We start from the raw sequence: 72,089 nt of genomic DNA on the forward strand, positions 1-72,089 counted from the left end.
CTCCGTGCCCCGCGGCGCCCCCCGGCGGGGCAGCCCCGCGCCCGGCCCCGCGGCTCCCCCCCGGCCGGGGCCGCTCCGCCGCTCTCCCCGCAGCCCCGCGCGGCTCGGCTCGGCTCGGCACGGCCCGGCCTCCCGCCTCCCATTGGTCCGGGATAGCGCCGAGGGCGGGGACGGCCGGGCCGCTATTAAACATCCCATGGCAGCCCGCAAAAAGGGGCAGCGGCTCATTGAGTGGCTCAGTTGCAAAGCGGTGCGGCGGCGGCCGGCGGGCACCTTGGGATTGGCTTGCTGCGTCCCCCCCCAGCTGCTGGATCTTACGCCCTTTTAACTCTCTAAGCACCTCCGTTAAGGCCACCGGCAGGTAAGGAGAGCCTTCTTCTTGCATCTCTTGCAAACGGGTCCCCAACCCCGAGGTGCCAGCCTGCTTTCCGGGAGCAGGGGCGAGGCGCCGGGAGCTGGCCCGGGGCATGCAGGGTGCCCCGAAATTCCCGAGCCGAAGCTTTCCTTGCTGGGGAGTTTGTTGCACGGATCGGCATAACCCCTTGGAGGGGGAACTCCTGCGTTTGTCATGTACCAGACCCGAGCTATTCTCAGTGCCTAAAATAATTAGATAGGTATGCTGGGAACACTCGAGCATCTGCTTGCAGCATCTGTTTATGTTCATAACTTTCCATGCACCAGCTGCTCCCCCCGAGATATTTTATTCGGGGGAAGGGCTGGAAGTTTGCATGACAACTCCGTCTTGAAGGAGCACCACCGCTCCATCCCTTCCCATTCTTCTCGCCTGTTGTTTCCTGTACGAGAGAAAGGTCAAAAGTATCAAGCCTTAGCGATCAGATGCGTGGTTTTGAAAGGAGTGTCCGAAATGTTTCAGAGGGGTGTGAAACCGACCCATAACTTCATTCATTGCCCGTATGGAAACGGGGGATTTTCTGTATTTTCAATCATCCTGCCAGAAATAGGAAGAAAGAAAAAAAAAAAAAAAGCATTGCAGCTGGGGAGCCAGTGAAGAGGCTGCATTGTTTCAACATAGTTCATGACAGCTAGAGGAAAAAATACTGATAAGAAATGGCAGATTTATTTACGGGCTTGAGCGACTGCTTTGTCATCTTCCCGGGCTGGGGCTGCCGCAGGTGCGCGCTGGCTCCGGTGTCCGGTGCTGGGGCCACGCAGCCCCGTCCGGCCCGCAGGCAGTGGCACTTGTTCGGTGCTTCAGCCTTACCTTTACACTTGTTTGCTTTTCCATCCTCACAGCCGGTGCATCAAGTACACCCCCTGGTGATGACTATTTCACTTGTAGCTATTTTGTCATCAGCTAGAAATATCCTGAACCCGGCTCCTTTGCGGGATAGCAGATGCAAACGCCACTTGTGCTTTCCTTTCTCCTGTTTCTTCATACCCGTTTCCTTGCATCATCTGTTCATTTTATTTTATTTTATTTCATTTTTTTCCCCCGCTGCCTGATGGCTAAGGACAGATCCTCCTTCCGAAGGCACCTCACTGCTTCAAACCCCGTGTAACGTGAGCCCTGCCAAGCGGCGTGGTGCTGGGCAGCGATGTCCAAGTGCCACAGGGCTCTGGGGGGAAGGTGCTCGGGGTGGCCGCGCACAGAAGCGAGCGAGCAGGGACTGTGGGAACGGGCTTCGCTCATGCGAGCAGCTCCTTTGTTCTGTTTACTGAGGACAGCAGGGGAAGGCGCTTCGCTAAGGTAGCGCCGGTGCTCTCTTAGCAACATGTGCCCGGCTCACACTGCGGGGCTGCGTGGCGTCAGCCTGGGAATAACTGCTCCGAGCGCTCATTAGTGCTCCTCTCTCTCCCCCGCTCTTTTTGCACTTCACAGTTTTTGCTGGGTATTAAGCCTTCTGCACAAATTCCCTTTGACGTGTTGGTCGTGGTGCTTAGACATTTGATGTAAATGTCTCTCCTCTGGGGAAATCTTGAGGGGGATGCTTGCTAAGGGGAAAGTGGGGGTTTGGGTTTCTGGTTGTGGGATTCGCACCGATGTTGGCTCAGAAATGCTGCAGAAGCAACGCAGCCCTGCTTCCCTCTGCTCTTCCAAGCATCCCCTTGAAGCAGAGCAAGTCTGTGGCTCTCCCATCCCATCCCATCCCATCCTGGTAACGCTGCGTCGGTGCCAGTGCTGGTAATTACAAGCTGCGTCGCTCTGGTCTCCTGTTCTCTTCCAGCAGGAGTGGTAGCGTCAATTAATAATAATAATAACACACCTAGCGATGATTGACTTTACAGCTCCGTGTGTGTGAGCCTGGTTGCAGTGTGTTGAGCCCAGTTACGTACAGGGTTGGGTTGGTTTGCGGGTTCTGGGTTGGCTTCTTTTGTCTGGTGAGGTTTGTGGGGCTGGTCCCGCGCTAGCTGAGCACCTCCAGCCTCCAACGCATCGCCGCTGGGGTGTGTGGGGGGAGCAGGCTCGTTTTGCCTTTCAGCAGCAGGTGGATTAGCAAAATAAGAAGTACCATTAAATTTTCATGCTCGCTTGATGGTTTGTGGGATTTCTTTTGGGTGAAACTCGCTGTGCAGGTCAGGGTGAACACGGACCTGGTGGGGCCCGAGCATGGTGCTGGCCGCGTTCCCTTCCCCGTATCCTCCCCACGCCGAGCACTCACGAGGAAGAGAGGCAATTTGCGTAGGAGAAAGAAGACAGCCACCCCGCAAGCAGCGGCAGAGCATGCCAGAGCTTTGTTGTATAAACTTCAAGGAGCAGCCTGTAAACTTAGCAAAGCGTGCCCCCGGGCGCACCTCGGAGTTTTAGGATCCTCGGAGCCCAGGAGGTGCAGGTTTGCTCCCTGGGGCAGAGCACCGACAGCATACAGCCATAAAGCTACGGCTTTTCTGATTGACGCAGAAATGCTGTGCAGATGTACAGGAGGTAGAACGTGCTCAGCCGGTCCGAGCGGGGATATGGCGGTGTGCGATACCTCATTCGGGTCCCAAACTTCTAAATTCAGTCAGCTCACCGCAGGAAGTTGCCGTTAGGATTTCAGTGATTTGTGGAATTCAAACAAATGTCCTGGGGTCAAGCCTTCTGTGGGGGGAGCTGCATATTCTGGCACTTGAGACTTTGCAGCTTATCTTTCCCTCCACCGCAAGTTTTCCTCTAAAATCCAAGAGATTATGCAGAGAGGGGGGAAAAAATAAGACTTCAAAATAATCTGTTCCCTAGGTTGTGTATTTCCATCAGCTTGCAACAAAGCAGACTCTGAGTGTGGAAGTTGAACACAACTATGATTATAGGATGTGGTTTAGAAAAGTGATCAATCTGTGAACCAATGCAATGCTTTTTCAGGGAGTTTTGTGTGTGGAATGCATAAACAATTTCACTTTCCCCCCCTACTCAGGTTTCTAAAAGTATTTTTAAGCTTTTACTTATTTTTTTTTTAAGTGAACATTTAAAGAATTCCTTTGTGGTTTTTGAGAAACCCCATGATTAAAAAGGTGCAAGGGAAAAAGTGACTCCCAACATAGTATAGGCCAGATAGTCAGATAAGTATAAGGGCAGTTAAACCGTCCCATAAATCTACATTTCGCTCAAACGGGACACTAATGAACCCATCAAAAGTTGCCAAAATGTCTTGTTCGCTGCTGAAGTCACAGATGACTAATGTCGGCAAGTAGGCGGTAGGACCCATTCTTGCACAACAAACAGAAGTGAGAAAAAAGAGAAGGTAAAAGAAAACCCTGAAGACGTCCTCCAGGGAAAAACATCCTGCACGCAACTGCAAGCGTGCTGTTGTTCTCTGTTTGTCACCTGCTCCTTTTTCCCAACAAGTGTTTGCTGACCTAAAGCCCTCGTGATGTAGTGGAAGGATGTGGGAGGGCCCAGAAACTGTTTGAAATCCCTCAAGTTGTTGGAACACCTCGGCCGGGCTTTGGGCGCTGCTGTTGGGAAAGGAGGTAGACCCTTGTGGAGAGTATCGTGATTTAATCCCCCACTAACATAAACAGTACTTAAGTCTCCTCTCCCATGACAATGGATAGCAGACGCTCCTCGTCGCTTGGTTTTGGTTTTATTTCCTCCGTGGGGTGCATGCATGGATGGAGCAGTTGCAATAATGCATCTCTTCTCCTCTGCAGCATTTCAATTACATTTCCTGATGTACAGTACATGACTTAATGGATGACGCACTTGTTAAAAGCTAAGCCTGGGTCTAAGCCAGACCTCCCTGAAACAAGTCTGGTAGCTTCTACCCTCCGGAAGAAGGTTTTGTAGCCTCTCTGCTGAGTCTTAATTGCTGGCATCTAAGACCCAGAGGACACTCAGAACCGCTACCCTTTGGAGCTGGAAGTGGTTGCCTCCTGCTCTCGAGGGGAAGGTGCTGGTACTTGTCACCAAAGGTGTTACGAAGGCTCTCGGCCAGCCCTACTCCACCGTAGCCTTCTGCTGGTTGCATTCACAGGGGCAGATGTTGGCTGTTACCAGGTTTAGTTTGCTTCGTATGGCTTAAGCCTAGTATAAATGTAAAAGCCATCCAGAACCCGAGTTGATGGCGTTACAGGTACTAATGCAGCCTTTATTTCTCCCATTTGCAGAGAGCTCGCAATGCCTTTTTATTAAGTGGGAGTTAAAAAAAGAAAACCCCGTAAGTTCTATGCAATGTAACTTCAACGCATAAAGGGGGCTTATAAGAAAGAGAGGGTCTGTAGTGGCAGGACAAGGGGCAATAGTTTTAAACTACAAGAGTGTAGATTTAGACTGGATATAGGGAAGTTGTTTTTCACACTGAGGGTGGTGAGGCCCAGGCCCAGGCAGAAGCTGTGGGTGCCCCATCCCTGGAGGTGCCCAGGGCCAGGCTGGAGGGGGCTTCGGGCAGCCTGGGCTGGTGGGGGGGTCCCTGCCCATGGCAGGGGGTGGCACTGGATGAGCTTTAATGGTCCCTTCCACAAACCGTTCCATGCTAATTTAATGGAAATCACCGATACTTCTGCTTGCCTTTTCCAACTCTATTATTTTCTCAGCACATGTTGTCCTCCCTTTAGCACACTCCCTTGTTTGCCATAGGTAAAACAGTCCAGGAGACAGACCTTGTACATCGTTAAAAGCTGCTTCAGTATTTTTATTTGAACAGATGGAGGCTAAAGCTAAGTCTTTGTTTCAAATAAACAGAAAGCACGGTTGTAAGCAGCAGATAGATTCTTTGCATGCCCGACTTTAAAGTGAATATTGCTTAGAGACTTGTGCGACATGATCACAGGGTTTTCGCCGAGAAGAGCGGTGGCTTCTCTGTAGTAACGATGTCATCTGTCAATATATAACTGCACTCGGAGAACTGTGCATTCCAGAAAATGCTGTCGTTAAGAATAAGGAAACTTCCTGCAGATCCAGAGGAGTCGTTTTACTTGATTCTTGCAGGCTTGATTCGTTGTCCTTTTCCTCCAAGATCTAATACGACATTTCTCTTTCTCTTGCAGACCATGCCCTCTCTATGACGGTTACTTGTTAAGCTAACCCTGCATGCCAGAAGACTGTCCTTGGTTGATCCAAGGGCTTTTGGGGACTCCGGCCTCTCCCCAGTTTTTCTGTGTGTGTGTGTTCCTCTAGAACTTTCAAAACTGTTTCTCCAAAGGGTTTTGCAGAAACTTAGACTGTTTTCTAAAGCGGAAGCACCTCAGTCCACAGCAGTAGTGATGGGCAGCGTGCGAACCAACCGCTACAGCATCGTGTCTTCGGAGGAGGACGGCATGAAGCTGGCAACCATGGCTGTTGCCAACGGCTTTGGGAATGGAAAAAGTAAGGTACACACCAGACAGCAATGCAGGAGCCGCTTTGTCAAAAAAGACGGCCACTGCAACGTCCAGTTTATTAACGTGGGCGAGAAGGGACAGCGATACCTGGCAGACATCTTCACCACCTGCGTGGACATCCGCTGGAGGTGGATGCTAGTTATCTTCTGCCTGACTTTCATCCTCTCCTGGCTTTTTTTTGGCTGTGTGTTTTGGTTGATCGCGCTGTTGCATGGGGATCTGGAGAATCAAGAAAATAACAAACCTTGTGTCTCTCAAGTGAGCAGCTTCACTGCAGCCTTTCTGTTTTCCATTGAGACCCAGACCACGATCGGCTATGGCTTCAGGTGCGTCACAGATGAGTGCCCCATTGCAGTTTTCATGGTGGTTTTCCAGTCTATAGTAGGCTGCATCATTGACGCCTTCATCATTGGTGCTGTCATGGCAAAGATGGCTAAGCCAAAAAAGAGAAACGAAACTCTAGTCTTCAGCCACAATGCCGTGGTGGCCATGAGAGACGGGAAACTGTGCCTGATGTGGCGCGTCGGGAACCTGAGGAAAAGCCACTTGGTGGAGGCACATGTGCGAGCGCAGCTCCTCAAATCCAGGATCACGTCGGAAGGGGAGTACATCCCTTTGGATCAAATAGACATCAACGTAGGGTTTGACAGTGGGATAGACCGCATATTCCTGGTCTCCCCAATTACAATAGTACATGAAATAGATGAAGACAGTCCTTTGTATGACTTGAGCAAACAAGACATGGACAATGCTGACTTTGAAATTGTAGTAATTTTAGAGGGCATGGTGGAAGCTACTGCCATGACGACCCAGTGCCGTAGCTCATATCTGGCAAACGAAATCCTCTGGGGCCACCGCTATGAGCCCGTACTCTTTGAAGAGAAAAACTACTACAAAGTGGATTACTCAAGGTTCCACAAAACATACGAAGTGCCCAACACACCCATCTGCAGTGCCAGAGACTTAGCAGAAAAGAAATACATTCTCTCGAACGCAAACTCCTTTTGCTACGAGAACGAAGTGGCCCTCACCAGCAAAGAGGAGGAGGAGATTGACACTGGGGTGCCTGAGAGCATGAGCACAGACACCCACCCCGACATGGACCACCACAACCAAGCAGGGGTGCCTCTAGAGCCACGGCCGCTACGGCGGGAGTCGGAAATATGACTGACAAACTCTTCCTCTCTCTTTTGGTTGAAAGGAAAAATAAAAAAAATCTATCGGTCAAAGGCACGTTGACCTGAGAAGTTGGCCCAGAACAGTCTTCAGACAACGGTACTGTTGAAGAGTGGTGTGAAGGCAAGCAGACCTGAGAAACCCCGGCTGGTTTTAGGGCTGTCCTCGTAGGAGGGACAACAGAAAATGAACTCTAAACACAAAGCACTAAACATGTCTAAGTATGAACAGAAGGCACATATGTTGTAGAATAAATTATGTATATATTTTTTTACAAAACTTGAACTTGCAGGCAAGCTTTGGTTGGGTTATTATTATTTTTTTTCAACTTTTTCCAGAATGCTTCTCTCTAGGGAACAAGAATGTTTTTAATGGCATAACAAAGGCAAGAATCTGCCTTATTATTATTATTATAATTATTTTTTAAAAAAGCTGCTGCTAACTACATGAACACAAATGGTTATTTTTGTTGCAGTGTAGTTTTTATTTTCTCTTGTGTAATTTAAAAAAAAAAAAAGTCAGTGTTGAACTTTTGGGGTTGAAAAGCTTGTGATCACTACAGAGAGGCCAACGTTGCCAGAAAGTCTAAACTCCTTTTGAGGCCAGTAGTTTGATAGCTAGAATCAATTTCTCTCTTTCCAATTACATAAGGGGCATTATGTAATATCAGGCCAATCAGTAGCCTCCAGCAAAATTAAGATTTTTGGGGGGAGAATTTAATTCTCTGTCTAAAGGAAAAATGAAATATATATATACATAGAAAAAGTACTAAGTTAAAACTACCTAAGTGGATACCAAAGAAAATGCACAGTTTTGCACAGTGGAGTTTATTTAAGAAAAAAAAAAAAAAGGAAAAAAAAAAAAGAAACAGGCTGCTTTAAACAAACAAAAAATTCAAACCTCAGACACTTTTTTTTTTCTTTTGATTTTTGTTTTTCTTTTTTTTTTGCACCTTATTCTAAAAGCTTAAGACTCGGATCTAAAGTGAGGTAGGGATCTTCCCTGCCCCCCCTCTTCCCTTCTATGGGGAAATAAATTCCCTTCCTTGCTGGTAAGGAGAAGCACAGCTGGGGGAAGGCAAACGAGCAAACATCTGTCCTTCCAGGTCGCTCGCCGAGCCGGGCTGCAGCAGAAGGTCGAGTGTTAGTGCACACATTCCCAAACCGGCGCTAGACCTCAGCGCCCTGAAAACTGAGCCATCCGCCGTGCTGCAGGCGTGGGACCCCCCAAGTTACCAGGCAGGCTCTGCCAGGGACAGGGAAGCTGCTGAGCTGTGCCAGGGCAAAGCGCTGCTGGCGCGGGCGTTTGGGCACAGATGAGCCGAGCCATGTATAAATCCCCAGGAAGAGGTTTGGGAGAGGGTAACGGAGAGGAAAAAAGGCTTTTGTAACACAGCTCTTGGGAAGGGCACAGGGATGGTAGCGTTTTTGCAAAAATGCTGCTCTTCAGCAGGGCAAGGGTGTCAGAAAAAGTGTATTTTCCAGCTCATTTGGAGAGGGTTTATTTGGGAGGATGAGGCTGTAAGGCAAGCTCCATCTCCTGCCTCCTTGTCCCCGCAAACATCAACATCAGCGATCGGTGGATGAGAGACGTGGCCGAGCTCTGAGCAGGTTTTGTGACCTCCTGCGATGCTCTGGCCCTGGCTCCTTCGCCCAGAAGGCTTTAAATTCTCTGTGCCTCTAAGATCAAGGATGCAACCAAACTGCACGTCATGCCTGCTCGCTGGTGGCTCCCCCGCGGAGCAGGTGGAGAGGGGAGGCGGTGGGGACAGCAACCCTAGTCCACTCTTACAGTATTGGATCACTGTATGCCATTAAAAAACAGCTTGTTCTAGGTCTAACGTCTTCTGCAAACAGATATCTGTGAAGGCCGCTGGCCCCTTCCAGCCCTGCCTGAAAGAAATGCCTGCAATGAAATGGTGTCTGATAAGATGGTATCTGCAGTGGGTGGGTTCGAAACTGTGGAAATTTGACATTGTAAATGTAGATTTGGCTACTAGAGAGGGCAGATGATTAAGTGCAAGTACAAGGCTATTACTGGGGTGGGGGGAAGTAAATGAGAGGAAAGCTGAACGCGCAAAGCGACTCGATTGCAGTTTCTGGGTCAACAGTAGTGAAGACAACTGAGTGCTGCTAGTGCTGCTATTGTGATATACTTGTACAAGGAAAATACCTAAACCAAAGAGTATTCAGTGAAATGGAGAGCGCATGAAAATGCAAAGAGGAAGGGAAATGGGATGCCGGCTGGGAGAAAGGGGACCTTCTCCGGGTCGGTGTGCCCCAGGTGCACAGAGCTCCCACTAGGTGATGATACTTGAGATGTTCGAGGGAGGGATAAGAGATGGGGGGAAAGGGGAATGCAGGACTTCAGCTTGTTTCTTTAAAGTAAAAGGAATTCAGAGAAAATTAAAAAAAAAAAAAAAAAGAAAGAAAGATCCCCTTCCCTTAATGTTTCTGGTGCAGAGGTTTGGGGTTTTGTTTTTTTTTGTTGTTGTTTTTGTTTTGTTTTGTTTTTCAAGTCAGTTTTTCAGAAATATTTTTAAAATGTACATTTTATAAAGTTTATCAAGTATTTTCATATTTAAAGCCAAATGTAAATAGAAGTCTGTAAAGGAGGACAAGGAGAAGAAAAACAGAAAAGGCCACAAAAAGTATAAAATCTGCTCGGCAGTCTCGGCTAGCTAGTACCTAGATGCTACCGGTTAGCATGATTTTTAGCAAATACTTGCAAGCCTTATAGGATTCCTAATGCTATGAACTTCTCTTTATTTATTTTTACGCATGGACTTTTAATTTGAAAACATGTTCTAGTTACTAGCATTTTCAAAACTTACCAGCTTTCCGAGTGCTAGTCTTGTCGAGGGTGCGCATCGAGGTAATCCATTACACTCTCTGCCGCATTCTTTTCTTTTCTTTTTTTTTTTTTTTAAAAAATAACCCTTTGTCTTTGCCGATGGACTCTGACATTGCAGAATTGCACTCAGCCTCTGGCTCTGGGAAGCTGCTAGAAAGAGACCTGCAATGTGCACGCCATGGTACCCTTCCCCTCGTCCATCATTTCTGTATTTCCAAACATGCCTTGGTAAGCCCAGTATAGGACAGGCAGTTTAGCACACTTGTCCAGCAGCAAATTGAGTTGGTCATTTTTCAAATGTTATTTTTAAGGAGTACAGAGTGACTGACAGCGTTTGGTCTGTTCCTGATGATCCTGGGCCACACTGATGTTTAATTAGGAGCCCTTTAAACTGACTGAGCTCTACCCACAGGCTCCTGCAGGCTTTGGGTTGGCCTCTTTATCAAGGATAAAGTCGGCTCACCTGGCTCACACAGAACGTTTATACTGTATTTTGCCTAGGGTCTGGGGGGAATATGTTATTTCTGCCCTTCCCTGAAAATACTTGAATGAGACACTTGTTGTCTGAAACATACTGCGTACAGTGACGAAGAACATTTCCGAGGCAGGTTGGGATCTCTTCTTTCCTCTGTCTCTTCTGTGCGAGCTGTCTGTTCTTAGGTAGCAAGGGTAGAACTCCTTAATTATTGGCTGTGTTTAACGATACCCTCTCCCAGACACGACAAACTTCTGTGTTGTTAGTTTAGCACTCGCTCTTCTTGGGAAAGACAAAGGGTCCAGATGTTTGATTTGTTCTCCTTAGGTCTTCTTTTTTCATAATGGATTACAAGGTAAAACTGAGAAGTACTGTAATGTCTTTAAATTATGGCTGCTCACGACCATTGTAAAGTAGAAGGGTGCTGCGTAGTTGCCATCCCACAGCCAACGAGAAACTGATTTTGTAATGACTTTTGGCCTGCAGCTATTGTAAGGTGAACAATCTAGGCATCTGACAGTTGTCCATTACTATTTTCCTGTTTGCAGCCTTTTTGTATCAAAGTCTTCCTAATGTACTGCACAAATTGTGGATTGTACAGATTTTTATATATTATGTCTTATTTTATTATTTCTAAATAAATAAAAAAAATTGAGAATGAACTGGCGTATGCAGCATGTATGTGAAAGAAGTGGGGAGAGGGGTCAGGGCGTTATTACAGAGCTGTGTTTATGCCTGTCTCTGAGCACAGCCATTGTCTGAAGCACTTTAGGAAGAGACAGATCGTTCCCTCCCTCGACAAAAGGCAGGAGGAAAGGTGATACTATCATTATTTGCCAGATGGGAACACAAACATGATTCTCATCGGAGTCTGCGGTGTAAGGCAACTTGCACCAAAGGAAAATCTATCCCAGAGAGACCGATTGACTTTCTTAAGGTCATACCTGAAGCTGCAGAGCTCCAGATCATTAGCTACAAGTTGTCTGAAATAGAAAGCAAGCTCAAAGTCTATGTAAACCACAAGGCAGGGAGTGAGGGGAAATGAAAATGCAGAGCATAAGCAAGCACACTGAAAGATTTGGGAAGGGATTAAAAAATCAGGCAGGAAACATCCTCAAATCCCCATGAATCCCCATGTTTCATATCTCCCTGGATCATCCCCATTTGGAAACGATGCTCTTCATCTGACCTGAAGTCCAAACACATTTGCTGTAATCTTAACACATGCCTTCTTTATCTGGAGCCCTAAGCCTTTGGGGCTGGATTCTTGTGTAATGGGATGGGGAAACGTAGCTGGAAAGGGGCCAGGAGTATCCGAACGGGGACTCGGTGCCCATATTTGTCAGGCTGGGCAGCTCCTTTCCCGCTGCTGTGTGTGGCCTCCGGGGCAGACATTGAAGCTGCGCGACTGTGACTCAGCTAGAAAACGCTGATCTAACTGGAATAAAATGCACTACAAAGGCTGAGGACGGCCGTGCAACATCGCAGCGCGGTTTTGACCCTTCTGCTGAACTGTCCGACTTTTCGTCAGTCTGTAAAGCCCTTCACGTACAGCTCTGAAATGAAAGCTGATGGAGCCCTGACCTTATCAAGAAGGACTCCATTTAGAAATTCAAATTCCCATTTCAAAAACTAATGGTCTCTTGAAAAGCTTATAATGATAATTGCAGGGCTGGATGTAGGGACAGCGCCTGGCCGTCACAGCCTGGATCTGCTCACTGTCCCTGCAGAAATCCACCCCCACGGGAGCCGCTGGCTGCTCTGAGCCCTCGCTGCTCGGGGCGCTGCTGGGTCTGCCTTTCCCGCTGCCTACACCATTAGCACCCTCTCCTATTGCTGGCTGCTCGGGTGGTCAGGTGGAGTGAGCATAAATATAGCAGCAAAACACAGACTGCGTGTTTTGGTAGCTAGCAGGGTAAGAGCTGAACTCTCCCCCCTCCCATACCAGCTAGATGCAGCACAGAAAGGTGCATTAGAGGCAGATGCATGAACCACTTGCTCCTTCTTTTCCCAACCTTCTTGTCAAACAAGTGGTGCTTGCTGATTCCTTTGACGTGCCAAGCTCATGCTGAAGGCTGCAGGTTTCCTATCTATAAAAGGTGGGCAAAAATGCTTAAAGAAATGTCCATTCTTTCAAAAATGTTTAAGGAAAATTCATGATTTCAGGAGAGCCTGTTGCATGGGTTTGGACTCCAGGCAGGTGGAGTTTGCTGTTCCAGGAAGGTTTTGGACAAGATGTGCTCGCTAGGATTCAACACACACCTGGTCTGGATTAGCTCCTTTGTCCCGGTTTAACGCATGCACCAGCTCTTTGGGAAGGGGCTGTCAGTGCTGCAGGGTCTCAGCACCCATACAGGGTCTCCAAGGCTTCCTGCACTGCTCAGGGAGCCGTGCTCAGCGTGCAACGTGTAAGTCCAGGCCCTTTGCATGAAGTGCATTCACATTAGGAGTTTTCGTTTCTTTAGCTACACCAGTGCGATCCTTCCTCACCCTCTTGCAGTGCTGACCCATGATCTGTGATTGTAAATCTGTATAAGATAGAAAAAGGGAGAAAATTTTACAAATCAGCATTTTTTTTTTCAGACTGATTTTTGCTTCTCTCTCCATCTGCTGCTTTGTGTGCAAGATTTGGCCGTTTCCCCCGTCCTCGGACAGCGCGGCTCCCACTGGCTTCCAGATACGGAGGTTCTGCACCTGCAAACTTCAGTCTAAATTCAGCCAGTTGGTGATCTTTAGACCTGTTTGCAGCTCAGATGTCAGGGTGGAAATCAGAAAAAGACTGTTAATGCTGCAAACACAGAAGCCACGCATCCTTGCGGGGAAGCCAAAACCTAGCAGGAGCCCTCCAGCACTCTATAATCCTCCAAACATCCGCAGCTGCACAGCCAGGCTCCGATCACCCCCCAGCGTCACGGCAGTGGCATTCCGCTGAAATTAGAGGATGAGCAAAACCAACCGAATGGTTGTGGGGTCACTTTGAGGAGTCTGAGATTTAAATCCCCAGGCTGAGGGTGAGGGAGCAGGAGCAGGTTTCGGTGAACTCCTCCATGGTGCTTTTTTGTTCAGCTGAGCACCCACACGGGAACGACGGCCACCGAGAGGTGGGGAGCGACGGCAGGATGCCACCGCTGACAGCAGTTCTGTAGTTTTTCTATTAGGGGAAAGGGAAGGAATGCCGTACCAGGCGCACACGCTGCCAGGGGAACACCAGTGGCATTGCACGACCTATTCATATCGCATCCAGCATGAGCAGACACATTAACACGGGCTGCCACGCCGCACGAAGACCCGCAGCATTTTGCTCTGTGCTCTTGGCAGTTCTCCAGATGGAGCTGAAATCCACGGCTAAATCCTTCCATTTATCCTGCGCGTTGGGTAGAGCTCGTTTTGTAAAGGGTTTACAGCATTTTGTAACCTTCACGGCTACCTGAAGCTGGGAACATCGTTCCCTCTATTTCACCTTACCCTAACGCACCGCCTTTGCTTTGTCCTCTCCTGGGAATGCTGCAATGTTTCCGCTGGTTTGCCAGTGTCTAGGGACAGGACGGACAAGTGCAAGCTGTGAAAATTATGGAAAGTTCAAGAACATAAAAAAGAAAGATGGGTCTTGCACATATTGTTCTTCTTCTCCTCCTCCTTCTGAAGTCTTCTCCGAAGCAGTCTTTAATCCAGTACCACCACTTAGAGCATTATAGAGGGTGCACGTGCAAGTTGTTATATGTAAGCTGATGCCTTTTATAGGTTTGTGCGGTCAGGACAGGAAGGGGCCAGAAACACCTATTTCAGCAATATTTACATTTTATATTATTCCTTTTAAAAATTACTGCTCTTGCCTCTTCCTTCCTTTCTGACTTGGATTTCAACCTATACACTACGGAAACAGATTTTTTTTTAAAAAGCATCCACATTGAGACTCCTACAAATGACATACATTAAAATGTGCAATAGCTGCCGAATCACCTGGGTTGGGAAGCTGTGCAAAAGGGAATCATGGGCTATGGAACAGGTCTCCTGTCCTGGCTGGATTCCCACCTGTTTGCACCTCCCAGATGCTGCAGATTTCAGGGTAAATTGGGAACCGAGGCCAAAAGCAGGTATGAGGTCTCGTTCACCTGGACTTGGCCTTGCTGTGATTGATCCTCACCACCAGGCAGTTGGGGTGAGGAGCCCCAGGAAAGCCCTGCTCCCTCCTACACATGAAGCACGTCGTCTCCTTGAGGAGGCAAGGCAGAATGTCTTGCTGTGCGTAACTTGTATTTGATATGCAAATTAACTCATTAATTATTGCATTGCATGGCACACAAGGTGCCTCATGGCTCTGCCCGTATTTAAACCTGGGTTGGAGTCCATGGGAGCAGGGACATGGCTGCTGCTGGCCCCAGCCTGCAAACCTTGACCGTAGTGGAAAATAAAGTACAAACTAAAGCAGGGTGCTTTGAGTTTGCTGCCTGAGAAATTCCTTGGCTTTCAAAAAAAAAAAAAAAATCTGACTGCTGGTGGTGCTTGAGACAAATAATCTCCAAGATACTGCTGCCACCCAAATCGTTAACAGAGCTTAATTTAATTGATATATAATAGGCTGAAAACAGGAAAGGGTGCATTTCTATAGTTAAATAGCATGGGATCTTTATGAACAGGGATGAATCTTACCCTGGGGCAGAGAGATTACCCAGGGAAATCATACTGCTTTAGCTCTATGTTTGAAGTCTTTTGAGGTTCTTGAATGGCGCAGTGGCTGTTAGCTCCCAGGAAGGATGAACTTCTGCCTTTAGCCAGAACATTTCCATCTTTCTCTCTGTATTTGTGCGAGCCTTTTGCATGAAAACCCATTCACACACACAGAGAATTCAAGACAGACCAGCAAATCTCTTTTTTTTTTTTTTTCCCCTTTTTCCCATGTTGATACTTGCAGTGACTCCATGTTGCTGGAAAGGTAGCAGTAGATCAAAAGTCGGTATTTTCTCTGTTTACACCCTAGGCAAGAGAGCTTGGGCTGTCTGCAGTCGACTCGGGATAGCTCTGTGATCTGCAGATGGAAAAGGAGGGAATTCCTTTCTTCCTTCTGCAAGGGCGTTTTGCAAGAGGTTTCCACCCTCTAATAAGAAGCCCAGGAGCTAACTGAAGAAAGGGAAGCTTTTAAGGAAAATAAAGCCAGCAAAGCTATGGAGCAGCTCAAATGCTCACACTGCATTTCAAAGGTAATTGAGTATAAGTGAGAGAGCGAGTGCAAAAGTGTTGTCTGTTCGTTCTCGTAAGCTCGGCAGCTCCACCCAAAGGACGCCTATCTGCAGGTTTTTGGGGTGATGGTAACAGAAACCTCTGGAGAAAGGCAAGCCATTCGTTCAATGGCACTGAGTCGGCTGCATCTTTCGTCGCAGAGGCCATGCTGGTGGAGACGGGTGCTCTTGCAGATCGCAGCATCCTTGGCCTCCCTCCTCCCCTTGGTACCTGGGCAGCCCACGGACCCGATCCCGTGGGTACCGTTGTCCCATGAGCAGCAGCAGGAGTGGAGGCTGCAGGCGTCCGACCCTCCGCGCTCACCTCCACATGCTCCGGAGCAGGGCTGCATTTTAAAAGCAATGAAAAGCCCTGACTTAGCCTAATTAGAGCCAACACTGGAACTGCATTAGAGTCACAGATTCACAGATTCACAGATTTCTCTAGGTTGGAAGAGACCTCAAGATCATCGAGTCCAACCTCCGACCTAACACTAAGTACTCCACTAAACCATATCCCTAAGCTCTACATCTAAACGTCTTTTAAAGACCTCCAGGGATGGTGACTCCACCACCTCCCTGGGCAGCCTGTTCCAATGCTTAATAACCCTTTCGGTAAAGAAGTACTTCCTAACATCCAACCTAAAACTCCCCTGTCGCAACTTTAGCCCATTCCCCCTCGTCCTGTCACTAGGCACGTGGGAGAATAGACCAACCCCCACCTCTCTACAGCCTCCTTTCAGGTAACTGTAGAGAGCGATGAGGTCGCCCCTGAGCCTCCTCTTCTCCAGGCTGAACAAGCCCAGCTCCCTCAGCCGCTCCTCGTAAGACTTGTTCTCCAGACCCCTCACCAGCTTGGTCGCCCTTCTCTGGACTCGCTCGAGCACGTCCATGTCCTTCCTGTAGCGAGGGGCCCAAAACTGAACACAGTACTCGAGGTGCGGCCTCACCAGAGCCGAGTACAGGGGCACAATCACTTCCCTCGACCTGCTGGCCACACTGCTTCTTATACAGGCCAGGATGCCGTTGGCCTTCTTGGCCACCTGAGCACACTGCTGGCTCATATTCAGCCGACTATCCACCAATACTCCCAGGTCCTTCTCGGCCAGGCAGCTTTCCAGCCACTCATCTCCCAGCCTGTAGCTCTGCTTGGGGTTGTTGCAGCCCAGGTGCAGGACCCGGCACTTGGCCTTGTTGAACTTCATGCAGTTGACCTCAGCCCATCGCTCCAGCCTATCCAGATCCTCCTGCAGAGCCTTCCTGCCCTCGAGCAGATCGACACACGCACTTAGCTTGGTGTCATCTGCAAACTTACTGAGGGTGCACTGGACGCCCTCATCCAGATCATCGATAAAGATATTAAAGAGGACCGGCCCCAGTACCGAGCCCTGGGGGACTCCACTAGTGACCGGCCTCCAACCAGATTTGACTCCATTCACCACAACTCTCTGGGCCCGGCCATCCAGCCAGTTTCTAACCCAGCGAAGCGTACGCCAGTCCAAGCCACGAGCAGCCAGTTTCTTGAGGAGAATGTTGTGGGGAACGGTGTCAAAAGCCTTACTGAGGTCAAGGTAGACCACGTCCACAGCCTTTCCCTCATCCACCAAGCGCGTCACTTGGTCATAGAAGGAGATCAGGTTCGTCAAGCAGGACCTGCCTTTCATAAACCCATGCTGACTGGGCCTGATCGCCTGCTTGCCCTGCAAGTGCCGCGTGATGACCCTCAAGATAATCTGCTCCATGAGCTTCCCCGGCACTGAGGTCAAACTGACAGGCCTATAGTTCCCCGGGTCTGCCCTCCGGCCCTTCTTATAGATGGGCGTCACATTGAGTCGTTATCTCAAGTTTTCCAAAGCCCTCTCCCAGCAGGCCCGGGAGTTTATTTCCACCGTTTGCTTTCTTTCCCCCTTCTTTTTCTCCCTCCTTTCACCCTGGGAGAAGTGTCTCCCAGCGACACCCCTCAACAGGCTTTCATCTCAAGGACCCTCATGGGTTGTGCGTTTACCTTTAGAGTTGCAACATTTTCATGTAGCTGGCACGTCTCGGTATTTTCCATATTTATAGCTCATTAACTCCTACAATGAGAGCCTTCTGCAGTTCTTTATGCGTGGTGCCTAACGAGGAGGGGTTGCCAGAATCGCTGTGCCCGTCCCTCGGTGTATTATCTGACAGTTTTTCTATTGAATTAACTCAAGGTATGCATTGACTAAACATCTTCAGAACTGTTGGACAAACAGACTATGTAATATTCATACATTAATGCAAATCGGCTTCAGATATGTCAGACTCACTCCCCTAGGAATCCCTGGACCTCAGCATGTTGTGACAGTTCTTGTTTAAGCAAATCTGGATCTTTCAGTGCAAATAATGAGAGTGCTTTCATCCTAAGCGGTATTACCAGTGAGACTAATGTGCCATTCTCCTTCTTAAAACTGTAGTCTCATCAGATATAAATTAAACCACTGGGAGAGCAGGAGAAGAAAATGTGAGTAGCATTTGCATGCATTGTCCCTCCTTTTCATCTGCTGCAAGAGCCGCATTGTGGCGCCTTTTTAGTGACAATACTGCTATTACAGTAAATGATTAAACAGTCGCAGTCTTTCACGTTCTGGGTTTTCAGACTTGGAGATTTTGTTCCATGTGTAAATTATTTGCATGCATTTCAGATATCATTAGTTATGTATTGCTTGAAAGCCTCATGCCACACACTTCCCATCTTGCAGGTCTCCTTCCATGGATATTTCCACGTCCCTGGAAAGATTCAGAAGATGGCTGGTGCTGATGACTGTCCAGAGGGAGCTTCTCAACATGCTTTCAGGTACCTTTATGTGCTCTAAAGGCTCATGAAGTTTCACAGAGGCTCGGCTTTCCATCCACGGGAGCAAGTAAACCTTGGGAGCTTCTGCGGCCACTGGTGGCTGGGGTCTGCCTTCGATCCAGCGCTGCCGACCTCCCTCGTGCCCTGCTCGGGCACACGTTGTGTTGTGCTGCCAGCGGGCAGATGTGCCGTTTGCTATTCCCGGCAGGGCTGCGAGAGTCCCTCGTGTGATGGTTATTTACCACACCGTATTATTTGGGCTGAAACATGTAAGCGTTACCACTCAGATATATCGCTGCCCCTAACACATCTTCCTAACGAAACACGCTCAGCCCGTTCCAACATGGTAGATTTGGTTTCAGATAGGAGATGTCCACATTCCTTCCTTGAAGTTCGTCTCCTCCACATATCAAAAATGTTAACAAATAGGCATAATATATGCCCTGGGGAGCAGAGAAAGCTGCTTTTCTTTTTCTTGGCTGGCTTAATCCACGCTGGAATTATGTGACTTTTCATCTCTGCAGTTGGAGGAAAAGGCTAACTTGCAGTGTAAAAGTAGCATGATAAATTGTGGAAAAATAACTTGCTGGCTTTCCTAAGAAACTCCAGCTCCTCCTCTCACTGTACTCCTTCCAGCGCCCCAGAATTCATTGCATCAGTGCATGTTATGGCACCTTTGGGATGCGTTACTCATAAGAATGGAGCTACTGGTGCTTTGCAGGCGTATTTTAGCTTTGGCTCTCACATGAGTGCTCTGACACATCCGTGCTGTCTGCACGTCTGGGTAGCGTTTGCTTGCGGGTGTCTCCTGAGATTCCAGTCAGCTCAAAAAAAGGAAACATCTAATTTATATTTGCTAAGGTATGCGTGAGGTCCTTTTGTTCCTCTTTGCCGGTGGTGAGGGCTTTGGGTGCAGGGTTAACGTGGCACGAAGGCAAGAGGGATGGCTCAAATGGGAACGTGGTGTTCGCGCTGTGATGTCCAGCTCCAGATCTGTCCTTTCTCTTCTGAACACTGCAGGGTGGCCAGAGGGAGTGGGGAGACTGCATTTGCTTGGACAGCCTTGCTTGCGTGCCCTCGTCTGTTATTTTCTGCATTGTAACGTGCTGGGAGAGTCCACATGTACTTTCCAGGCTGCGGCAGCTGCCCTGCTGCGTGCCCTGGCCCTTTGGCACTGCCTGGCCCTCCTCGTGAGGCTCCTTCCCTGCAACCTGCAGGCACAAGGGGCTGAAAAGCGCAGCCCCAGGAGCGTGCACTGGCGTGGGGGAACCCACGACCTGCCCAGCGTAACTTGCCCTTTGTGCAGCACCGCTGGGCTGCACTCGGTCTGAGCCTGAGTCTTCCTCCTTTGAATTCATTTGGATCTCAGACTTCATCTGTAATTGCCTATAATTAACCTCCCCTTGCAGGGCGCTCTGGAGATGGGAGCTGATAAGCGAGTGCTGCACATTGCTCTTGTTGCAGACGTTTTCCCCTGGAGGCAGCCCTGACGGGCTCTTTTGCTCTAAAATGGTACAATCTGGGTGAATTTCAGCGTTTCCAGGTTTATATGCAAAAAAGTGAGACTTAAACTCTAGGTTTGTGTATAAGCTTAGCAGAATTCCCTGGTCACCCCTGGCGGTCTAGCACCAGCCCTGGTTTGGAAGACTTGTACTTTTGGGGCCCAATCTCCTGTAACCAGCACAGGACGGTCAAATATCAAGGCTTGTTATTAAGTAGCGTATTTTCCATCAGCAAGTATACCAAGTCAGTAAGACTTAAAGTACCAAGGTGTTTTAAATTAAAATACTAAGGCGTTACATGTATAGTAGGTCCTTTTATGCTCTGAGCCGTTTGCCAAAGTTTGCACGTAACCACAATGATTTTATGCAAAAGAAGGGACAGGCACAGTCTGAAGTAAAACTGTTCTGGCCTGTCCACATGAACTGTTCTCAGCTTTAGGAAGCTGGAGTGCAGAGAGCAACCTTTTTAATTTTTCTCTCCCTTAAAATGAATAAGCAGATAGAGATCTGGTGCACAAGCAGGAGAACAAAAATACATTAAAACAGCAAAGTACTGTGGTTAGCAAAGGTTTTGTTAAATGAAATGCCATTTTTGTTTTTTCCCCTTAGGGAACAATAAGAAAACTTCTCTTTATACATATCTCTTTCTGAGACATGCTCCATGACTGGTCGCAACCTGTAATAAAAATGCCATATCCAAGAGAATATATTTAATATCGGGAAGGCAAAATAGAATGATATGATCTGTTTGGGGTTTGAAGGTAAATGTTTAGACATTTTTTCCTTTAAAATAATCTGTGATAGATGCTGGTTAGCTGACTGGGAAATGAAATCACGGAGGATTTATGCCATTAATGACAGGCTATGATGTCAAAGACATTTGGCCTGTGGCCATAACCTTTTGTGTGGCTCTGGTTGATTTTTATAAATAAACAGGGCCGCTCAGCTGCTGCCTGGATAGGAGTCCCCATCACTTGGGAGCACTGAAAACCAGGCTAAGGAAAGCACTTAATAATATTGAGCACAAAATCAAGGGGAAGGGATGTCCTGCAAGAATTGCCTTCTCCCTTTACTTCCTCTGGCTTTACAGAGCAGGTCTTGGTTAATATTTAAAGAAACTCCAGATTACTGAAATAACACCGAAACCAATCTTACTGTCTGAAACCCCATTGTGCGATGTTGATTTACAATTAGTCAAAAGCCTGGACGCGTTGTCAATAGCGTGCATCAGCGCTATTCTTGTCCCTTTTTGGCACAAAAAAGCAGCCTGGATCGGCTTGTCCAGCTGTGCCAATGCAGCAGCACAGCTCCCCGCTGGCGTGGGACCAGGGGGCTGCTCACCCTGCCTGCAGGCAGCCAGACAGGTCTGATACGCAGACCCCCCCCCCGCCTTGTGACAGAAAACTGCAAATCTGACTGCAAAGAGACAGGGAAGCCCTGAAGTAGATATAGCTTTCATATCTGTCCCCTAAAGGAGCTTACGGGCATAATTTTAATCATATTTTCCCACATAATACAGAGGATTTGCTTGCAGCCATTTCAGCCATTTGATACGTGGGAGGGCTTCATTGTGTTGTTATTGGTGTCATTTTTCTTTTCACATCGAGCTGTTTACCTTTTGTATTTCATCCTCCAGGAGCTGTGCTGCTAATGGTTCTCTGGGTGCCAGACCTCCGCTGGGTTAGGCAGCACAGCTGCCTTATGTTGGATTGAATGTCACCACCTTCTAAGGATCTCGGTCCTTTTATTAAGATAATTAGCTGCCCTATGTCACGGATTTCTGCATAAGCGCACCAAGAACTACTCATTCTACTCTTTTATTGGCAATTCTTTTATAGACAAATGATTTTCCTGTGCAAATCTTCATCTTTACCTCTAGTTTGGAATGACTAAGATATATTCATTTTGTTCAGCTCGCTAACCACACTGTAAAATTGACATGATCCTTACATAGGGTTATCTGTTTTGTCCATTAAAAGTATAGTTCCCCATAGTTCACTTATTTATTTTGGGTTAATTCTTTCTTTTCCAGAAGCAGTGTTTTGCACTGGAAATTGTGTCTTGTGGAGTCCTATCATTAGCCTGCTGCCTTTACATTTTCCCAAACAGTACAGATGGAGGGAATTGGAACAGCATGGCAGTAGTACTTGTTTGTTTGGGTCCTCCTACTATTACTACACAGAAAAAGAACTTTAATTATGGAGCAAAAACTCCTTTTGTTAGAGCCCATGTACCGATAGAAAAGGGTCCTTCTTCTTATCCTTCCATACTTTGTACACCGTTTGCTGAACAGTATTAGCATTTGCACCAGAATAACCAAAAAAGGGGATTTTGCTGGCGTTCATTTGCACGATTAGTTTCAGCGCAGGTTAATTTGGTGTGTGCAAGCCCCACGTTGCCCGGTGGTGCCACAGAAGAGCAGGAGCTGGGTGAGGCTGGTACCCTGCAGGTGTTTGGTTCCTCAGCCCCCCACAGGTCCCCCCTTCCAGGGCTGGAGGTCAGACGCGGGTCTGGTGGGACAAAGCAGCACACGAGGCCAGGAAACCCTTCTGGGATGTGGCTCCTGACAACCCAAAGGGCCCCGCAGAAACCCAGGCAGCACACTACAGCAGCCTAAAAGACATCCCCGCTTCCACCAGGGCTGTTTCACCGTGGAGAGCATCACCGCTAGCTGCGGGCCGGGCTGTGGGTGCCCCTCCAGCAGTACCCCCACGGGTAAAGGTCTGTACCCCACACGTGGCACCGGTCCTGTGGACCTGGAGGATGATGGCAGCGGTCAGCCCCGTCCCCATCCCCATCCCCAGGCGCATCTCTGCAGCGCTGTAATGCCGTCCAGATGTCGGCGCGGCTCCGCAGCCCGACGGCTGCATTTCACCATTAACATACTTGTTTTATGACAGAGTGGGATCATTACAATCGTCACATTATTCTGTTTCTTTTTTTCCCCTCTCCTATTAGTAGAGACACTGATTATTATTTTAATAGGGAGAAACAAGTTCCCCGTGTCCTTTTCCAGTCCTAAAAATACAAGACTATTTTCCAGGGAAGCTTATGATTGTAGATTTAAATGTTCGACTAGAATACATTAAAGTGCCCTAGATTTTAAGGAGAAAAAGCGAGTCCTGATACTGAGAGGAAGGTAGGGCACTTAAGCTGAATTACAGCAGTGTAATTATTGGTATTGTCAGATCTTAAAATCTACAAAATTATTCTTAGGCACACATTTCATTCACAAAAATGTTTCTAAAATAATTTCAGAACTTCACTTGAAGACTGTTTATTTTGGAAAAATATAAATCATTGTTCCATTTAAAAACATTTCAGCTCAGAGAGCTGTAATATTTTATTTGTGTTGAAAGAAGGCAGGGTTTATTAAATATTAATATGTGGTTTACAGCACGGGTTAAAGTTCCCCTCTTAATATACACTATAACTTTGCTCAAGAGACTTCATTCCTGAGGGAATATAAGTTTCTGCTTAAGGGACTTGAAGATAAAGGAACAATATAATCACAGTTTATAAAAATGCCAATATACAGCGCTCTTTCTGTCCAAAATTTTGTTCATGATAATTAATGGCATGAGCTAATTAATGGCAGCATATAAATACGACACCTGGCACGGTGCCTTGCTGAGCACAGGTCCTGTACTCATGTCCCTGACCTGCTTCTGCATCAGGAGCTTATTTTTGAGACCCTTGAAGCTGAGACAGGCACCAGCAGGTGTGCCAAGGCCGGGCCGTGACATTAAGGACTGGTCAGAGAAAGGAAAGACACAGAAAATGCCAGGGGTAGGGACCGGGAGAGAAAGATTCAGTAAAAAGGGAAAAAGCAGATCCTCGATCAGGGAAGACGAGGTGCAGAAGGGAGTTGTGCGGCCAGGTGAGTGGGAATTGTGCCTCTCAGTCAAAGCCTCTGGAAACCGAGTGTAACTCATGAAAAGGCAGTGGGATTTCAGCTTTTAAATCATGCAGGGACCTTTGGCAACTGTAACATGAAAGTCTTCGAATCCACAGAGATGAGGGAAAAGCTTAAGGAGGAGATTTTTCAAAGGCTTGGTGGGGAGGTAGCTGTTTATTGAATATTTATCAAGACTTTTGATGGCACACAGACAGCTTCCATGCTGGTCCAGTGGCCATCAGCCATCTCTGGGCACAGAGGGCATGCGACAGGGAATGCTGTATTATTTCCACTTCTTTATACCACAGATTAGCCAAAATAAATAAATAAATAGATCTCCTTGAAGATGAAATAATCCTAGAGGAACAATTCTGTAATATCTGCTAAAAACTGTGTGAGAGACTGGATGGTGAACTTTCAAATGGGAACCTTTCACACGTGTGCAGTGTGTTGACTCTAATTTAAATTCCCATAAATCCATCCTTGAAGTTTTTGCTCCTTCAGTTTTAAAAGGCAGAACTGCTTATTCTTTTTCGCTTGGGAAAGGAGTCAAGACCTTTATAGGCTCAAAATTGAGTTTTTTTTTTTTCTTAAAGAAAATATAATTGCATACAAACTGTAACCCCCCTCTAAACAATTCTCATCGGTTCCCTGAAGTGTCTCTTGGCTGAATTGTAAATCACCATAAAGTGCACCCAAAAAAAAAAAGAAAAAAGAAAAAAAATAATCAGGGCATAAATGAATTTTGGAGCTGTCTAGTCTGGGATCTGTAATTAAATCAAGGAGACTTTCTGATCTATAGAAGGGTCAGTGTAACAGGGCAGTGCTTTGAACCATGGTCTCATTAAGATACAATTGCCTTCTTCGCTTCCCAGATTGTTTATAACAGAGGGCTTATTCCTAAGCAGTCAATAACTGGAGAACATAAATCACCGCACAGAAAGAGTTGTTCCTGGTTTATGGGCCAGATCCTCAGCTGGTATAAATCACTGTTGCCCCAGTGATGTCACCTAACTCATGCTTTATTTATACAATCCAAAGATCTGTCTCATACTGTTCTCATTTTATTGGCTTTTATTGACTCATTCTGTAGGCACAGATTCTCATACATAAAATGAAGGTGGAGATAATTGAGGTATGTGAAAAGTAATTTTGTAAAATTTTCAAGGGAAAATCTGAATCGTTCTCTTCCTTCCCCTTTCATTTTATTAAAAAAGAGTTACCATCTGAATTTTTGTCAACTCATAACCATTTCCCTAAATACCACCTTGGTCACTTTGCACTCGTTCTTTTGCGAAATGTTCCAGTGGTCTTTGCATGATGTAATGGAGCTGCTTCTAGATGCTTCTGAATTCAGAAAGGACGTCCCCAGGCTGACCAGGGGACAGTCAGGTTTACATCTGACTTTCCAGGTGTGTGCAGCACCGCCTTACAAACACCGCTGCGTGGGAGCCTTTGGATTGCCCTGTGCTTCATTTTGGGCTATAACGGCACAGAGAGACGAATCTCCAGAAATCTCCTTCTGAGATGAAGGTCGCTTTTGGTCCCTTGGCCCAGCAAGCAGGCAATATTCACCTGGCCTGCACAGCTCCTCTACCAAAGCAGTATTACCAGTCGTTAATTAAACTTACAAAAGCTCCTTTTCCTTTTTGTTCCGGTGGTTGCTATGAGCAAATCTGGCAGCATGAAGTCCTTTTTATATGTCCTGGTTGTATTTCATCATGCTGATGTCAGGACTGATGTCACTGGTGTCAATACGGTATTTATGAAGCTGGCGATCAATGTTAAATACTGGATTTGGGATCCATTGACAGAGTTACAGCTCTGACTGCGTTTGACCTTCTTTAGCTGCCTGGGAGCCAGAGGGGATTTTCCATGTCATTCAGTTAAAGGAGTTTCCACTGCCTGGCTTTCTCCTCTCACTGCACGGTACTGCAGTGAATACAGTCATTTGAAAAAAAAAAAAATCATAATAAAAAGTCTCCAAGGAAATAGTAAAAATTTATGAAAGAAATCTCCAGAGAACAAAACATCAAACTGGCAGACACTGAACATGAGAAAACAGCCAAGGAATATTGTGAAAAATTGATGAGCAGAGCTGCAGATACTTGAAAACAATAAACAAGCAGAATCTACTTAATTAGGGAAGATTGCGATGTTATTTCTCTGGGTTAACTTTTATGTCCACCCAGAACTTTGGCACGCAGATAATGACAGGCCCAGGAATTTGAATTTGCTGCCGTTCCTTTTGCGAAACACAGAAATTACGTCCACTTCTTTCCCATGAAAAACTACCAGAATTTTATTCCAAGTTGTTTCACAAATCAAAGCTGTTGCTACAGCGAGGGTGAAATATTCACCGGCTCTGCTTACTGACCTCCTCCTGCCATCAAATTCATCACAGGGACTTGCTGGAGCTCTGCTTTCTGCCCAGAAAACACTGAAAGGAGGGAAGGTGAAGCCGCAAGGAGAAGCACAGGCACAGGAGGCAATTTTGCCCAGGCTGTGTCTATTCCCTTCCTGCAGCCATGCAACGCATAGCTTCTTTCTTGATGGAGCTTTTCATTAGAAGCATAACATATGTTTGAGAACAAGAAATAAGAGTTATTTAAAGACCTTTATCTGGCAGGATATGCATGTGCCTATGAAGAAAACAGCAGCGGAGATGTGCTCTGCAGGAGCAGGGTGCTGGAGAAGGAGACAAACCTTTGCACCCCAGCTCTCTTCAGCCCAGAGGCTGTTTCTAGAGGATGTTTCTGAAGCCTATACATTTTCCTTCTGACAGTTTAGATATATATGTGTATATATATATATATGTATATATAGGCTGGCTTCATGCTCACCACCTGCAAGCTCATCACCTTCACTAATCCATCAGTCTTCCATCAGCTTCCTTGGACTCTCCCAAGAGATCTGGAGGATTCAAACCCTCACAGGTGGCAGAATTTCTTCCTGAACTCGCGATGACACTTTCCCTTAACTTCTGAGCCTGGAGATCTTTCTTATGCTCCTAATCTCCCTGAAACCATCATTTCTTATCCAAAGCTGCTTAAGCAGTTGGGGAGTAACGTTCATTTCCAGGCAATATGTGCGCAAACTTGGATGAGGGCTGGTTAGCAAAAGGAGCTGGCTGTAATCCGGAATAAAATTAAACCTTAATCACTGGGTTCGGGAGGATAGATTTGTCACTGCCCAGCAAACATGTATCTTAATAAACACATTCATTCCCGCGGAGCACAAATCCATTCATATCCACTGGCTTAAACGGATGTGCATCTGCGCAGGGGGACTTGGGATTTTCCCCCCTCTGAAGCAGTGCTTCACCGTGAAGAGAGGCTTACGTACGAGCGCTGGCCCTTATGGCAGCGACGTGGTTGTGGCTGAGCTATGCTCGCATCTGCAGGCTGGGAAGGGCTGAATCCTGCAAGAGGCTGCTGCCTGGGCACCGCGTTAGCAAGGGGCAGCTTCAGCCCCACCACGGAGAGGGGGGGATCTGAGCTGCAGACGGATGAAAGGCTCCTTTCCATGTCACACTGGCCCATGGCAGGGGTTAGAAATCAACCTAGGTCTCCTGAGCCACCGCCCTGTGCACTAACCACATTTTTCGTCCTCTCCATTTCTCAACTGCTAGTAATTACTCTTAGAAATGCTCTGGAAGCCAAAACAAACAAGCGAGATATTTCCAGTGAGCTTTCAGTTCGTTACTAATCCTTCAAAGACAGTTCTGTCCACAAGGCAATACAGCAAGTTATCATGTTGCTGAGCCCATTTCTCTGCTTTGCGTGTTTGTGGCGTCGTTTCTCTCTGATGAACGAATTTGCGTACGAGCTGACATCTCCCTCTTTGGACTGGAAGTTTTCTCTCTCACATGATGGGAAAAACAAATTCCATGCTGAATCAGAACCCAGCCGGCACAGCTAATATGACCTGGATTTGTTTCAGGGGACAGGGATTTTGGTCACCCAGGGCCTACCTCAGAACCAACTGGAAGTAATTTTGTGCTTTTTTTTTTTCCACTGTACTCCAAAGTACTACCTCATGAGCACAGCATCCTGGGATGACAGTAAAGATCTGCAGACACTGAATATGTTTTTTTTTTTGTTGTTGTTTTGGTTTTTTTTTTACTATTGCTTATCTCTACTTTTAAATAGAATGTTAATAAATAAATAAATAAAGGCCTTTACTGAATCTCTCTATACTACATTATATCTACATGGATGTGAATTCTCGCACCAACTCATCCTGCACTGACTCACTGGAATGTGCTTATCACAGGTGAATCTATGAAAGAAAGTCATCCTTATCGATACTTTGCCTTCTTCCTTGGAGCCTGTTCATGCATGACTTCATGGAGCTTCACAAGAGTTGACTGAAGACTGGGTGCAGTGTCCCTCTAATTAGCAATATTGTCTCATCTTGCATCGTATTTTATGATCTGCAGACATTATCTGGGTGATCTAATTCAAGGGAAAGTGATGGGAATATTTCAATTCTGTTATTGAATTTTCTTCTCAGGCTTTGTAATTAATTCCCAGTGCCTCAGGCGGGCTGTAGTAGCGGTGACAGATGAGCCGTGCTCCATCACAAACGTAAGCCAAAGCCCAAGCTGCCGCGTTAGACTTGGCGTTTTACCCACCACGTACAGTGGCTTTGCCTCTGCTTCTGCTGCTTCTAATCCAACCAGGGCAATGTAAAAGCAACACACAGTGAGACTTTCAACAAAGAGTATTAAAACCTAAAGAAATTCCAGTTCATAGTAGCATAGCACGTCAGAAGAGACCTATTTACCTTTCCTTGCCCGGTCTTCAAGCCTTACACATTTCTAGGAAAAAAGCATCTTGTATCACTCTCTGAACACTAAAGTGTGAAGACTAGTTCACAACTTTCAGGGCAAGCACGAAAGAGTTCATCTGATGAGACTTCAACATCTAAAGAAGAGATTGTTTACAAGCTTTGGGCCAACTGTGCTGTTAGATGTGGTGGAATTTCTGAAAGTAACTGCTTGCTTTAAAGCCACTGAGTTCATTTAAATGAATGGGATTGAGATGTAAAAGTCCTTTTGAAAATTCCATGAGGTGACTGGTGCATTGTTAGGTTCTGCAGCTAAAAAACTGGCCTGTGGGCTTTGATGCACCCTCATCAGTTCAACAAGCATGAGGGTATTACCCTAACTCAAATGAATATTGTATGTGCAGAGCACATTATTTGGCATTACGTTCATATAAAACTAGATTAGTGTCAAATAAACCTTCTAAGACAAAGTCTAAAGACAGGCTGACGCCCATATATCTGTGTGTCCATGTAGACCTCACCTACTGCACACGTTTTATACTGGAAATTATGACCTCGTGAAGTGTGGAGGTAACTCAGATGCCAACGTGTACAAACACTGCTGGTCTGCCTCGCGCACTCTGCAGCAGGGTACACGCTGTCCAACCAAGCCTTCTTGGGTAGTAGGTAGAGCTGGACCTCGGCCAAGGCTTGAAGATGCATAGATCAAGATTTCAGACTCCCTCTATGAAGTTCATGTAAGTTGGCAAATGCAGTTTTAATACTGGCCCATTTCTAGTTCCTTCCAGATAGGTTGGGCATTGCTACTACAAAGTGAAAACCGACTGGCTCACATTTATTTTTAAAACCTTAACTAACCAGATGATGTTTTATCTGACTATAGGCCAGTCCAGCCCACATGAAGAAAAGGCTAGAGCACAGATCAAACGTTTCTTGGCCAACATGGCACTGCTATTAGGGGAGATTTCCAGCAAGCTCTGTCACAAGTTGCAAGATATTTATCAGAAACAAATGGAGTTTGAAATTTCATGACATTTAATTTTTTAAGACAGTAATTGCCTATTTCCTTACCAAAATTAGAAACAGAAAATGTTTTAAAAAGTCCTCTCTCCAGCAACCTCTATTGTGATTCAGTTTATTTTCTTTGCAGCTAAGGCATCCACCCCCTTTCTAGCAGAAGCCCCGTTCGCTCCCGTTCCTGATGAGCCCCATCCAAGCGCAGGAGTGGGCATTGCCAGGAGGGGAGCACTGGTTCTCTCCTGCTGCCCAGAGGAGCGAGGTGAGCATGCTTTCAAGAGAATGACTAAGGCAGCTGCAAGATATAAGTTTCACTTCATCAGTCTCTTAAGGAGAAAACAACTTTACTTGCCATTAAAGTCCTGGAAGCTCCAATAGCTGTCCTTATAAATTAAAGGATGGAAATGGGTTTTCGGTAAAATTTGTTCCAGTTCACCACTCAGAAGCTGAAGAACAGAATAGGAAGAGTAGCTGTTTCAAATACGTAGTCTTAATGTGGACACAGCCTTCCACAAAGTGACACGCAAAACCTTTTGGAGCACTTGCAGAATTGGGTTGTGTCTGCGTCCACCACATCGAGAGCAAGAGGGTGAGAACACAGACATTTTTCAGGAGGGGATCACAGGAAAAAGGCAAATATTCTATGCAGTTTGATCGTCTTGCTGGTGTTGCTTTCCTCGTCTTGGCGATGCATCCAACAAAGCTCCTGTCCATGGTAAATGCAGTTGAGTCGGTCAGAGAGCAGCACTTTGTGCAGGTGCCTTGCTATATGGCACTGGTGAGATCCCTGTGGAGAACAGGCTGTTCCCCTCCCTCGTGCCTGCTGTGGTCACGGGGCTCTGTCTGGGTGATGACCCCTGCTAATGATCGTTACTGCTGGGGGCAGTCCAGATGCCCGTGACTCCCTCTGACTGCTTGAGGTCCCTTCAAAAAATCACAGCTGCGACTGCAGATTTTTTTAAGAGCTGTCAGCTCAGCACTCACTGCCTACATGTGTGGTACAGACACTTCAAACAGGTGAAGTTTTAACCAGCACAATTATCCTTTGAGGAATTAGTGGTAGTTGGCAAACTTTATTTCAATTATATCTACCTTCGACCCCTTTTTTTTTTTTGCTACACACCCCAGCTGTAAACATGTGTAAAATGTCTCAGTAACTCTCAGAAATGATTGTACCAAAGTTACAAGAAATTCCAGAGTCCCACATGAAATCGTGCCTGGAATAAAAACTAAAACTTCTGGGCAAAGCAAATGAATTATCAGTATTCTTACAAGGACTTCACAGAGCTCTCTGTGCTCCAGGGATCTCGCTGTACCTTCTGAGGTTTCAGAAGGATATGAAATTATATTGCCCCAAGCATGCATTGAATAACCTTCAAGTCCCTGCGGCATCAATGTGGGTAAACACTGGAAGACATAATTAATTGGCATAATGGCAGGACCTGCAGATCTGACTGATAGGGGTGGACAGACGAATACATTGTGAGTCTTGCTCTGAATGTGACCAGGCTTGCTGTCCAAAGCAGTTCTCGGAGGACTTCATTTCGCAGGAAAGAGCTTCTGCTACTGAAAATAGCCTGCTCTCAGCACAACTGAGTTTTCCTCTGTAGGTAATTCAATAGAATTTCTGAGGGGTGGTGGCTGAAACCAGAGGCTGTTTTAATGAGACACGGTGACAATTAAACTAAGGCATTGGATGTGACTGTGTGGTTACTCCCATTTATCCCACAGCTGGACCATAAATATTCCAACCTGAACCCAGGATTTTCCCTTTAACATTACACTTTCTCTCTTTCACATCTCTGTTTTCTCCTGGGTGGTGCAAGGGTGCAAGGGTGGTTACACCTTGGGACAGGGAAGATGTCCGGTTGCAGTCAGCTGGTTGTGCTGTCTGTAGCATAATTACGGCTCCACAGGGCTGGAGATGTTCTGGATTTACTCCACAGACACCGGGTAATTACTACCCCATTGATCCATGGCTTTTTAAGGCTTTATAGGGCTGGCATGTGGTACACCCCATGGAAAACCAGAATATCGGGGCATGATATAGCAGGTATGATACTGTATATTAATTTCCGTGGAAACTCTTGTGGGTAAACTGATACAAGACGAAATAGCATCAGCTAGTAATTGTGCTGTGTAAGTGATCAGTGCTCATGCTTGGGCTGAAGGTTTCTGCGTAGGGTCAGCTAGGATGAGATCATTCGTGCTCTTTGGGGAATGCCTCATCCTACCCACAGGAGTTCTGTGGTAAGAAAAAATGATCACTTGTTAAGTAAAAGTGCTAAAAGATTATTACCAATTGCCTGCTGACAAATCAGTGGAACATCTGAGTAGTCGTCTCTTGGTGCAACTCTATCAAGACCAGCAAAACCACAGTGGAGTTGGATTTAATTTGCCCCACTGCCTTTCAGTGCTTTCTAAATTCTTCCCTTGCTCATTTTTCATTTTTTGCCATGACTTTCCAGCAGGCAGCAGAGACAAGGTACATGCTGAGCGATCATCCTGTCCGGTTTTCCACATCTGACGCTCAAAAAAAAATATATATACATATGCGGAGAGGAAAGAATGGTTTGCAGTGAGTGATAACAGCTCTGCCTGGTGCTACCACGGGACGCCGCTGACGTGAGGGTGCTGGTGTAAATGCACGTGGGCCGCCTGATGGCATGCTGGGCAAGCCTGGTGGCAATGGATTATTTGAGGCCAAGCGATGGGACATGCAGAAAGCCAGTGGCAGAGCAGGAACCGAGCGCAGGCGAGGGCTGTGCGAGCCTTTGTGCAGCTGTCTGGATCAGTCCCGGGGCTGCTGGGGTGTCATGGCATACCTGGGCTGAGTTTCAAGTCGACCTCAACTGATTTATGGGCTGGATGGAGACCTATAAAACCTGCGGCAATTCTGCATGGGGGTTCGCTGTGGAGCTCAGCAAAACTGTGAAACTCCAGCTGAGCTTTGTCCTGATTTTTCTGACACTCGGATAAATGTAAACCAAAAGCCTCAACCCAAATACTGCCAAATTATGGGGAATGTGCCAAAATGGAGATTATTTTTAAATATCTTCCCCTGTTTTGTGGCTTATGGGATGGGCATAGGGATACTAAGCAATAAACAAAGGACTACAGAGACAGTGTTTTGTGAACTCTGAGCATGACCTTTTCCACGAGGTGAAGTTATTGTATAAGACTTTCCTGTCTGAATGGGAAGGCAATGGGCAGGACAACACAATAAACCATCTCTCAACAAATGCTGAGGACTCAATTACAAGAGTATGGCTTAATTTCAAGGTCCCAGCCACACTGAAACAGCTGCTGAGCCACAGCTGGGTGTGAGGAATCACAGGACCCGTCCTCCTTGGATCGCAGGGGCAGTCAGCAGTCAAGGGCTGTCCAAGAAGGACAATCTCTACAAAAGTCTAAAAAAAACTCAAAAACGTTGATCTTACATTGGGGGATAAGTAAACTCTAGGTAGAGAGATACGGAGTGATTTACTGTCCTTAAAATCTGTTTTCTCTTAACAGTCTTTCTTCTAAATAAAAATCTTTCTTCTAAATAAATAGTACTTGGCTCAGATAGGGCCCTTTCTTTACTGTATACCAGTGTCATTGCTCCCAGAAAGAAGAGAACCACAGGCAGTGAAAATAGGTCAGGCCTGCTGAGGTAATCGGGAGAGATGGGAAAACAGTCTGATTTCTCCCCAAAGCCTGGGATGCAAAGCAAAGATGATGTGTGATGATGTGGGAAGCACTGGGGCAGGTGCCCACACCAAGCCCTGCAAAGCATCAGCAGCCAGAGCCCTGCTTGGGTGGAGAGGGAAAGGAAGGAGGGAATGTAATTAACTCTGCCCCATGAGAGGAAGAGCAAGAGAAGCAGTGTTTGTCAATAGGAAACATGAAAAAATAACCACACACACACACAAAAACAACCCTCAAACCCAACAGTCCTGATTGCACCCATCAGATAAGCTAATGGAGCATTAGCACTTCTCCATTTCACCCTTCCTGCCCTGCCCTGCAATTTGCAAATGGAACAGAAGCCTCTGCATCCTTTTGCTCTTGCTCAGCTGCCCATCCTATCCCACATTTATCTGCTGGGATCACAGCACAGTGCATGCATCTGTTCCTGTTATTAAATCAACAAAAATGGGGATGTTGACAAATGACAGCAGCTTTCTCCATCCCGGACTGCTGCTGTTGTGACAGTGACCTGCCCTCCCCGGGGAGCAGGGACCCTGCCCAGAGCTCTGTGAGCTCTGAAAGTGAGGGGAAAGGGGCTGACTGCAGTAACCAGTGGGTTTGTAGTCCGCCTCCTTCCTAATTAATTTGCACAGGGAAGAAGACATGGTTTTCTAATAGCTGCTAAATGAAGTACAAAGCAGCACCTTGTGCTTTGCAGGAATATTACAGGGCTGTTTTCCCAAGGGAGCTCTTGCATCCATTCACCAGGAGCAAATACCGTGACCTCAACACGCCTGCTCTGCAGTCTTCATGGGTACGTGGCCTATGAAATATTGTCATGGCCAAAAGCTTGTGCATTCAAAAGGAGTAAGTCTGTTTTTCACAGCTTCATGAAAGTTGAAGACACGGGGTGAAGTCTCACTTTGTCTCTGCCTTAGTCTCCTTCCCCCAGTTCACAGCCCACTGGAGTCTGGGCTTTTCGCCTGGTGTATCTTCCAGAAAGGCATCCAGCCTTGCTCTGAAGAGATAAAGATCCACTGACTCTGGCAGGAATTTCTTTCCAAGGATTATAGTGCTCTTCTGTTAAACACATTGATCTAACTCTTGTTGTAATCTTACAATCAGTGGCAACCAGATACTGGTTCTCGCTGCAGCCATCGGAGCGGAGCCTGGTATTCCAGGTTCAGCCTCTCCTGCCCTTTTTGTCCCTTTACACTGCAATAAATGTACATTATTCTGCACTTTACTTGTTCTGTGACTTTTTTAATGCAGAATGTGTTGGACAAATGTTCTAAGTTGGAAGAAAGCAATTGTGCATTAGCGACCCTGGATTGCTTTGGCTGGTTGTGAATTGCCCTTCATGCCTGAAGGGTATTAAAATGTGATGGGAACACATCCAGCAGACAGTCCTGACGAATGCTGCATGAGTCTCTAGCACTGGGCAAGGAGTTCTGTTACTGCAAAAAACTCCATCTTCCCCCCTAGAAGTACAGTGGATATAAAGGACCCATCTGTGGCTGAAAGAGAAGTGTTTTAAAGACAGAGAGCTTTGTTCTTATCCTTGCTGCTTCAGACATATACCGGAGAGAAATGGAGTAGGGTACGAGGCCAAAATTAATATTATTTTTGGAAAGAGATTGATCCTGGAAAGTAAGTACATGAAAGAGGAAGAGAAACAAGGGATTGTTAGTTAAGGTCACTTTGAGGTCTGGCACACATGACCCGAAAAAGCCCAAAAGCTTTGGATTCAATCACCCCAAACAATGCAGGAATTGACTGTGATTATATAGTTACAAGAGTGCACAGGGTAATTTAGCAGTCGGAAATTGAATAAGAAAAGGCTAGGATATCCACAAACAAGATGTACTCTGCCATGTTATGAAGGCTTTGACAGCAGCCATAAGCACATTTAGGTGAGCCTGCCACTAACGTCAGCCTGCCAAGAATATGAGCGTCCTTGGGAATATGGGAATACTGTAAACTTCTGGGACTCTGTGGCTGGGCACGTAACTCGACTTTCTCACCACTTCCTTCCTTCGCAGTAAATGGAACAAAAAAAAAAAAAAAAAAAAAAAAAAAGAGTGGGTATCTGGGTAGGCCAAGTCCGCATCCAGTTTCCCAAAGCCCTTTATTAGAAAGTGCCTGAGTGTTCGAGCACGTAGAGCTGCGGCTGTCAGGAACCGAGGGCACTTCACACTCCTCCACCTTGGGAGGACATTGGGAATTTAATGGAGATAGGGACATTAAGACCTCTGGCTTTCTTCAGCTCTGCCCACTTTCACCTGAGACTGGGGAATATGCTCTGTTTTTTTTATTGTTTTACAGAGATGTAATAAAGCAGTTATCAGACAGACCTCTGAGATGGAAGTTTTCCTTAGCTGAACCGAACTAACAATGACCTGGGAAACACAAACATCGCTGCGGCTTCCCCTCTACTTTGCAAATGTTACAGAAAGCCCTGGCTAAAGAATGAGGAAAATCAGTTTGCTAAAATACCCACTGAAGCAGCAATATATACTCAAATTAATATGTGCACACACCTGTAAGAAGCACAACACGGGAACAAATGTCACAGCAGCCTCTGACAGACTTTAGGGCTGATTTCAAGAGAATGGGCACAAAAACAAACTCCACAGAAATCCCTTGCTGCACATTTTCCCCTTCTTCTATATCCCCAAGGCTAATTAGCACCTAGCAACACCTCAAGAAAGATGAAAGTTCATTTAGGGTTCATCGCTTTGACACTGTGTTAAATGGCCAGGGAAACAGAAGTGGTTTTTGGTATCTTATAGCCCACAGACATGGAGCACCTGTAAGATGAGAAGAATATGCTTAGCTTTCATTAGCTTTTTAGAGCTTGCAGACACATTTAACAAGCATAAACCCTGCCAGTCCGGGCTCTGTTATCAGTAAGCAGTGGTTATTAGCTCTCGATTGCTTCTCTCTCACTTTGCTGAAACCTACTCAGATCTGACACAGCGTGAGAAAGAAACCACTTTGCTATGTACAGAACAGGTAGGAATTAAGCCCAGGTGGGTAAATTTTGGGGTGCATATTCCAGTCCTGGGAGCTGGAGTGATGGTTACCATAACGCGCATCACCCACTGGAGCTTTGACCAACTTTCATTAAAAAGCTGTGAGTTTTGCGTCCAGATCTTGCCACAGGACGCTGCTGTTTCTGTGTGTATGAACCTTGCATGCCTTGGACATGCAAGGACTCATTTTCAAAGCAGTGAATTGGATGCTTCAGTCAGCCTTTAGACAAGCCGAATCACCCTACAATGGAAATTAAGCAACTCTCTTTTAATTAGTTCCCTATGTAAGTCTGAAAGAAAAAAAAGAAGTCATCAGGCTGTTGCAAAGCACTACTTTGTGTCGTGGCAATGCTCAGATACAAGACCTTGTGCTTCAGATTGAGGGAAATTACCTCTAACCTGAAAATCATGCATTCACTGCAGTGAAGAATGTTTCAAATTCTTCCCTGGAGGAAAGTTTCATTTTATCTCCTCTGGCACTAACTCTTTAAGCACTTTATAATTCTGGAATACCTCAAGTACTGCAAAGTGCAATATTTCTGGATATGGAATTGACAAGAGCTCAAGGAGAGAGAGAACATGCTTATCCATTTCTTTCCCCTCAATCTTGTTTTTGTCATTAAACTGAGCTGATAATGAGCTGAATTTTATTTGCTTTCTACATTTAAGTAGAAAAGGCATATAACAACCTAAAACATCAGATACAGTTGACATTTAATATTGTGCATCTGTAATGAAGATCTCCTGTGACCGCTTTTCTAATTCCTATTAACACAACTTCCTAATGCTAATTACTTTCACAATTGGCTTATGAGTATTTTTATAGTATGTGTGCAGACAAACAACAGCTAATAGTAACAATAGTTATCAAGCCATGGTCACCCTCAGCATCTAAATTTTTAGCACAGTACTTTCTAATCTGGGATTGTTTCCCAAACCTTAACTAGCCACCTGAGCTGATTTACACATTTTGCAACTTAATTAGACCTCAATATGGATGAAGATTGTGAAGGTTTTTTTTCTGGCTAATAATAGTTGTACTTTGTCTTGCTTTGTCTTTTAACTAAATATGCCCTAATTGTGTATTTACATTTGCTGGCATGTGCAAAACGTTTTAAGTAGATGGGCAAAGCAGCTAATTAGTATTGTACTTTCTGTACTTGCATGGTACACCAGAAAATTGTTCAGTGGAGCAGGTTATCAAGCACACAGTCAACAGTATTCATTAATCCAAAAGTAGGAGTCATGTACGAGGTGCCCAAATTAGTGCTGTGAAACTTGTATCCAATAGCATGGGATTTCTTATCAAACCTTTATATGAAATCATATCCAGAGATTTCACGATCAGAATCTTAGAAAATATAGAAATTTGCTACAAGTCATATTTCTAAATACACTTTTGTTTAATGCTTGATATGTTCTTATTCTCAATAAAAATTAACAAGGAAGATCAGGTCTTCAGCTATTCTGCAAATCCTCCACTCAGCATGTACGTGTTCTTGTGCTTTTTCTTGTTCCCTTTTCCTCTGTGGAAGACAAAAAAAGCCAAAATGAAAAAAAAAAATAAGTTCTGCATCAACAAGGAGTGTGTTTCTTGTTTAAGCCTATTACTGTGGTTTCTGCACAAAATACAAGGAATGTATGTGGGCTTTAATGCAATGCTTTTTAAAATCCTAGTCAGAAGCACTCTAAGAATCCTAGATTTCTCTCTAGAGACTACAGCAGATTGTTCACAGTTATGCAGGAGTGTAGTGGGGGTTGCAAGGAGTTGCATTTCTTCATAATGGGGATAAGGATAATGTAGTTTAAAAACACAGACTGTACATCAATATGCTTTGATATGCAGTCATCTGCCAGTCAGATGCTTTAGCACAAATGAAGCTGAGGATGGATGAGTTGTGATTGTTGTGTACCAGAGATCTTATGGGTCTTTAATGCCATTTTTGGGGGGACTCTGCCACTTTCTAGGACATCTGATCACCACTTTGTTTCTATTGAGCTGACAAATTTATTCACAGAGGATCACAGTTTTAGTGCTACTGAATTTTAAATATATTTCATGGACTTGCAGAAGAAACAACTACCTTAGAGGTATCTTCATTTGTATGTGTTGAACAATACTCAGTGTATAAAAAAATCAAACAACCAAAAAACCACCCAGACTTCTAAACAACCCAAATCAATGCATAATGGTTTATAACAGTCATTACTATCACAATTACTCTAATTGTCTGTTTTCTTGTCTTAATTGGTCATGCAAAGCAAATCACAAATCTTGAGCAGTCTTTCCCAGAAGGGTGTACTATAAAATTATATGCAGCCTAAGTTACCAGGAAACATAAAAGTAATTTTTCAGAAGAGAAATCTGGCAGGTGATGGGGTGCTCCACTGGAAAAGGTCAGCAGTCAGACCTCATTTCAAACTGAGATTAAATCTACGATAAGACTCAAGTTCAGAGGTTTGGTGAACAGGTTTTCTTCTTTTATGAGTTTTTTTCAAAAACTATAGTTAAGAGCCAAGCTAGGCATGCTTTCTGAAAAATAAAATAGCCATTATTTGCAAGAAATGAGAGCCAATAAATAAATGTGTTTTCTCTCTAGGCTAATACTTTTTCAATGCTTCCAAAACCAAAAAAAAGAATAAAGCTCAAAAAGATAAGTTATCCCCTCAGAAAAATTATCTCCCAAGAACCTGGCAACTTTCATGAGCTCTAACATTCAATTAACATTTTTTGCTTTGTGTGTCACGTTTCAATTAAGTAGAAAGCGTATTAATCATATAGAACAGGAGTGTATTTAACATGAGATAATGTGCTGGATTTCAGGACTTTGCTACTCTGGTTGTGATTCAAACCCAGAATGGTCTGTAGCTTGTTTATGTCTTTGGAAAAGGAAGGGTTGGGAGTTCTCTGCGGCATATTTATCAGTTGGAAAAATGACTAGAACTGCATTTGAAGAGCTTGGAACAGTCTTTCCCGGCAAACTGTCGAATCCCTGCCTGGCACTGAAAACATTTTAGCAATAGGGCAAAAATGACAACTGGATCTCTGAGAGAGATCTAGAATGTTCACAGTATGGACTATGAAATGTGCTATACCTAGGAAAAAAGGTCAGATTTTCAAGATGCAGAAGGACGTGTTTGGAAAAGTACGTCGTTGCTTCACGCCTAGGTACCGAACTCCCACGCAACTGCGTATTTTTGAAAATCCCAATAGTCTCTGCCTTTAAAAATCTGCCTCAGGAGGCGTGAACAAGCAGCTTTTTCCTTGCGAAGGGGAGAGAATGATGCTGTGGTGGTTTTGGCAATAGGGGAGAAGTCAAAAGCTCTGCATTTTCATTTTTGACTTTGTCATTGTTTTTGACAAATCATTTACACTTGTGAGCTTCCATTTCCCATCTTAAAATAAGACTGACCCCACTTCCTTCACTTATAGAAGGGTTTGTGAAAATAGGAAGAGCTGCAATACAAAATTTGGTTACAAAGTAAGCTCTTTGAAACAAAGGAACATCTCTTTAGTTGACGGCTCTACAGTGCACGGTGGGGCTGGCTCTCCAGCAATAATGAAGGAATGCTAAAATGCATACACACATTCTGGCCAATGCCTTCCTGAATGATAAAGCTTAATAGTCCATCCACACTGATGAACGGCACCGGTATGAAAAGATTAATTTAGATACCTTTCCAAAATATCCAGAACTTAGCCTTCCAGGCTGCCAAAATTTTACTGGAAATCTCCTGGGATTTGCAATGCCGACTGCTTCTGCCATTTCAGCACTTCCAGCCTGAGCTAAGAACTGGAACCTTAGTATGTAATAGGGTAAAAATTAATGGGATTTGTCAGAAAGTTCAAAGAAGTTTGGCTCTATAAGTAAGGAAGGATCCAAGATCGGCAAGATATATATTTTTTCTCTCATTCAAGAAGATTCTTAATTACAAAACAAACAGAAGCAGAAAACAGAAAAAAACTTTAACTTGCCATATGGTCAGGAGTAGTTGGAAGGAAAAGTAAGTTTCCTTCTCATGTTTCTACTGAAAGTTTTTATTTATTAGAGATGATTTAAACTCTAAAAATTTGAAAAGATTAGAATAGAAAACAATAGTGGTTAGATGTGTCAACTTTTCAGAAGAGACCAAAAGAAAAAGAAAAAAAAAAAAACTTTCAAGCAAAACCCAATTGCTGTAGTAAATCATTGTATGTGGTAAATAAATCAGTGTGATACTGATAAAGCTTCTTTGGCTGCTGCGAGTCACATTTCAAAAGGTTTTTAAACTGGTGGTTACATCCCATCTGTGATATGTAGTTGTGTAACTAATCAGGTGGGCCAAAAAATATCAATAAATAAATCTTTAAGAAACATAAAATGGGATTTGGCTCACAGGACAATAGGACCTGTGCAAGAAATTTCCACATTAAAAAAACATTGCTCTTTCTGAATCCTGGGGTGAAGAAACAGTTTGAAACGAAACAGACAATTCCATAATTGTAGGGGGAAAATATTTATTATAAAAGAGACAAGTTCACCAAAACATCCAGTCCAAGTTTAATTTAGAAAAAAATTTCTCAGTCCCCTGCTCAAGTTTGCTAGCAGTCGTAAGCTGGAGCGTGGTGTATTCAAGGGCTTGGGGGAGATTTAAGCTGTCTGTGTAAGCACCGTGACTACAGATTTTGCAATCCAAAGTTATTTTTGCTTTTAATTCTACTCCAGAAGATCTGAAAGGTTAACTTTGAGCTCTTCCCACAAAAACTAGCCACTTGTAATTGCATCTGGAAAGACCACGAGTGGCGGAGATAGTTTCTTGAGACCAGAAAGAGCCAAATGAAACCTCCCCAGATGGGCATCTGGGCACGGTGCTGGAAGGATTGTTCCATCTTGGTCTGAGAGAAAGCAGTGTGTCTGCAGGGGAGCTCAGGTGGGAATTCAGCTCCTTGCAGGACCAGGGCCATCCATCAGCCGTTAGGGTGATGACCCACCTATGTCAGGTCCCTTCACAGCTGGTCCAACAGGTATTTCACGCACTTTGTTTTAAAAGCTTGTCTGCAGGTGGAGGAAACCACCTGGCCATAAAGGATGTGCTCCTTACAGTTATCTCTTGAAGAAGAAAATAGGAAAAAGGAGCATTTTGGGGAAAAAAGGAGCAGCCTCTAGAAGTGGTTGCAGATGTCCAGCACATGGTGTGAGCGGAGGTCACGGTGCGATGCCAACGAGCCTCTGCCCTCCTACTGCTCCCGCAGCACTGTGCAGCCCCTGTGGATGTGCCACTGGTACATCCAGTCAGCAGGGAGGGATATAAGGCAGCGGATCCCCTCAGCTGGGATCTCACCCAGAGCCTCCTCTGAACTGCTAAACACTCATATAGGTAAGACACGCACCCTGGATGACAGTTTGAAGCACGTCAACCCTATTCTGTTGGGATTTAAAATACCACAGGTGAGCTTCCTATCTGAAATTATTGGTGTTTTTCTGATTTTAATGGGCCCGGGATTTGATTCTATAGCAGCACACTTCCTTTGATTTATTTAGATTTTCTTCTTCTTTCTTTTTTAAAAACATCAAAAACTTAGGTATCACCTAACTTGACTCCTAGTTTTCCAAAGCATGAAGTTTTGCTCCAAATGTGGGAGGCAGTGTATGCTACAGATACTAAAAAGTTACCCTCAGATAGGTCTCTGCATTTCTCTATCTCCATTGCTACATTGGATACGAAAATCAAAAAAAAAAAAACCAGTAAAAAAACAGTAAACAGAAGTAAGGGAGTGAAGAGGCTGGAACAAGACTCCTAAAAACACAAGGACTGAATTTGTGTCCAGGTGTTCTTTCGTTGCATTTCCCCACTGCCATCCTGCTGTTGCATGGTGCATGGCTATTTTTCTGTTGATGAAACTACTGAGGGGAAAAAAAATAATATGAAAACCAGTGCTGGATAGCTGCATATTACATGTGCATGAAAAATCTGTGCTGGCATGACTCTGCGTAGTGTTTTGCAGGTGAGGTCATTACAACAGCAGACTACATCTTTTGTTTTTGACTCTTGGAAATACATCAATCTTGGAATAGGGAAAGGGGAGAGAGGAAGACCTCATTTCTTTTCAGTGTAGTTCTTTCTCACTTCATATTTTTGATGCCACTGATGACCAGCCTGAAATCAAAGCCCGTAAGCTCGCAGTATCACAGACAAAGCACCAGGCTAAGGATTTAGCGTAGGGTGGAAATCCCAAAGCTGTTGGTGGGCCTTGCTGACAATTTCCTGTTTTTTGAAATTTTGATGAAAATTCAAGACAGAAAATTATACAAAAACTGGGAAAATATTTGACACAGGATATGCAAAGGGCATGCATGCATCCCCGTTTTATCCTATGAGTGATCGATCTGACTAACAATGGTAGTTTTACATATTTTCCCATATAATTTGATGGCCCGAATTATACTCAATTATAGTTATAAGCACATATTAAGGGATGCAGCACATCTTAGAGCATGAGACCATCAATCAGACAAAACAACAACCATTTCTACTACTTCTGCTCTTGCAGATTGGGACAATGTTTCTGTAGAAGACTGCCATTGTCTGAGTTGGCTGGGAAGGGAAACCTGCACAGGCAGAAAGTGATAACTGAAGGTGCTACATCCATCCTCCTGTGCAAAGATTTTGTGTCATAGCCTGGAAAAAAGATTCTTGAAGAACAGCCAGATCTCTATATCTGTATTTTATCTTCTTCTGAGCTAGAGACTTTGACTCTTCTGCAGGTCCTCTTAGTGATTACGCAGAGATCAAATCCTGATGAGAATGCCCATAAAATTTGGGTTTGGGTCATTTAAAAGGGGAAAACAGGTAAAAAAAAACCTGGATCCTACTTTGAACTTCCTTTGGTTAGAATGTTGTTTGGGTTCTGGGGCTTGGTTTTGGTACATCTTAATAAACAGAGCTGACAAGCACAACCTGCTTAATTCATCATGCATCTGAAAATGGAATAAGGAAAAGAGCAGATCTATTTCTATTTCTTTAAAGGATGCAAGTCTGAAATTAAGAATAAAATGTCTACAAGCTTACTTGAAAATATCAGAAGGTTCATCATCTTTCTTTAATCCATACCCAAAAGTGACCTAGACTCGGAGAGAATACAAAGCTTTCAAAGACAGTTTCAGAGTTTCTATGAGCTCATGACCCTTTGTGTAATCTGTATTATATGCGAAATTGTTTTGCAGTGAACTAGGAAACGATCACTATCCAGCATGTCACTAGGGACTCTTTCAAACTGTATAATTAGAATAATTTCACTTGTATTGGGCAGGGCAGGGATTCAAAAAGCAATTCAGAGGCAAAAGGGCAAGCAGCCAGACCAAGCTATGTGGAGCTGAGTTATGTACTTTGCATTTTATTACTCTTCCACGTAGAATCTGGCAGTCATGTATTTAGCAAATGCTGCTATTTGTTGTCTGCGAACCCTTCTGAAATAACACCAGTCTGCCCGAGTTTGATACAATTGAGCTAGGAATGGCTAGGAACAGTTTGCAGGAAACATAATGCAGAAAGTTATGGTTTGGAAGCCGTATGGCAGAGCCTCTCAGAACCTAAGACAGCTGGTACAAAGGGGCCCTTTCTAAGCTGTAATGACAGCACAGGAAAGCATGTAGACCCCAATTTCCCCCAAGTAAAAGTTGGAACGGAGTGATGCTGTGTCCAGGATATTCACAGCTTTTATTCCTGACAGATATTATTTCTATTTGTGAATGTGCATAGAGAGGACAATTTGAGCGCAAGGAAGAAAAAATTCTGTGCAGAATTATTGGAGACGAAGGTCCACGTTTTCATGAGATTTCCTTAAGTTTTCTGAATGGTTTCCTCCCATCACCTTCTCTGAGCTGTCTCCTTTCCACAGTGCCTTCTGCGCCTCAGCAAAGTGTTCGCTCAGCCACACACCTCTCCCGCTCTGGGAATATTTGTCTTTTACTCATTACAGAGAAGATCTGGAGCCTTAGAGCAATGATATAAACACACATCAGCCCCTCAGGGATTACATTTACTGCCACGGTCACTGTTTGCTTTAGAATTACAGTCCCTTGTACATCGGACACCTGGAATCATAAAAGGAGTCTAGGATAAACAAAATCTTATTTTATACCTTTTTTTCTTTTTGTTACAAATATCTAAGATCACCTGCCTACAACAAGATTTTTTATGGGAGATGGCAACTGGTCCTTCTGAAACCTAGGAACCTTAGACCTTAGTCTAACCTGTCTGACCTTAGACACCTTAGCGTAATCCCGGATCTTCCTGCTCTCAGCTTTACCAGCACGAAGGTGCCTGCTCCTGAATGTTTTTGTTTGTGTTTGTGGTTAGCCTTCGTCCACCTCTCTTGATTCTAGAAGCCCTCGAGGTTATGTCTTCACTGCTGAATTACCTGAGATAAACAGGCCGCAAACTGGAGGCAGAGAGCATCAGACCTCACCCGAAAGGTGAAAACACAGGAGATGCTACCAAATTACCAAATCTACCAAAGTCCCAAGTTCAGAAGTGACTTTGGCACACAAGACCTTAACTTCTTGTAAGAAAGCAGTCTTCTTAGTTTGTCTTTTTTTTTTTTTTTAAATAAATACTTCCACATTTTAAAAAACACAACTCCTAACACTTCTGTATGCTCCTCTCTCCCTCATGAAAACCCACTGTGTTCCTGACTTGATGTTTTGTCTGGCACCAGATGAACTTTTTGGTAAGAGCAGAAAACTGTTATGTTTCATCCTGAATACCTGAACCTGAGACTCCCTTTTAAAATCCTCCTTATACGCAGTATTTTTCTCCATTTAAAACCACACTGCTCCCTGCTATCCTGGGCAGCAGGGCGGGGGCTACTCTGGGTATTGCTGGGGATTTAGCTTTCCTTTTTTTTTTTTTCCTCTCCATTTTTTTCTGAGTGCAGAGAGGACCCTCACCACTGTGACTTCTCCTAAGCCCTTCTGTGATGTCTCCTGTGGCAGCCTGGGACAATGCAAGGTGCGACCCCCAGCCCCGAGCAGCCAGGCCAGCAGGCTCTTGGTGTCTCGGTCCCTCGCTCACTACAAAGGAAGGACAGCAACAATGAGTTTGCAAGAGCATGTTCTGAGATAATTGGTCTTGCAGAAGTGCTTTGAAGAGGATCGGCATTATATAAATGCCATCTGACAGTCGAGTCAAAAGACTCCTGCTAAGAACAAATTAAAACCACTTAACCTAGCGAGAAGTTACTCCTTCCATTATGATAGCTGCTCTGCTCTGATAAAAGCAAGAATTCAAACAAGTTAATGATTTCATCTCCTTGGCATGGAGATTACAGCACAGCTGCACAGCTGAGATGTCACAATAAAAGCAAATGCTTACGAAAGGTTGTTCTTTATGTTTTTGGCTTGTAAATGTAAACTGCCTGTACTATCCATACATGCCAGGAATGTCAACAGTGGCTCGAGACTGCGTCTATCGCCTCTGAACCAGGACAATACGAAATTGCAAGTGATAAATTCTCTCCCTTTCTGAGCTCAAAGCAGCAAAAGAACTAGTATTGGGACAGAGAAACCTTTTATGTTGGCTTGGGCAAGACATAAGCAAAGAAGAAAAACTTACCCTGCCAGAAGAGCAGAACAGGTGAACTGCATTAGCTTGCCCCTCTCTCCTGTTGCAAAGACATAGAGTAAGGCGGATTTTCTTCCTCTGCCCCTGTCAGATGGACTGCACAAAAAAATAAATATAAGTGGAAGTAGTAGTTTGCAGGGCTGTCATTTTCAGTGCAATTTGCTTTAAAGCACTTTCAGTGTAGGAAGCTGACAAATGACCACGTTTCCTGGAAGACAAACCCTTTTGAAACATTTAGAGGGTACGAGCGCAGCTGTGCTTCATACATTTGTGCTTTGTGCATTTGTCAGGAGCGCAAGTGGAAGTTTGTCTTGCATTGCAAGTCACTTGTGCTGTTGGAGCGCTGGCACGGGAATTCCCTGTGACATGTAAGGAAACGCATTGAAAGAAAAGGATTGACAAAAAGCAGGGAAAATGCAGAGACTGGGGGCAGCTTCCAGTTTCCAGAGAGGAGATGGGAATTTTTCTTTGGGTGGGCTATCTCGTAACAGCTAAGTATGATTTGTTCCCACCTTTTGTGAAGCAGGTTATTGATTACTCTTTATTCCAGAATTTAGACCACCTATGTCCCTTTACCCAGCCATCATCTTTGCAGTTTGTAGGCATCTCTTTTCAGGTTTTCCACTGCCCGTGGTGTTACATAGCTGTATCGGACATGCAGGAGCCCAGCCTGCTCCAAGGTTTGCATGAGGGCTGCCCTTGTGATATCTAGGTGATGTATTTGTCTGAGACTCCAATTTGTTTCTTGATTTTCTTTAAAATGTGAGATTTTGGGAAAGGGAGACAGGAGAAGGGAACACTTAGCTGACCTGAAAAACATTACCACCAATCTGTAATATGAACCTGAAGCCTGTAAAATGGTGACAAGTATGTGAAATTGTAAGATTCTGGCTGACATTTCAGAGTACAAATATCCACAGCTTCATCCAGATTGCAAAATATTAATGATTTCAAATGGAAAAATCTAATGGTCCAAACACTGGTTTCTCTTTTTCTATTTTAGGGACACCTAAAATACGTTTTTTGTTGTTTTCTAAGAGAAACTAAGCATATTCTGGAAGTGAAATGACTTAAGTTTAAACATGTCAAGTATCAGAAAAACTAACAAATAAAAACCCCAAGCTTCAACTTAATGCACACACACTGCCAATTTTAAAATAACAACATAGATCAACATTCTTCTCAGGTTGAAACTGTCTTTTTTAACCAAAACAAACTACAAATATGGTTGAAAACACTTAAAATCTTAACGCTTTGATACTTTCCTGGCACTTTAGATTATTAACCAGTGTTTAATGGCTTATCATTTATGCTTGTTGCTTAGTTTTTCTCAGTTTCATTTTCTGGTTGCTGAGAGAATTCCTGAACAGTAAGGTTGGGTTTAACACCACCAAATGACATCAAAGTGACTCCCGAGAGCAGCTTTCTTGGATTTCTTTAAGAAAATTACTAACTTCCTTATTTTTCCAGACACATATGGATGGATCTCTGTTCCCCTTTCTGCTATTTAATATTCCTTCTATACATCCGCACAGATACTAGAATTTCTGTAGACTTTTTGCGAGTTTTATTTTTTAAGCCACAGCAGGCAGCACGCCAGCCTCATGGTCAGGTGCAGTAATCCAAGGAGTGTATAATTTTCAATTGCACGCTCACAAATTAAACTGCAGCTGCTGCCCACGGTTAACCTGATCTGCTCCCTGAGACATCATTAGGGAAAATCAATTAATTTTTCCATTCTCCCAAACAGTGCTGAAGTTGAATAGGAGGAGAAGGAAGAGAAAAGGGGGGAAAAAAAAAGAGGACTTCTGTATCTATTGTGTTGGAAAGACAAAACCAATGGTATTGAGTAGCCAGGTTAATGCAGGTCAGTTACAGCTAGAAAGAAAGGAGATACAAGTAGTTTGTATTCAGTTTTATAAATGAAAACGAGAGCTGGTCAACCATGAAACAAACCTGCTCGGTACTCAAGCACGGCTTCCTTACTTTTTCACCAGATACTTTTTCCATGTACTTCTGCTTTATAATCCTGGGTTGAGATTAGTTAAACCTGAACAGAAAATCTCACGTTAAGGGAAAGCCTGCCCTGAAAAACTTGATGCTGGCTTCAAACTCCACAAGGTTCAGGGATTTGTTATAATTCATTAAAAATTAAGCATAAAATAAGTCTTTGGAAAATGGGATATGTTACAGTAGGATTATTATTATTTTTTTTTTAAGTCTCATCATGGGCCAGACATGGAATAAAAACAAAGATGACACTTAATTGAAACTCATTGCACAGGGCAAAAGATAGGCTTCAGAAGTAAAATCCATTAGGGTAGCTTTTATGAATTGAAATGCAGCTGAGTATATTCCAGGTTTTAATGGAAATTAAAAATATCATTTTTTAGGGATGGACATTTCAATTTGGGTATATTAATTTTTAGAAATGTTGTAGATGACGTTCACCAAAAAAAAAGTTTTATTTGCTATAGAAGTTTAAATGCTCAAGTCAAACATTATTTTTGCAAATTCTTGCCTGAAGATGACTTGCTTTGATGGTAATCAGAAATGAATATTCAAGAAATAACCTGGCCAGAGATAATTAATTCCCTTCAAACATTCATTCTGAAATTTTAATGAACTAAATATTTGTTATAATTATATTTTCTGAAGGAAATTCTAGCTAAAAGCAAAACTAAACCCAAATAATTTTAATAGAAAATAACCTTAACACACAGTTTTTATTCCTAAAAATCATGCACTATAACCATTAATGAGATGTAATTACATACTTTTTTTTTTTAAATATAAACTGTATAAATAAATGTCTCCTCACTAGAACATAGCTGTTCATGAAATGTTTCAAGCATCAATCTACGCATATAGAGTTTTCTCCGGAATCATGGATAAAACTTACCAAAAGATTTCAAAATGTGAAATTTGTGATGAAAAGAAGGATCAGAGCAGGGTGTGGGAAAACCCTCCTTCTGTTTCACATCCAAACAAAAGCAAACCCCATGTTTTGAGGAGAGATCTCAGCAGGAACAAGCCATTTAGTAAGAGTTCATTATCGACCATACCAGATGCCATAACAGACCTGAGTGATCACATCACTAAGCAATTAACTAAGTAATCAATTAATTAATTATAAGGGAAAGTTACTCTTGTAACATAAATCAGTTCAGGAGCTCTAGTTTCAGAAATAAAGTATTTACTAAAAGAACTAAAGAAACAGAGCCACCACTATTCGCAAGAGAGGCTCTGTTATTCTTAATTAACATTTCTGAGCGTGGGTAGCACTCAAATGACCAAAGACCAAATCATCAGCTGGTGAGAATGAGCACAGCGCTGGTAAAGGTGAGGATCAGTGCTCCTTAGGACGGTTGATAGCCTAGGTCTAGATTTCAGCAATTAACAGAATAGCCCCAGAACAGGCAAAGTATTCATTACTTTTTAATAAAAGACATTCAAGCAGAGTTTTCTTTCCCACCACAGTTTTTATGTACTCTTTTTTCTTCTGGGACCTCAGCATCACTGAGATTGACTGCACTCCATGAGGAGGGGATCTGAACTTCACTTCCACCACTGCTGAAATATCATGCCTCTTTTTGTATTTATCCATCATCTGTAAAGTGGGTAACATGTCCTGTGCCTATCATTTCTAGCTAACGTATAGGCTCTGGGGGGAAGTACAGTGTCCTGTTGAATACACAGAGATCTTAGTTGTGACCTGGATTTACTGAAAAACGTATGAACAAACAAACAAAAAAACATCAGCAACAACAACAAAAAAACTCTGCATAGTGTGTGTGCTTATTTGCTTACAGAAAAGATTAAGAGACCTGGGATATGAGTTACATTATTTTATACAAAAGAAAACTAATATGTTTGGTTCCTTTGAATATAATAAAAACATAAATGCAAATATATATATATATATATTTCTGTTGTGGGATGGAAAATTACACTTTCCTGGAAAAGCAGAATAGAAGAATTTGGATGATTTACTTCCAGAGAACCATAATGGAGAGGAGAAAAAGATTTCCAATGGCTTCTCAGGGTCTGACACAAAGCTGCTACTTTTCATATCGACATCAAAGCTTTGATTTAGGCAACAGGAAAGTCAGGGATCCTGACTGCACTGTTACCACAGCTCTGTGAGCACAGGGAGATATCTCATTGTGTTGCTTGGATATAAAGGTATTTATTAGGAGTTCATTAACTGTTCATTCAATTAAATGAAAAATACATCTTGGAAAATCTAATAAACTGCTAAGAGTGGACTGTAAATAAATGATAGTGTTTGCTAGTATCATAGTTTATGTTGGAAATACACTCGGACTAGAAAATATGGTCATTAAATACTCTTTTTCCTTAACAAGCAGTGCTAAAGCATTACTAAACCTAATATTTGTACACCAAGTTTTAATGCATCATTCTTATTGACAAGTCCAAGAGTTGACTTTCCACTCAGTTTCCCAAGCTGGAGTTTGACATATTAGTAAATGCCATCTGCAGCACAGTGTCTTCGGGGACTTGAAGAGTTCGCTCAGCTTTCAGTAAACTAACAGCGAACTAAAAACATTGGATATGTGTCCAGCAATGTAGCATGCTTTGCAAAGTACAGCCCTAAAGTTTCCTTCTCTAGGGGATGCAGAAAAAGGGGTGAGAGAGAACATTAATATCAGTCTCCTACCACTTTTTGAAGTGCACCCTGTGTATATATATATACATACATCATGTACACGTGAAAACTGTCACACAAAAGGCAAAAAGCAGATATCTTACTGCAGCCCTGTCCCAAGCCCCTGCCCTAAAGCCTCACAATATTAAAATGTATCAACTTTTTTTCCCCTTCCCTTCCCTTCCCTTCCCTTCCCTTCCCCTCTCCTCTCTTCCCTTCTTTCTCTTCTCTTCTCTTCTCTCTCTCTTTTTTCTTTTATTTTTTTTTTAAAAAGGGAAAATTAGTGTATTATTTTAAGTTGAGAGGAAAAATAATGAAAAATTGTCTGAAACCTGCACTCCAGCACATACAATTTCGGTTCAAACAATTAACATTTTTCAGTGTTCTATGTAACCCAAACCAGGAGTTTATAAAAGGGAAATGAGGACAAAACTAATAATAGTACTAACAGGACACTTATAAAGTGAATTTATTACCCTTACTATCAACCAAAAGGAATGTTGAGAGACAGACTGGGAAATTTTTGATTAATTTATAGGTGGACCACTTAATTTATAGGTACTTAAAATCGTGTAGAAATAAATGGCATCAGTCACAGAATAAATCCCATTTACTAGCGTTTCCAGGTTGCTCTATCAAAGCAGAGCTGAACATCATACATTTCCTGGCAACTGATGGACTTGGGCAATCAATTCCTTTTGGCAAATTAAGAGTAGAATCTGAAGAAATGCCCGATTTCTTAAACACAATTGCATAACTGGAGGACCGTACACGGGGTGTGTCTTTCCAACTGTTGTGATTCACGTATAATGCAGCCATACACAGATTTTGTGTTTTCATGCCACGTTGAAACGGATGCTGGGAAAGCTACACTTGCTCCATTTTGCAACACAAATACTTCAGTTTCATGACTAGTGAGAGTTCCCATGTGAACAGAACAGCGAGAGGAGAAAAGGAAACAACAGAGAAAAAAGGAAATTAATATGATTTCTGGTCTATGACAATATGTCTGCAGGAGTTGAGGCCCTAAACATATCTTCTTGTGTTGTATTTTCAGGGACAGCTATGTAGGCATCTGCGTGGTGTAATGTTGAACATCTAAGAGTTGGGCATCGTGGCTGAGGTGGACACCCAGGCTCCACGTGGAGTGATCCAGGAAAGAAAGGGGTGATTCATCCAGGCTGGTGGGCTGAATCACCGCTGAAGATGCCTTTTAACTTTCAAGTAACCAACTAGGCTGCCTGGATGATTAGCTCAGACCAGATATCCAAATATTTGGCTAATACATGGCTAGGTAAAGGAAGAATTCTCTGTATCCTCCGTCAATCTACAAGGCTTGTTTTAAGGTATATCCGAGTATGATGCTTTCACAAGAAGAATGTTCAACAAGCTGCTAGATCATGATTTTGGCTGCCTTCCTCTTAGTAATCATTTGTCTTGAGGCTTGGGAGGTGCCACAGCTCCTCAGGGTCATGAGAAAAGTATTTTCTGCTACAGGTAACCACAATAACATGAAATCAAGGGTTTAGCAGATTGAGGGGAACAATGAAGTTCTAATTCCCTTTCCAGGAAGAGGAAAAAAAAGATAAGCATTGTCACTAGTCTTATATAAGATTATATTTATACTGAATAATGCTTTAAGTTTCCTAGGAAAAGAAGAAGAAATTCAGGCTAGCAATTTGTTCTGAGATAGCAGAGTTGTGACCTTTTTACAGAATGGACAATCCAAATTCAGATCAAGAAGGAAAACTGAAGCTGAGGAGCACTGATACTATGTACAGAGAGATTCGGGAGCTGGTCTGGTAGAATGGCTTCATGGGAGTGTGGACAACAGTTTTAGATAAATAAGGATTGCTATCCAGGCAGCGGGTAAGACAGCACTGGTCTGGCATTACAAGATTAAGAGCACACAAAAAAATCAGCCATTCTAAGCCCAGAATCCTAAACGGGAGATGAACTGCCTGGGAAGGAGTAGAGCTAAATAAAGTGCCCCATGGAGGGAAGGATGCCAGGACAGAAAATTCCCTCCTTCTGAATCTCCTTTGAATCAGTGCGGTTTTGTGCACCTGTGGCTTATCAGCAAGGCATTTGCATTTTGCAAAGCTGGCTCGGGCTCTGTTTCCGTGAGAGCTTGCTGGATCTTCTCCCGGTTTTACAGAGCCCTGGAGTATGTGTTCTTGTAATCGTGTTTGATCATATGTTTGACTGCTAACACTGGTGAGTTTTAACACTTCCAACAGGAAGATTCATCAGCACAGACCTGATCAGTGACAAACCTGCTCTTCTGACAGTAGTAAAAAATACCTATTAAGATGGCTTTACATGGATATGAGCAAAAGTATATAAAAGCAGATGTCAGTTATTTAATTGGCTTAGTCTTTTGTTCTCTGCTGAGTCAGACAAAAAGCTCAGAGATCTGTCATTATGCAGCTTTTCTTATCTATGAAGTCTGAATCTATTACACTGAGGTAGCATGTTTTTAATCCACTCTGCTCAGTATGACCTCATGGCTGTGAGATTGCATTGTCGTATATAAACACTTAATTGTGTGGGCTTCATGTGGACACCGGGGGATTAAACATGTTGGATTCAAACGTGAGACAGCTAAATGCAGAATATTGGCCTCATATTTTAATTTGTTTCTAGGGAGAGGACACGATACAATATGTATTTGGTGTCAAGTAATTCACATTTTATCTCATACTGAACGTAAACCACATAGAGGCAATGGAGTTCTTCGTGGTTTGTTAGCGTTATAACAGGAATATAAGATCTGCAGAGGTGCAACAGTTCACAGTCCAGATCTACTCTTCTCAATTGATCAGTTGTACAAGCTAAGTTTTATTTTGTTAGTCTTTATTCTAAAAGATATGATTTACAAGTTCCCTACCATTTTTTTTTTAAACTTTCCTGAAATGGGGTAAGAGATGATATAGCTGAAATGATACTATGGTGACATAACAAAGAACAGTAAAGGTCAGACCGGATTAACTTGCTACAGGATCAGCTGGAGAATATTAAACCTCCTAACTGTAATCCTTTGATAACCAGTCCTATAATGTAATCATCAGTGTACATCCAATAACATCCATGTTAATTACTTTAGAATTATATGTTTCATTTTTAATCAAAAGACAAATTTTAAAGGATGCCAGCACCCTCCCCCACATCCCAACAGTTAAAATAACTCTTTTCAAATAAAAAGAGACTATTTTTATGAGGCGGCTGGGGAAAAGTCAGCCTGGAAAATATCCTTATGAAGGAAGCATCTGTCACAAGTCAAAATGTTATCACTGGTCCCTGGGGAGATCCAGTACAAACAGAAGTGAAATACTCGGTGCTGAGGTTTGACAGGCGAAGTGTGGATTTTGCAGTTTGGAGAGCGTGTTATCAGGCTGGATCTGAGCAGCTCACCCCCGACATGCGGGACAGCATACGAAGTCCTGGTAAACGGAGGCTTGGAGGAGAAGGAGGAGGGTTTTTTTCTGAGCGCAGGGAATTTAATATTCATGGAGAGGGGGCAGCTGCTCTGCGCAGGATCCGCAGGAGCACTTTCTCACGAAGCGGGGAGCCATGTCCCCAGGCGGCGGCAGCTCTGCTGGGGCAGAGCCCACCCTCGGAGCTGCCTCCAGCCCGTCCACGGCTGCCAACTGGGCAGGAGTTCATCTGCTGTGCGGACAAACGCGCAGAAAACATCAGGCTGCGACCCACACGTTTCTGTAACCATTCCGGAAATAATTAACCACCCTCTAATGCAAGAGTGGGTGTGCTGCACAGCTTCTGTGCGCAAATGTCTTCCAGAAAGGTGAAAAAATGCTCCGAGCCTTAACTGAAAAACTAGGGAAAAAAAAAAAAAAAGTCCACAGATTGATCCGAGCCAAAGCGTGGTTATGTTGAAACATTGACTTCACTGGGGGTGGTGAGTGCTAAAGTGCTTTATAAGTCTGTCTGCTACTTTGCTGGCTAAAGAGGAATTTTGAGGTGTAATTTTAAGCATCCACCGTGTAACCATCAGTAAACTATTGGTAAACAAACTGGTAGAGCCCTCCCTCCTCTCTCCAAAAGAGCAGAGATCGGGCTGGAGTGGATTGGGGTCGTATGGTCCAGCTTTTCACAGAAAGGGCAAATGCTGTTTTCCTTAAAGTAGCTTGTAAAGTCTCGTAGTCCTTGGGAAAAAAACAATCCCATGGGTACTCTGAGAAAGAGTATTTATACATGACTTCAGTTCCAAATGTGCCGTAAAAGTCTGGTTGTACCCGAGTACAACAACATCCTTTTTGATCCTCACAATGTCATCATTTTACAGTAAAATTTCAGGTTTCCATAACTCTCTACTTTCAACATCCTTTCTAGTGAAATTTGCTAAACAGAGATGAAGGTGGACAGAGATGCAGTTTAACAGCAACTGCTGGGCTGAGTTATGGAGTTCCTCCAGGACGAGATAATTGCTTACATTTCCTCAGACGGATGTTTGAACATAATCGAGCCGCACGTTTTCTGGCACTGCGCTGTGCTGTGCAGGTTTCTGGGCAGGTGCAGTATTTGTAGGAGGAGGCCAGGTCTTGGGAAATGAGGGTTCATCAAGTTGCTCGACCTTCTGAGAGCTCGGGTGAGTTGCCTGAAGTTTATCTCTAGCAGACAGTGCTGAATTCGTGCTGGCCCAGTGCATTTGCAGCTCAGAGCTGTGCAGGGAGCAGGGTGGCACTGCTGGCCCTTGGGCAAGTGCTGCTGTCGCTGCTGACCCTCCGAAGGCGGCATCGACTGGGGCTCCGATGCTCTCCCCATCAGCAGTTTTAGTCCATCTCCATTTTACTTCTAGGGACTTGCCTTTCATTCTGAGGTTTGTCCTGTTGTGCAGAGATGCCTCCTGGCATTAGGCCTGGCTTAATGAGTCCTACGAAGAAGCACGTTCGTTGGAGATGGGTTCCATGGCTATCAATCCATACCTGTCCTGGCCAACTAGCACACGCACTTTGTGCCTAGCACCATTTGTGTCATGACAAGTTGCTGAAAGGACTGAGTCAGAGGTGAAAAGGAGTTTCACCATACTGACTTGCAGCTTTTGGTGTATTCTAATTTTCAGCCCCCTCCTCCTTCAATAAATACCATGATCCAAAACAAATACTTCCATCAAAACCCAAATCACTCAGACAAACCTGTGAAGAAGCAGCATCTGCACTTTACACTGATGACTGATCCAATATGGTCTTGTCCTTTAAAAAATATACTAGAAAGGAAAGTTGACCTCAGGAGCAATTCTTACTCTGGGTTGTGCTGTAATGCAATAAGATTTATAAATCTTTAATTGCAGTTGGTTTGCTATAAATGCTTAATGATAACATGATGTCCAAGTGGCTGTTGGAGGATATTAGTGACTAGGCAGAGTTACAAAGCTGCAGTGCTGTAAGTAACCTAGCAATGGACAGAATCTACAAAGGATTCACATTTGTTCTAAAAATCTGCTAGGGATAACGAGGTGTGTGTGTGTGTGCGTGTGTGCGTGCGTGGAGATGTGCGTGTGCACGGACTTACATAGCAATAATTCGATCAGCTTGCCTGGGAAATTTCAGTTTGTGTGGGAAGACTATTGAATCACTTGAAATTGCTTTTAATTAAACCTTTAAAGGTTCGCTTAGTCAAAGAAATGCTTGGAGCTCTCAACTTGTTCCTCTGCAGAACTCACTTTTCGTGGCTCTGCTGGTGTCTGCAGCACAGGGCTGAGCCAAAAGGATGGGTGGAAGGGGAGAGATGGTGCCCTGTCCTTAGCACCCCCAGCCCCTGCATGCACGCTGCCACATGGCAGTCTGGGCCTGTCCAGCCTCCCATCTGCATGGCAGGCACATCCTGCCCTGCAATCTCACCCTTTACAGCAAAGGCTGCTATGATTTACCTCTTCCCTTTCTTACCCTGTTCCTTGAAGGAGGGGATGGAGGGAGAGGGGAGAGGAGAGGACCCCACCAGGTGTGATGTGTGCTTTTGGCTAAGCGTTGACTCCTGAATGCAGGTCAGCTAAAAAGAGACTTCACGTAACGTTTTTTTACTTAAGAGAAGGAAAAGCAGGACCGAAAACTCATGGCTGTCCTGACTCGTGTGGCTTCCTGAAGCTTTTACTCTGCACTATTTACCCTGCATAAATCAATTGCCAGAATATTAGTGCTTTGCTTCCTTGTTTACTCTGAAAGATTATGTCCCATTAGCAGATTTGTCTTGTAATTGAACTGAAGTGTAAAATGCCAATGTTCTGACAACCTCAATGGACAGGATTAACTGCTGCAGACATTTCTGTTCTCTTTTGAAACATTTTGATTGAGCATAATTAATCCAACTGAGCTGATAGGATGACGGATGCTTCCAGCCACAGTGGTTCGCAGAGTGAAGCGAGGCTAGACATATATATCACAGCAAGATAAAGAGGTAATGACGGACAACGGCTTCTGTTTTTATAGCACATTTTTCCTCTCCGTATGGCTACATCTCAGTGGCAAAGCCTAAACTTCCCTCAGTGCCCAATTTCAGGACTACATTCTTGTGTCAATTTGTTTCTGGAGCACCCTGAAAGCCCATCTTCATCTTTGATCGTGTGCCTAAGCATCAGTTCAGAGTCAGGCCCTTCAGCAGTGACAGTGTATGGGCTGCCACTGACCTGGCCACAAGTGGTCCCAAACAAGGATTTTTTTACTACTGCTGTTCTCGCAGGCACCTTCTCTCTTTAGGGTTGCAGTGCACCATCTGCCTGCCAGGGAGAAGCTTCAGAGGGGATAGGACACATCTTTTGAATGCTGCCTTAATCCAGCAGCAAAAGGGTTTTCTGTCCCTGGCTGGATTTTTGAGCCTGCAAGGTATACAAAGTTGCAGTGCTCAGGGGTAAAACTTTGAAGATTTTAAAAGGAGGGCATGGCAAGCTAAGCACCAATTGCTGTTTTTCAACAGAAACAGCAATAATGAGAGTTCAGATGAAATGTCTGCATGCACAGACTCATCCTTGAAGGACACAGAGTGAATCCCAAAGAGGAATGGCCAGTTATCAGGCTTGTCTGATGAGAAACTCTGGGTTCCTGTTCTCCTTCCATCCAGCTTGATCTTTGCCATTGCTGTTTGCTTACTATTTTCCTAATGTTGATCTGCAGTCACGTATGTGCTGAAGGCTCAGGGCCAATGCCGTGACTGAGGGCTGGAGTGGAGTGTTTATTTGTGGGATAACGAACAAGGAGACATTGGCCTCACAGGTGCCCAGACTCAGGGTAAGAATGATAGAGATATCCTGGCTTTGCAGCTGGTCTGGGTTATTTTATGTCTTCACTTTCTTTCTGCTGTTACTTTTAACCCTTTTTTATAGGCACTCAAAGCTGAAAGGTTTTATGAAATGAGGCCAAATAGATGCTTTGAAATTCTTAATGGCACGGTCTTCAAGTTCAGTTCAGAGAGGCGTCATTGTTCTAGTTTACCAGAAGTATTTAAGTCTCTTGTCCCTGACCAAAACTAAGTTAGAAATGTTGTAAAAAATTGTATTATTGTGGTTAGTTCCTCTAACCAATCCTGGAATTACAGAAGCATGAAACAATGAATAAAAGGAAAAAATCAGAAGATATGTGCCACCACGTGCCTTTATTTTCAATTACTATGAATAGAAGACCATTTACTATCTCTTTCACGTGTGAAAACAACACCTACAGCTTGGCTTAACTCCTGGGGCTTCTGAAAGCTCTTGCGTGTCTCTTGCACCTCGTGTTCTAAATCAAGAGGCAAAATGAAATTATGCCTAAAGAGATCAAATGATTTGCTTCAGCTGGATTTCTGCAAGCAGCACTGCAGCCCTCTGCTCGCTGGACTGGAAGGTCAGCAATAGCTTGGGGAGTCATATTCTGCTTTATTATATAACTTGTATCTCCGGAATTAAAGCTTAATCCCAAGCTGGAGCTCGGTGTACAAATCAGACAGGACTTGCTTACATTATCAGTAATACAACCACCCTGCTTTTGGATGGTACAGCAACAGGCATAAGCAATAGGGATGTTTTTTAATCTGAGCCACCATGTAAGGGAAATGAAGCTGCTAGTTCTCCTTTGTTGCAAGGCTGCAGCAGCTGTCCAGAAAATAAAGGTTTTTGCCAGTACTTTGATGAAACAGAGTTTTGCATGGCATCGGGTGCCAAACATGCTGCCGATAGAAGCAATAAATCCACATCCAAAACCTAAAAATAATATTGGGATTGTTTTAAATTAAGGTTACAGAATATGGATTTAATTAGACCCTGCATGGATTCTGAATAGCAATTATTACATATTTGTTCAGGTTTAAGTATTTTTATAGGATTTTGTTTTAATCTTGTTAGAATATTTTTCCTATGGGATGGGGATCATCTTTGTGAGAGGAAGAATGGTCTTGTGGTTAAGGCTGGCCTGAGACTTAGGAGATCTGGGTTCGGTTGCTGGCTCTGCCACAGACACCCTGTGTGAGCTTGGGCAAGTCGTTTAACAGCCAACTTCTTTTTCTTAAAATAAAAGTCCGAGCCCATTTAAGCATCTAAAAGATGGGGCTGCTGAGAACTGCTGAGTGCTCAGCATTAAAGAGGAAAAAAAAGAAAAGAAGAAGAAGAAGAAAGCTGGCTGCCTATCTAAGAGTTGTCTTCTTTTGGTCCCTTCAGTGCATGCTGAGAATTTCTGAAAATTTGTCCCTTCATGTCTCTGTTCTTCATCTGTGCAGCAGAAATCGTAGCACTCCTCTAGCACACAGGGATTCCCAAAGTGTTCACAAAGCTGCAGCTGGGGCATGGGATGGGCTGAAGTTAAAATGATTTTACTTTGGCTTTTATGCCAGCAATGGGTGAAAATATGAGAAATGTCATTGCTTCCTGCCAAACTGGTTAGCCTACTGCTGCAAACCGGCCACCAAAAGGAGGAGGTGGCAGGGCAGGATTTCTGTTGTCAACGCACCATCTGGGATTGAACTCAGCAGACTGGTGGCCTGAGTATGGGGACTGCTATTGTGCGGCCTCACCTCGAGTACTGTGTGCAGTTCTGGGCACCACAGTAAAAAAAAGGTCGTGAAACTGTTGGAGAGTGTCCAGAGGAGGGCTACCAAGATGGTAAAGGGCCTAGAAGGGAAGATGTATGAGGAGCGGCTGAGGTCACTGGGCCTGTTCAGCCTGGAAAAGAGGAGGCTGAGGGGAGGCCTCATGGCGGCCTACAGCTTCTTCACGAGGGAGAGCAGAGGGGCAGGCACCGATCTATTCTCTGTGGTGACCAGTGACAGGACCCGAGGGAATGGTGTCAAGCTGCGACAGGGGAGGTTCAGGCTGGATATCAGGGTGGTTGTGCACTGGAACAGGCTCCCCGGGGACGTAGTCACAGCACCAAGCCTGTCAGAGTTAACAAAGTGTTTGGACTGTGCTCTCAGTCATATGGTCTGAATTTTTGGGGAGGCCTGTGTGGGGCCAGGAGTTGGCCTAGATGATCCTTATGGGTCCCTTTCAACTCAGGATGTTCTATGATTCTATAATTCTATGACTCCGGCATCTGTTTATTGCTCCCTCTGGCAGCCCAATTTTCAAACCAGTTGTGTGAAACCAGTTCGAACCAAATTCCAAACTGCAGGAGATGCAAGGGGCTCAAGAGGGGCCCTGCCCCTCTTATTTATCATTGGCAGGAACGCTGGTGAGAAGTGATTAACCAAAGAATAATTATTAAATGAAATTAGGGTATCAGGGATTAATATTTCAGAGGAGATCAATAAGAATAATAAAGTGGCAGTACATTCATTCAGGATGCACAGACATGCCCAAGAAAATGTTATTTTCTGAAGATACATACAGACAGCACCGGGAAAGACTAAGTTACAGGAAATATTTATGCATATAGCAAGCTTATAGTTGTGTGAAGTCAAAGATCACAGGTATAGATTCACAAGGTCACAGCATAATTCTGGTTAGAAGGAACCTTCTGCTCAAAGCAGAGTGAACTTCAAAGCCAGACTGCGCTGCTCAGGGCCTCATCTTCTAATTGAGCTTTGCATATCTTTATGGGTGGGGATTTCACAGCCTCTCGGGCACCTGTTCACAGTCATGGTGATTTTTTTTTCCCTTCTATCTAACTAGAATTACCCTTGCTGCAACCTGCGTCTGCTGCTGTTTGTCCTCTATGGCACAGCTCTGAGTAGAGGCTGCTTCTGCAACATCCCCCCTCCCCATTAAGTCGTTGAAGGTGGCAATTAAAGCTGTCCTCAGCAAATAAAGCACAAAGCAGCCTTTCAGACAGCTGTGCTAAGGACTGATATTTTCTCCTGCTATGAAGTCACCTGCTACAATCACCTGTGCTGCTCACATGCTCCCATTCACTTGCTGTAGATAAGCAGCTCTGCATTTATTAATATTTTAAAATATTAATTACTAGTGGCTCTGGCAAGTAGCTGATCCCTTAATTGTTGGGGGCTGGGAGAGTGTGCAGACAAAGGACCACAGTGAACTTGTCCATCCGTCCTTGCACTCTCACACCAGCTATGGGCATCTTCTGGGAACAAGACAGTGGGCTGGGGGAAGGTTTCACATCACTGGGAACATTTTAGCGGCATGAATGCAACCTGCCCACTTACTTGTTAACATAAATATTTGCAAAGCTGCTCTAAGAGCATATTTAAGACAGGTGAGAACAAACCAACTTCTCCTTGCCTCTTATGCACTTTTCCTTGCTGAGTGTGGGCTTGCCCATCTGCTAGTCACAGATGCTGGTATCTCAATATTCCCAACACCAGTTCTGGTGGCACTGTGACAGTAGGACAGGGAAAGTCCCTCTATCCTGTGCCTGTTTCCAGTGGAATATATATATATTTTTCCATAAGCAGCATGTGCCGTAGAATGTGAAAAATGTCCCATGTGGATTTCCATCCGTTTGTGCTGGCCAGTACACCCAGGTATTGCTGTGGAGCATGGCCAGAATATAACATATTTCCAATATATTTCCTGAGTTGCTTCTGGTAGTTGGGTGAGTTTCCCTCCACCAGCTGTGTAAGAATCAAAAGATAAAAACAGAGATCTGGTGCTTGTGGCCACCCAGAGAAGAGGCTGTGAGCAGTGATACAGAAGCTGACCACTGGAGCCAGTGACATCCTCAAGCAGAAATTCCTCATGATTGGGGAAGGGGTTACAATTGGCACTGGTAAGATTTGTTTGAAAGCAGACACAAAGCACAGTACAAAAACCTAGAGAGAATCATATAGCACTCACCATTTGAGTACTTTAAATCCACTCTGAGCTACAATTTTGATTTTCTTAATGAAAGTTAAACTCATCTTTGGAAGTACAGTTACATAGATAGTTTCATTCCATACTGAGCAAAATGTGAGGCCGAGGGAATTTTTTTAGACTTTCCACCAGCTATGCTATTAGTTTATCTTGGAGATGTAAAACAAATTTGTTACATTTTCTCGTGGTTTCATCATTTGTAAACTTCACAACAAAAGCAATTAGATTTTTTAACGTGCACTTAAAATTTTGTGAGGCCTCAGCTTATGAAGTCTTATGTTTTTTTCCAACATTTTAACTAAAGGAGTAGAAAGAAAACAGGAATTTCCCAGGGTACCCAGCATCCTGCAGGGCTGGATCTTTAATCGGGATCTTAGAGGTCAAAGGTGGTATTTTATACATCATTTGGTGCCAAATGCATGGTTGGCACCAAGCTAATCATCTGCCTCCAAGCAAAGTTACAAGGGCAGAATCAGATCAAAGAGATTTAAAAATGAAGAAAACTGTATGAAAGCTTAGTATTGCCAAGCTACTCCGTTGAGGTGGGCAATGGAAGAACCTGGTCTTTCAGACATAAAAACTAATAAGGGCTCTCAGACTAGACGGCATGCTGCCCAATGGTCCGTGTACCAGAATTGCTCCAAAGACAGTTACTGCTAGAGAGAAAATTGGAGGGGGAAAAAAAAAAAAAAAGGACAAACAGAAAAATAACTACAGATGTCTGCCTGGCTATGTCCAAAATACTATCTGAATTCTTTAATCTGTGATGTTTTGAATGAATATGTGAATACATGAATACAAATGTATTTGAAATATTAACTTATGTCAGTAAAATCATCCTGAAATAGTCATCAACCTCATAGCTACCAATTATAGCAACTTCCCACTTCCGAGTTAGTATTCCTTTTCATCTCTGGCTCTTGGGCTCAATTAAGCTACAGTGAAAAGAAATGATCTTGTAGGACTAAGATCTATGTTCCAAATATTCTATGGAACATATCTAAAGATTTCCAGGAACATCTCACTTATAACAAGGATTCTTCCCTCTGTGCTCTTGGAAAGCTTAAAGGTAAATCTCAGTCAGTTTATAGCTAGGAAGCAGGCTAAGATAGGTCATTTCATATGACTGACGGATTAGTTTTCTTTTCTGATTGATCTCAAGGTCACTTAAGATTCACTTGCCAGAGGCAGACAGCTGAAATGAAGTTGTCCTAATTCGGTTCCCAACACACCAGAGCAGCCATAACAACAGTATCATCACTGGGCACTCCTTTAGTGCCTGTCAACAAGCTATTGCAAAGCACTTTATCAATAGGAATTAATTAGCTCATACACTGTGAGGTCAGTGTTACAAGACGGCTTTTAAAGTGGAGAAAAGGAAGGTGCAGACAACTTAAGTGACACTTGACAAAACACTTCTTAGTGATGGATAAAGCCAGGAATTCATTTCCCAGCTTCCTGTTCTTGCTTTGCCACGTCTTTTCCCTCTAACTGCACTAGCACTGGTAATTGCTCGGGGAGGTGTGCCGCAAAGTTTCTTTGAACTGATTAAACATTTTAAGCACCCTAGAAACAGCTCTGATTTGCCATATGGCCAGCATCGTTCAACTCCAGCTATAAAATCCATACTAATCCAAATCCAAACAAACGCAAGCATGTTTTCTTCTTAGCCACTTAATATTTGGTTCTTCCTTCCTTGTAAAGGCATATGTTTTTGAATGATTCGATTTACACGCAGCCCATGATGAGATCTGTTTGCAGGTGGGCTTATATTCCCAGCCTTACTACACTCCCCATTCACTTCCAGCACAGAATGGTTTGAACATGATACAGTCTCCAGTAATTAGTCTGCTTTGCTGACAAAGAAAAGGGGTTTGATCACAGAGACAAAAGCATTTCAGGCTCCCCAGGAGATCGTAAAGTTAGACTGTAGTTCCATTGATTCACAGCCCACAGTAAAAACAAAACAACAAAAACATTGCATTTAGTCTCTTTGAATCCAAAATAGAGAGTCTACCAGTAGACTGGATTATAGAGGATAAATGCTCTCACCATGCCTCTGCTGGCTGGATTTTTGCATGAGTTGAAACGTCATCTTTCCTGCATCTGAAGAGGGACAAATTATTATGAATATTTTAAGAAAACAAATTAAAAAAATCACCAGTGGCTTCTAGAAAAACAGAAGGAAAAACTGCCGAAAGTTGTTTCAGGCTATGCAATGCAGAGGACATAGCTACTTCATTTTACTTTCTGACTTGTTGCTTCAGCTCTCAGACTGAACCTATCATTAACTCTACCTTCACTATTTCCATAAACTAGAAAATAGGCAACATTGGTGTTCTGTCTAGCGTTTTTGTTTGTTTGGTTGGTTGGTTTTTTAAGATAGGTTTCATAAAGCACTGAAAAAGTCTTTATTCTGAACAACAGAATTTATCTGGGGACATCAGCCCTGTGTGCTACTCCTGAAAGGTACTCCAAAGTGATAGAGGACCTCCTTGAAAAGGCAAGTGGAAAGGCAATGCCATGTCCATTCACTCCTCACTTTCTTCTGCTGCTATTTAGAGAAGCAAATGCCTGCCCACCAGTATCAGTTTTCACCGTCCCTTTTACCCAGGGCAATAATACTTATTCATAAAAGGTATGGGGCTTGACAGGCTTTTGTGGGTGTGGAGGAGAAGGTGGGTAGGAAAAACCTGTGCTTCATACAGACTTTGTAATGGCTATCGTCTGAGTGAGCAATGACTGGAGGCCCAGTGGCATTCCTGGGCTCTTTCAGGAAGGCAACCATTCACCTTTTATGTCCATTCTTGCAGTTGTAAGTGAAATCTTTGTCTGGTGGATTATTGCCAGTGCATTCCTGAAATGGGAGACTACTTTTGCTTTTGTGTAAGATGTGCATTCGTTCTTTTCCACATCAGTAATGCATTACACAAAACAGCATCAAGTGTGATTCAAAAAGAAATGGGATTAGAGGTACTAAACAGTACAAAGCATACCACACGTGCCAGACAAAGTCACAGGTTCAAGCAATAAGCAGATGGAGACATAGCAAGAGGGCACGGGCGGTTCGGAAATGTACTTAGGAAGCTGATCTTAGTTATTTGTTGGAGTGTGACCACAAAAACAGGTTGAAGAGGTTTTGTGTTCGGCAGCTGCATCATGTAAGCCATCTCATAAGCTGATTAAGTTCTATCTTAAAAACAGTTAGGTTCTGGGCTCCCAGTGGAAGGTGGTTCCAGACTCTTCTTGCTCAGGTTGCTAGTTACGTGGTGTTCAGCTTAATTGTACCCATCATAATTTTAGTGTCATTTGTTCTTCTGCTAAGGCTTCCTTTAGTTTAAACAGTCTTATTTCCTCTAGCATTTATCTCCAGGTGTATTTACACAACCCTTCCTCCAGAACTCTCACTCAGGAATAAACAGGTGGAGGTCTTTAAATTCATCTCATAAGAGTAACCCTGCTGTTAGTAGTCTGGCTTCTCTGTTACAACCTGAATTTATTCTCTCTCTAGGTGAGTAATAGGAAGGATACTGACCCTCCTAATCTCACTTCTTACAGTGACATTGCCCCTCCTCCTCATTGGAGATGCCTCCAAACACACTAAACTCACACAGATGCCACATAATCATACTGCAGCTAACTCAGACAAGTCCTTGTGCTCAGTTCTGCTAATGAGGAAGTCTCTGCTCATATCACCACCATCCAACAGAAATGCTGGGTTCATGTACCATGGACAAAGCAGCTAGAGAAACATAGTAAAACTAACTGACATTGATTCACTGCCCTCCTGAAAAGCATTTAATTATTCTACAAAAACATACAATTACAGCTACACACTTCCACTGAAAGCAGACATCTTCTCATGTGGAAGGTGTAATCTATTAAATGCCAACAACCAGAGTTGTATCTGACAAGAAGTAAATCACCTTCTCTAATGGAAACAGAAACCTGGGGAGGCAAAAGGTAATGAAGTTTTCTCAGTGCACCAGTGTTGCTGAGTATAGTCTTGTGAAACATGCCATGGGATCTTTAATGATGTGCTGTTTCGTGAGGAAGAAGAATCTTTTCAATGTGACAGCTGAGGGATACCAGATGCTACTGCGCAAAGCTCCCTAACTTCGCATGAGTGTTGGTCCTGACTCAAAGGGAGTAGTGCCACCTACTGAATCGCCAGCACCATTCCCTGCCACAGCTGGATTTTAATGCCACTTATTTGGGTGAACCCCATGGCCTTCCAGATGATGCACTTCTCTTCCCAGGATTAGCAGGTGCAGGACTCAATGACTCATTTTGAGGCTGTGGCAATGGTGGAGGAACATTACTTGCTCTACTGCACTTTAGTGTTACCTTCAGAATGAACATCCCCATAGCTTCCATAAAAAAGGGATAGATGAAGCTGGACTGAGAAAGTAATGCAATGTTACTGCTTCCTTAGGAGAGGACAGGGTTCAAGACAATCATCTCCACAACCATGAAAGTACCTATCACACTGCAAGTTGGATATCAGTTTCCTTTTTTGAAAATAATTCCCCAAATATCTTTCACTCTTTTACTCTGCTCCCCCAAATTAGTCAGTCACATATACATCAGTGCCTACTATAGCTGATATTAGAGATCCAACTCGAAGAACAGTCAGTTGTCATTAAGATTTTGCCTTCCAGAAGAAATGAGCAACATCATATCTCTTTCTTCCTATGGCTGTTTTGATGCTGTACAAAAGTAGGCTAAAAGTTTTTGAATGGTCTGCCTAGTTTTTGTTATTCTTTCACCTTAAAAATATCAGAAATGTATTGTCTTTCTGGTTTTGTTGCATTCTTTTCTAGAGAAATGCCTAAGCCTCATCTTTTGAGATGATTAACTGACAATTAACCCAAATTAGTTTATACATTTGTAAAGACTAATTTAGCTACCCACAAGTATTTGTTTGAGGATACAATAATTTGTTCAAAATGGAGCAAAATATCTAATCTAGCTATTCTTGGGGTTAATTAAGAGGTAGCAGCTCATCACTGTTGAAGATGTAGTGGTTAGAGCTGGTTTGAATATTTTTGGAAGTCATGAAGTCATTCTTTTTCTGCAGAAAACCCAAAATTGCTTCTTCTGAAGTATCTTGGCTATGTCAAACTTTTGGTGAATCAAAGGCCGGCTTCCAATGGAAGCATGCCTAGATTCATGATGGGCTACTGGGGACCTGAGGGCTTCCCACGCAGCCTCTGCTGCCAAGCTCATCCCAGTGCAGCAATTTGAAATTTGAAATAGGAACACGGGTGGTGGTGGAGAACCAGAGGAGAAAATATAGAGAAGACATAGAAAGAATTTTAAACAATCATAATTAAATTTAGCTCATCTCAAATATCAGTTTTCCCATCCAATAGTATCTCTGACATTGTCAGCTTATTTGTTCTCCAGCCATTCATTGTCTCCTGTAGGCACATGCTGCCAAACTAATGACAACCAGCTCCTCGGACAGAGCCGGGGGGTGGACGTGGCTGGGTCCAAGCTGAGAAGGTGCCATGGGCCCAGCTGAGCCCCTCGGGGAGACAGCACAGGGGTGAAATGTGCTTGCAGAGGCGGCTTTCCCAGCCAGCTGGGAGCAGGGCTCTCATTTGGACAGCTGCCTCAGCGGAGCCGCAGGGACTGACTTCGAGCACAGCTTTGGTCTTCCATGAAAGAGCTCTGTGAGGCTTTGATAGACCAAACGCCTCTGCCTCTTCCAGAAATGCAGTTTTTAGGCTTTCTTCTTGCCTTATAAGGAACTGGTGAAACCCTGTGAGCACCTCTGAAAAGTTCAATTTTAAGGAACAGGAATCGGTCAATATTTGCAACTGCCCAGTGTCCCACAGAAGTATAAGAGCAGTGTATCAGTATCATCAGTGTGTGCTGGAGAGAAGTGAATGGCAGCAGCCTCAGCCCTCTCGGTCAGCAGGTAGCTCACCTGGCATCTCCAGTGAATATCTACACAAGTCACAACACTTTGCTTTAAAGGATCACCCAGTGCTCTTCAGAGGACAACACCTACTTGACAAATGCAATCTACCACTGAAACAGGAACAATCTTAGAGCAGTTGCTACTAAGAAATAACTAACCACCTTGATCCACACCAAGTAATTTGAGGAATCTTGGTCGGAGATGCTGCTTGTATGCTATACAGCGCTACAGAGCACTAATAAAAACGGGACATTCACTATCAAAGTTGCACAGCTCCTTGTTAATTTGTTATCTCCACAGGCAGAAGTACGGGCTGGTGTAAACTGCTATTTAGTGATGAGAGATAAAGGGGTCTCATGGAAAACGCTCCACAAGATTTCTCTTTGTTCTGTCTCTCTCTCATCTGGGACTGCTACTGCTGCCCTCCAGAACAAAGCAGGGGCTGGGAGTAGTGATGGCATTTCTGTGTTCTTCAACACTAGTTGGGAATTTCTTAAATATTTTGGTTTTCAAAGCTGCTTTCACTCCCTTCTTTTTTACTATCTCCATTGCATTTTTTTTTTGTCATTTAGTAGTGAAAATTCTGCTTTGTAGTGGCAGAAGAGATATAGGTAAATAGCAAGAAAGGGTGTAAAACTTTCCAGCCCATGCTGAGTGGATTTAGAGGAGAAGGTAAGCATGGCAAAGTTACTCATGTCAGAAGCAGGCACTGGGATAAACTATATTCCGGTAAGTCCCTCAGGTTTTGACGAGGGAGATGGTTTCTGTGTGAGGAAACAATTAGAAAATAATGTCTTGGTCACATCTGCCAGACCTTCATACCTCTGAAGTTCAATTGTATATACAACATTCTTCGTTTGCATTCTTATCTCCACTGCAATTTATAACTTTTCATAAAAGCATTGCCTTGTAAAAATTTTCAGACTGTAGGTGTAGAATATATTTATTTTAGGATGCTTTAACAAGAGGAAAAGAAGCCTAAAGTATTTCAAAGATATGTTTGACTACCTGGCCTTTGCATTCTTTCCTTCTGGAATGAAGAGTTTGTTAAAGAAATTGCCAGAATAAGGACTTAACAGCCTGTCAGCTAATGAGAAAAAGGAGGATATGGATGTAGGAGATATAGAAGATATCTTTGGCAACATTCCCTGTGTAAGAGGAGAAAACGAGCAGGCACAAATGTATATAGCAAAACAAAAAAGATGCCATTCACAAATTTCATTTTGCAGAGAGTGAAATATCTCAAGAACAAGCAGAGACATAAGAAGATATTTAGATAATTGGCAGTATTTTTGTTCTCTAAACTTAAGAGGAAAAATGAATTAAATAGTTTATTCTTCCTCTATATTTTGTGTGTGAGCCTCATGTTGCATTCGCTTACAACACATAAAAATCTGCCCATTTGTACCAACATAAGCTATCGTGGGAGGGAAGGAATTCAAGAGAAGGAATGATGGTTCTTGCTAATTGGGACCCCTGGAAGGAGGAGTCCAGATAGAGGAGTGAAATGCTGGTCAATAGTAGTAAAACATGTTCAACTACAAGATGGGATAGTGGCCAAGTCAGGATTTACAAAGGAATATTTAGTTTGGGAGAGGTCGTGATAGATTACAGGAAAGTGAGGGGTCACCCTGCTAGACAAGAGGATAGGGATTTGGCCCATTTAGTGCTGTGGTAGTCATTTATTCTGCTCACTTGTCTGCTGGAAGAAATCAAGTTCCTGCTAAAGGCAGTGGTTCCTTCCCCCCAGGCTGAGTGAGGCAGAATCTGGGAGAGGGTTTGAGGAGGCTTGTTCCAAGCCAAGGCTCAGAAAAGCCTTTTTCTAATCAATACATTTGTCTTTTGTCGCACTGCAGTTTGCTGTCTTATTTTGTCTCTTCACAAAGAGAAGTTATTATTTTTTCTCTGATACCAACATGGTATATAGAGCTGGATCTATAATTCATGAGAATGAAAACAGTGGCATTAGAAAGAAAACCTGTCATAAATTAAGCTATTAGGCTTTTAAATGAGCAGTGATGGCAGCGTGGGGATGCAGAACATTTATTACGATGCTAAATATAAGGATAATGCTAAAAGGTTTTCATCAATACATGTTAAGAACAAAATACTGGAGGCACTCTGAGCCTGAAGTTTTGTTCTCTGTAAATTGCATTAACAGTTTCTTTTTTTTTTTTTTTTTTTTTTTTTTGAGGGATGTGAGGGGGATTGTCTTTAAAATCAGGACTGTTTCTACCAGTCTTTGCAGGATGACTGCAGTTTGAAACCTGGACCTTCCTCCCTCCACTTCTCCCCCCGTAGCATCACTAAAGACAACGATTTTAAACAGAGGGTGGAAGGAAGGGGCTGAGGCTGTTCTGCAGATACTTCTGGAGACCCCTCATTGTACGAACGAGTTGTTTATGAGGAAGTTTCTCAAAAAGTGCTGCAGTTCTAAGGGGTGGGAGAGGCAGAGATCGTGCCAGTAACGCCAATGGGCTGAGCAGGGACTGCTTCCTTCTGGGCCCAACCCCACAAATCCCCTGTTGCATTCCGAATTTACTCTCTATATTTACTCTCTATATGTTTATGGGTGTCCCAGCACATCCACAGTCCAGTCCCTAACCTCATTTGGCCAAATGCTGTCACCACTTACCCCAACACAAACTTGGGGTGTGTCTGATGACTTATCAGGAACCTCTAAAACTTGTTCCTGTCTGATCAGGCAAAGAATTCATTCCGCTGGTTTAAACTGGACTTGCAGAAGATCCGGCTTTTACGACAACAAAAGGAATCAGGAAAATATATTGTGAGATGAAATATGAAAGAAAAATAAAGCTGCAGCTTCAGCTTGTGTAAATCTCTTGGAGCTGTGCCTGAGGTTTTCTATGTGAAGCTAAATATGATAGTTTTCTGTGGGAGTTGAAAAATACAAAAGTTCTCCTGGGATATTGTAAACATAATTCATGTTCACTCGGGCAACCACTGACATCACTTCCGCCGCGCTGAGAGTCCAAGGCACTGAATGTGCCGGGGCTTCGTTAAAAATAGCAGCTTCATAAATCTGCCCATTCCTTTAATTAGGCAGCCTTGATGACAGGATTAAGATTGAATACTTTCATTTCAGATTGGTTAATGAAGTGCTTTCTAATATTTTTATGTTGCATACAATGGGCTGCCCTCAAAAGGGATCCTATCTGCCAAGATGTACCCACTGCACAGCTATTAATTGCTTCAGGTATGGCTGGAGTGGAAAAACTTCCTTATTGAAAGGTTAAAAGGGAAGATTATGTAGACATTTGATTATCTCCTATTGTGTTTGTAGACTACAAACAATTTGCAGACAGATGAGACCATACTGCTCCGCTCATTTTTTTTAATTAGCTATTTATTAGAGCAAACATTTGGTCAAGATCAAAGAACATTTTCATATTGTGTTTTTCTCCTCTGTCTAGCTTCTAAGGAAATATCATTAGTTGAAAAAAAAAAAAAAAAAAGTTGAACAAGCTCGAAAAGAACAAAGTCATCCACAAATGCTGTCCTTCTATTCTGGGACTGAATCTCTCCATGGATGAAAGACATGAATTTGGTGCATCTGGGGAGAGCCTAGCTAGCTGCAAGAAAGTTTCCACCAACCCACACTGCCAACTATGCTCAAATCACTCATAGGGACTTAAAGAAACTTAATTGCCCATTCCAGCTAAACTATTGTCCAGGGGCTTGTAAATGCCAGGAGATTTCTCTGATATTCAGGAGATACAAGTTACCTAATAGCTGAGCTGTCAACGCTGTCCTGTAGGAGATTGGTGGCTACTGGTGTGGCCAAACGGATTACTAAACAAGTGCTTAAATCCTACTCGTTATGTTCAGCTGAATGCTTTCCCGAATCCCAAGCAGTATTTATCATTGGTGTGCTGATGGTGCTCAGGACCTGCTGTGAAAACACAGAGCCCCACAGAAGGCCGGGAGGAACGTGCACAAGAGAAGGAAACCTGCCTTGCTCTGACAGGTCTGCGGGCTGCCGAAAGAAAAACCAGAGGTGGTTGTAGGAAACAATAACATGCAATTCCAGGCCAGGGAAAAGGAGGGAAAATCGTTTTTCCTGCTCCCAAGCAAATGCCTGCGGTGGCCAACTTCTGAACATCTGGTCTCCCAGTGTGTTTTCTCACATCATGCCAGTACCTGACTGGAATAAACAACTTTATCTAGATCCTTGTTTCTTACCATCAGATGCCGATAAGAGAACTTATTCCTATCAGCGTGAGATTCAGGCAGAAGGAAGAAAGATTTATGCCTGTTTGAAACCAGCCTCCACCCTGCCTAATTGTTCAGCGCTGTGGAGAAACGTGAAGTTTAATCATGCAGGTTTTTATTTTCCAGGAGGCTGTAGATCACAGCATCGACGCTGCTCTCGCCACCCACCAGCCAGTCAGCATACAGCTCCAATTTGTTTTTATGTGTAA

General features: G+C 43.8%; 1 protein-coding gene and 1 long non-coding RNA gene across 2 annotated transcripts; one reads left to right on the top strand and one right to left on the bottom strand.

Annotated features, from left to right (window-relative positions):
- Nucleotides 1-219: 219 nt before the first annotated feature.
- Nucleotides 220-10,923, top strand: KCNJ2 (potassium inwardly rectifying channel subfamily J member 2). The gene is made up of 2 exons (XM_013179169.3): nucleotides 220-361; nucleotides 5,425-10,923. The coding sequence occupies exon 2, from the start codon at nucleotides 5,641-5,643 to the stop codon at nucleotides 6,922-6,924; it is 1,284 nt and encodes a 427-aa protein (XP_013034623.1). The 5' UTR covers nucleotides 220-361; nucleotides 5,425-5,640; the 3' UTR covers nucleotides 6,925-10,923.
- A 32,414-nt stretch (nucleotides 10,924-43,337) lies between these two features.
- Nucleotides 43,338-48,874, bottom strand: LOC136786631 (uncharacterized). The gene is made up of 4 exons (XR_010825812.1): nucleotides 48,716-48,874; nucleotides 45,805-45,909; nucleotides 45,141-45,263; nucleotides 43,338-44,285 (listed from the first exon to the last, which is right to left on the bottom strand). It is a non-coding gene; the product is annotated as an uncharacterized lncRNA (long non-coding RNA).
- Between the last annotated feature and the right edge of the window lie 23,215 nt (nucleotides 48,875-72,089).

This window comes from Anser cygnoides, chromosome 19 (genome assembly GCF_040182565.1).
Source record: "Anser cygnoides isolate HZ-2024a breed goose chromosome 19, Taihu_goose_T2T_genome, whole genome shotgun sequence".
NCBI classification, from domain to species: Eukaryota; Metazoa; Chordata; class Aves; order Anseriformes; family Anatidae; genus Anser; species Anser cygnoides.

What these genes read in the sequence shown, in the direction of transcription:
- KCNJ2 (XM_013179169.3), top strand. Translation starts at nt 5,641, where the DNA reads ATGGGCAGCGTGCGAACCAACCGCTACAGCATCGTGTCTTCGGAGGAG.